Consider the following 72,089-nt stretch of genomic DNA (forward strand, 5'->3'; position numbering starts at 1 on the left):
GTGCTCTTTGATACCAATATTTCATTTGAAAGTCACGTGTCCAGTATCTGTAAAACTGCATTTTTCCATCTTAAAAATATATCTAAATTACGTCATATGCTCTCATTGACAAATGCGGAACAATTAGTTCATGCGTTCATGACCTCAAGGCTAGATTATTGTAATGCTCTACTGGGTGGTTGCCCTGCACGCTTAATAAACAAACTACAGCTAGTTCAAAATGCAGCAGCTCGAGTTCTTACCAGAACCAGGAAGTATGACCATATTAGTTCTGTCAAAACTGCACTGGCTCCCTATTAAAGGGGCATTCCACCCATTTGAACATTGGTTTTTATTTAAAGTGGGTCATATATGTAGTCTAAATTTTATAATTTTATATAAATTTTATATATAAGTATGTAAATTTTGAATTTGGTGCCTTTGTGACCGAGGAAAGACAAAAAATAACTTCAGGACGCATTTGTATGAAAGACAACAACTCCCACAATGCACCACATTGCACAGCTCCGCAAGCCACTCCCACTAATCCAGAAAGCGCATATCTGCCTATAAGAGAAATCACTCTTCCGTCTACAAGGCTAGCTACCACCAGAGCTTGAAATTCATTTCACATTCACCCAAAATGTCTAGTTAGTTAGCGAACTCATTAGTGCATTACTCCTCGTTTGTATTTCTTTCGAAAAGGTGAATTATTGCATGGTACCTGGATGTTCAGTCAGAACATATGCGGTGCGAAACTAGGATAGTTCTCAACACAAACGTCCGTGTCCTCGTCTGATTCAGAGATTTCGTCCAGGAGAAATTGTCATCGTTGAAATTCTTTGCCGCAGACGGACTCTATCTCTGTGTTCGTAGTTGCATCTTACAGTCTATGAGTTGCATAGTGAGATCACCGGCGCCACCAGTCCGCCCTAACTCGAGCCAGTCCGGGCTCCTCGTCCGTGGCAGGCAGGTCTTCTGCCTCGGCTGCTCTTCGCTATAATGCGGCTTGTAAAGGTAGCCACATACACCTGATTCAAGCATCAGACTTCCGAAATCCTCTTCTTCTATATCATATTGAGTACTCTCCTCCGCTATTGTCATAACTGTACATCTGTCTCCACAGCGTCTGTTAGCTTAGCTTCAAACAAGATGGAGGATATTGCTTTCAGTTTCAGAGAGTAAAGTCCCACCCACTGATCTGTAATAGGTCTGTAGCGTGAGCGGTTCCCGCCCCCTGGGAAAGATGAGGAACTAGTGCTTGTAGTCTCAACAGAAATCCCCCCCTCTTACACTTCCTCCTACAATGACGCAAAATGACGATTTTTGCGTCATTGTAGGAGGAAGTGTAAGAGGTAAATAACGGATTTCTCCCGTCTCAGGGGAAAATGAGAGAGTGTTGCACGACCATTCAATAGTATGACTGGGTTTCTAACAATGCAAAGCTTAATGCAAATGGGTGGAGTGTCCCTTTAAACATCGCATCAATTTTAAAATATTGCTGATCTTGACTTGGTCAGTATCAGTCAAACAACATTCTCTCTCTGTTCACAATAATCTTCAGAGCTTGATGACCAAATTTCTTTCAAATTTGTCATTTGCCTTAACCCATCTGTAATGATAAAACTCATTCCAGAGGTTAATGACACAATATACACATTATGAGGACAGAATAGCTTCCCTAAACTAACACATACCAAACATGAATCAACACTCATAAAACATACAATGCTGTCACCATCCAACACACACACATACCTGACTATGAACCGCTCATATTCTCATATTCATATCTTTGATTTTAACTCTAAACATATTTAAACTTCTCATTTTCCTGTAGCTTTTATCTCATTTTACATGGTCTCTTTACCAGTTTCAAAGCCCGTTTGTTCATTATTCATTTTCTCTTAGAAAAGTCAGCTGGGTTGTTTTGATTCATTATCATTATTTTGCTTCAGCTTGCTTTAGCATGCCGATAACAGAAAGACTGACAGAATACCATCCGTTCCTTCACTCAAGCAGTCTCTCTCACTATAAACAAATAATCTTTTCAACAGCCTCCTAAGACTGTAATTTAGACAAAATCTAATAATAAATTCATTTCAATAACCTTTGACCATTAACCTTTATCCAGACTTTTCTTGAATCTACAAAAGCTGTCTTCACCTTTAGCCACCACCACGTCTAATGACCTTCAGGATTTAAAACTTACAAAACATATCTTACATATCTTACAGACATATTATTTCAATATCAACTTCTATAATATTTTCCCTTGCCCATAAGGCAACCAACATCATGTTCCTGATAAAAATTAAGTTTTGTTACTGTCTCCCCAACAAATAATGACAATCACCTCACGGTCTCAGCTGGCTCTTGAAAGTCCATGCGGATCAGCTCTTAAGATATCATTTTATTTTCTTCAGGGTGTTTTCCCCTGGCATATAGTTGTTGACGCTTGTCACAATGAAAAACAAGCCATAAATTAAATGCGGTTTTCTGGTAAGTGGTACAGAGGAACTTACATTTCTGGGGCAGACTGCCGTGACTTCTCACAGCTCATCTCCCCTCTCAATGATATGATGCTGTTGGCCATACACAGTCATCGTTCAACTCTAATACCTTTCTCACAATTAAACACCTCCCTTTTCTATTGGGCAGGTGCCCAGTGGCGGCAAAGCCCTGGCTTAGGTTGTGCCCCTTTTTGGCCATTGGAGAATCTTACCCGTCTTTGGGAAGATGCCTCATGCACACTGGTAGCCGTTCTTTCCCACAACAGAATCTTTTACCGTTTTCGTCAACATAATCAGTTGTTTTCTGGAGCTTAGGGAAGGCACATTCAAGAGTCACCAGAGCCATCAGGTTGCCTAATAATGTTAACACAGGGAGACAGGTTAATAACAACAGTATTTAATCACTTAAATCTGTTAAGCATCTTCAAATCAGCAAAATCGCAATAGAGATTATACTCAGTGAATTTCACAACGTCCATTCAGTGTACTGTTACATCTGTGGCCGGAGTCATCGGCCCTGCATCATGGTGGAGGCTAAAATCAGACAAAGAAGTTACTGGTCCTAAACTAGTAAAAAAAATGTCACTTCTATCGTTTAAGACTTCTTTAAAGTCATTCAGTTTTACTTTAAAAACATTTACAAATTTCCCTTTAAATGTATGAAATCTGAACTGCCTTGTAGCATGATTTCTTTTAACATCCATGTCTATGGTTTTCAACTAAAACAATGTGCCTTGCACAGGCTCAGACAACAGCTTTCAGCTGACATTGAATTATAGAGACTCTGAGGCATTCAGGACTGGTACACTGTACTCTCATAAACTTCTAAAATCAAACTTTATCTACCATCTTTTAACTTTAGCCCAGCTTAAGGCATCTTTGCCAGAATTTACATGTTTTTTCAAACAACCATATTTTACATTTGTCTTTTGCCCACATCAGGGAATTTAGACATTACATTACAAATTTCCTCTCAGATCGTGTCTCTGTCGCACTGGACGTCTCAGCCACAGCACACACCAGATTCAGATAAGCAAACTGTTTCAGCCAATCACAAGCTTATCTTTTGAAAGCAAAACATTAGCTCCTAGTTCTTTCATGCTCAATACTATTCCTCCACGTTCAAAACACTAACAAACTGTTTGTTTAATCAGACACACATTTTACATTTAGCAACTGTTAATCCAGTAATACTGCTTCTACTTATTTGATCACATTTCATCTCAATTTTAGTTGTCAAGTTCTCAATTACTTTATTGTTTTTTTCCCTAGGAGTTTATCAATCTCCAATTAGGATTCACACTAACTTTTGAGGCTGCTAGCACTCTCCGCTTTTGATACATTTTTTGCATTTATCATTGTAAATAATCTGTCAGATTAGTCTCTCTATATCATCTAAACCCTTTTAAAGTATTCCATTAAAAACGTCTCGGTTACGGATGTAACCCTCGTTCCCTGAGTGGGAACGGAGACGTTACGTCGGATGACGGCGATTGGGGTTTCGCTTAGAAGCCTATCACCTTCGAGTATATAAAACGAGCCAATGGCAATGAAATGCCATGGGTCTGCGGAATTTGCATAGCGTATCTCCGCCCACCGCAGGGGGTATATAAGGAAGTACGCTGCAAACATGCAGATATGTCTTCGCTGAGGAGTCGAAACTGGACCCAGGCGTTGTTCAGCGATACAGCGGAAGTGGCAGGAAGACGTAACGTCTCCGTTCCCACTCAGGGAACGAGGGTTACATCCGTAACCGAGACGTTCCCTTTCGTGGTCACTCCGAGTTACGTCGGATGACGACGATTGGGGTTCCAGTCTAATCACGCCACCTCGGCTGTCTTCCAGTGCCCTGCGTAAGTCTGAGCTCCCTGTTGTGAGACTAGCACGAACGAAGGAGTCCTACTTAACACAGGAATACCAAGGTACACTGGGAAGCATATCTCAGAGGAAATATGCAATTATGCCCAACCAATACGGGGGGGACTTGGAATACACATATGACCCAGAGGGATGCATATGGGGTATCACTGGGGTGTCCAGCCGCAGGTGGAATATTTCAACCCCAGGGGAGGCAAGGTGGCTTGCCAAGGGAAAGACACACGCTCACAAAGAGACTTACAGTGGAATACACATGTGGGGGTCGCCCAGAGGGGGGACCATGCACATGGAGGCACCTAGTCAAGCGCAAAAGCTGCGTTATGGCAGAATGGCATAAGTCAGGCGTTGACGTAACCAGTGCTGGAGGAACTCAGAGCTTATCAGACTCACCTGAGAAGATAATAGCACGTATCCCGTCCGTGGAGAGGAATGGCGAGCAAGCGAAGACACCTGAGCAGAATCTAGTACCGGCTGGTTGAAGCGAGTACATGAGAAGAAACTGGCTCTACTCAGAGATTATAGAATCTCGCGAATGTGTTGGGTGTCGCCTAGTTGTGCAACGGATCATCATTGATCCGTGATCCGTTCGGATCAATATCTTCGGTTCGGCACACACGTGATCCACGGATTAATTTATGAAAAAAAAAAAAGTTGTGCGCATGTTCAGTCCACACACAGCGTGGTCATGGCGAGCGGAGGAACGGAGGAGCTTGAACGCCCCGCGTCATTTAAATCCCTGTATGGGAGCATTTTGGCTTCCCTGGAACACGCGTCTATTTCGCTTCAAACGCTCGCTTTATCATTATACGCGCGCGGCGCGTCCTATTCGCTTTGGACGCGCGAAAGGATTCAAACTGTTCAAGCATCGAACTAGACGCGAATTTGACGCTCTATTCGCGTATGGTGTGAACGCAGCAAAATGAACAGGCTGCGATGTATGCTGGAATGTGTGTGTCAGAGAGAGAGAGAGAGAGAGGCACGGGCGCGATCGAACAATCACACACACACACACACACACATGCTGTTTAAAAGCAAAAATTATCTCATCTTTTGGACATTCATCATATTGCATTGGTTTTCATTTCTTGTCCTCAAACAGAGTAATCTGTTTATTTTGAAGTTACACATTCTACATTGATCAAAAAAGAAAATCAAATGTGTTTTTAATGGTAGTATCATTTTATACAGAAATAAATGATTTATAATTCAGATGAGAATAAAGTTAAAGTTAATTAAAATTTTAAGGAAACAAATATATTGATCTGAAATATAGCAAATTAATTTTAAATTCATTCAGGTAGCCTACAATTACCAAACATATCTCAAGGTCTTTTGAATAAAGGGTGACAGTCTTTCATTATCAACTGTTGTTGTGGACTATATACTGGAGAAGTATTTGTTCTCCATTTGAGTGAGATGTTTTTATGTGGCTAATTGAGCAAAGTGCTTCCATATATTTTATTATTAGTAGTATTAGTTCAAGAATAAAATAAAAATATCGGATTGATATCGGTATCGGCAAATAGCCAAAGCTGCGGCATCGGTATCGTATCGGAAGTGAAAAAGTGGTATCGGGACATCCGTGGAAACGCATCAAGAATGGCCACGCATTTGAAGCGACATCATCCCGGTGTTTCGCTGACAGGAATGAAAACGAAGGCTGCTCAACGTTGCGCAATCAGACCGGGCTAAAACCATCACAAACGCTATCAGTGTGTTTATAGTCACGCTTCATGGAATGAACCCGTCGCGCTCCCACTGTTGATTTAATATATTTTAATTTAACAAAACTTGTGTTTATTTGTCTTGTCTTGTCTTTTTTTTTTTTTTTTTGCTGATCCGAAAAATGATCCGATCCGTGACTCTGATCCGAGAAACGATCCGAACCGTGAGTTTTTTGATCCGTTGCACCCCTAGTGTCGCCCAGCCTGCAGCTCTACAAATGTCTGTTAGCGAGGCGCCATGCGCTAGAGCCCAAGAGGAAGCCACACTACGAGTGGAGTGGGCTTTCACACCAAGGGGGCATTGACGACCTTGCTGCTGGTATGCCAAAGCAATGGTATCCACTATCCAGTGAGATAACCTTTGCTTTGAGAGAGCCTTTCCCTTCAGCTTCCCACCATAACAGACAAAGAGCTGGTCTGAGGTCCTGAAACACCCCGTTCTGTCTACGTAAGCACGAAGGGCGCGTACTGGGCAGAGCAGTGCCAAGGCTGGGTCTGCCTCCTCCAAGGGCAGCGCTTGCAGGTTCCCTACCTGGTCTCGAAAGGGTGTGGTAGGAACCTTGGGCACGTATCCAAGCCGGGGTCTCAGGATCACGTGAGAGTTAGCCGGCCCGAATTCCAGGCACGCTTCGTCAACCGAAAATGCCTGCAGGTCCCCTACCCTCTTGATGGAGGCCAATGCAACCAGGAGCGCTGTCTTCATAGACAGGAACTTAAGCTCTGCTGATTGCAAAGGCTCAAATGGAGCACTCTGCAGGGCAGTTAGAACCACTGAGAGGTCCCAAGAGGGTACGAGGGGAGGACGAGGAGGATTCAGTCTTCTCGCTCCCCTCAGGAACCTGACGATCAGGTCGTGCTTCCCCAGAGACTTACCATCAACTGCTTCGTGATGTGCGGCAATGGCGGCAACATACACTTTCAGGGTGGAGGGAGACAGCCTTCGCTCCAACCCTTCTTGCAGGAAGGAAAGCACGACACTGATGGGGCAATTCGTGGGTTCTTGAGTTTTAGAAGAACACCAGTTGACGAAGAGGTTCCACTTCAACGCATAGGCATGTCTTGTGGACGATGCTCTAGCGGAAGTGATGGTAGCCACCACCGCTGGTGGTAGGGTACTCAAACCTGCCAAAGGGTGCCCCGTCCCTGAGAAAGAAGGTCCTTCCTCAGAGGAATTGGCCAGGGAGGTGCTGTCGCGAGGAGTACTAGTTCGGAGAACCAGGTCCGGTTGTGCCAATACGGGGCAACCAAAATGACCTGCTCCTCGTCCTCCCTGATCTTGCGCAAGGTCTGCGCAAGAAGGCTCACTGGGGGAAACGCATACTTGCGTAGGCCCCGCGGCCAGCTGTGCGCCAGTGCATCCGTGCTGAGCGTGCCCTCGGTCAGGGAATAATACAGGTCGCAGTGGGACGAGTCGTGGGAGGCAAACAGATCTACCTGTGCGTCGCCGAACTGATCCCAAATCAGCTGGACCGTCTGGGGATGGAGTCGCCATTCTCCAGCGAGAGGCCGAACTCGAGACAGCTCGTCGGCCGCCTGGTTCAGGTGTCCCGGGATATAAATGGCTCGAAGCGACCTCAGATGCTTCTGACTCCATATGAGGAGGTGGCGAGCGAGTTGCGACATACGGCGGGAGCGTAGACCCCCCTGATGGTTGATGTACGCTACTGTTGCGGTATTGTCTGATCGGACTAGTACGTGCTGACCCCTGAGCAACGCACAGAAGCGGTGCAGGGCGAGACATACAGCCTGCAACTCGAGGCAATTGACATGCCAAAGGCGCTGGGGTCCTGTCCAGGAGCCCGCGGCAGCATGACCATTGCACATGGCGCCCCAGCCCGTGGTGGAGGCATCTGTTGATACAACAACATGCCGGGAAACTCGTTCTAAGGGCACTCCGGCCCGTAGAAAATTGAGGTTCGTCCACGGGGTGAAGGTCTGACGGCAGGCTGGAGTCACTGGGACTCGGAGCGTGCCGTGTTGCCATGCCCACCTCGGGACTCGATCGCGAAGCCAAAGCTGAAGCGGTCTCATATGAAGCAATCCCAGCGGCGTTACTGCGGCTGCGGATGCCATATGCCCCAGGAGCCTCTGAAATAATTTCAGTGGAACCGCACTCTTGCCCTCGAACTGACGAAGACAAGTCAGCAGTGACTGCGCGCGCTCGCTCGTAAGCTGCGCGCACATGGCGACCGAGTCGATCTCCATACCGAGAAAAGAGATCCTCTGCACGGGGCAGAGTTTGCTCTTCTCCCAGTTGACCCGAAGGCCCAGACGAGCTAGGTGCCGGAGCACTAGGTCCCTGTGTTCGCAAACCTGGTCTCGAGAGTGAGCTAGGATTAGCCAGTCGTCGAGATAGTTCAGGATACGAACCCCGTGTTCCCGGAGGGGAACAAGGGCTGCCTCGACGACCTTCGTGAAGAAGCGAGGAGACAGGGCTAGCCCGAAAGGGAGAACCGCGTACTGGTATGCCTGCCCCTCGAAAGCAAACCGTAGAAACGGTCTGTGTCGAGGTAAAATGGAGACATGGAAGTAGGCGTCCTTCAGGTCGATCGCTGCAAACCAATCCTGCAGCCGCACACACTGGAGGATGTGTTTGGCTGTTAGCATCTTGAACGGCAGCCTGTGAAGGGAGCGGTTCAAGATGCGCAGGTCGAGGATTGGCCGTAACCCACCGGACTTCTTGGGTACAATGAAGTAAGGGCTGTAGAAGCCGGACTTCATCTCGGCTGGAGGGCCCCCAAACATCAGCCTTATCGAGGGGAGGAAAGGCGGAGAAAGCCGACGAATGATCACGGGAAGACATGGGAGCCTTCCAGGACCGCGTGACTTCCTCATGCACTTCCGGGAAGAATGGAATTGGGGTTGGGCGGCGACGAGTGTCAGCGGCCGCTCCCAAAAACCAATCATCCAGCCGCGAGTGCACTGGATCGGGTGGCGGGGACCACTCGAGCCCAATGGCCGCGGCTGCCCGGGAAAGCATGGCAGTCAGCTCGGGATCAGACTCGGGCAATGCTGGCGCGCCCGAGGGCGGCAACACAGCCGAATCCTCACTTCCCGAGGACTCACGCCCACCTTGTGATGCAGCGATCGACATCGTATCCTCCTCTGGAGCGCCAAACGAAACACGCGGGGCCTCCGTAGAGGGACCAGCGGTTTCAGTTTGGACACTCGCGGGTACCAATGCTGAAGAGGGGTGTGTGGACCGTGGACGTGTCGGCGGTGTGTCCCACACAGTTACCCTCAGGTCACCCTGGCCACCAGCCGAAGTACAGCCTCCCGGGGAGACCGTAGATCGGGGTGTGGATGAGGGGACTCTCGCTCTAGTGAGCTCATTGAGTCTCGACCGCAGCATGGAGATGGTCATGTTCCCGCAGTGAGAACATGAGTCACCCACAAACGCTGCTTTAGCGTGATCAACGCCCAAACACGCTAAGCAGAGATTGTGCCCATCAGAGAAAAATATGTCGCGACCGCAACCAGAAGTGCACGGGCGAGGCATCTTTAAAAAGACGTGCCACGTGCAATGCTCTTTTTGTGAGAGGAAAAACTCTGCGGATGCTGAAGCGAACAGGGAGAACCACACTTTCTGTCAGATCACTGAACAGATCGGCAGGGTAGTGAGCACTCGCTGAAATCGCCGTCACACCAACACCAGAGAGTTCGCTCGTCTCGAAGGGATGAGAAGACTAACTCAGAATTTTTTGGCTTGCAGGAGTGGAGAAGTTCTCGGCTCCGAAGCGAAAACATATCTGCATGTTTGCAGCGTACTTCCTTATATACCCCCTGCGGTGGGCGGAGATACGCTATGCAAATTCCGCAGACCCATGGCATTTCATTGCCATTGGCTCGTTTTATATACTCGAAGGTGATAGGCTTCTAAGCGAAACCCCAATCGTCGTCATCCGACGTAACTCGGAGTGACCACGAAAGGGAACACAATCATCCTTTTAGTTACCGGTACTTTTAAAATATTTTGCAACTCATTTGTTGGAGTCATTATTATCTGTAATTTTACATCAACCTGTATTCATCAATTCACTAGCTCTTTCCTTCAAAAGGATTCCCTTAAGACTTAAATCTTTCAACCTTCTTTTAATCTTCAATCTTCTTACGACTTCCATCTATTAACTTTCCTTTAACTTTCTTTTCTCCCTTGCACGTTCTTTTCACTTTCTTTAGCACTGCGTTCACATTCTTAGTTCTTTCTCAGACGAAAACTTTAATATCGTCATTTAAATACTGTTCTACTTTCAAAAACCCACATTAATCACATCACTTTCTTTTCTGAGTGTCCATTTACAATTACGGGCTAAATGGCCCTGCTGACCACAATTAAAACACTCTCTTTACCTATAGTTTGATCATTGAGCTTGCAAACAGCTCCAACTTACTGCACACCCTTGAAGCAGTGTGTCCCAATCAGGAATGTAAACAGAGCCACTGATAAGCAGTTCTCTGTATTCTTTTACAGTCCACCAGTGTGGATTCAATCACAATAGCCAAATCATAATCTTCATCATTATTATTGGCAGCACATTAATTTTCATAAGTTGCAACAAAAATCACTCAACATATTCTAAGGGGTTTTCACTAAACATTTTCTTTTTTTAACTTCACATTTCTTTGAAGTCAAAGCTTCAGAGCACAGCTGCTTACAGCGTTTGCCCTCTTCTGTCCTACTGTTTGTTTCAGGACTCTTCATAAAGTATAAACAAACACTATATGCCATCAATTTCATTAAAACTGTGTCGAAACAGTATTCCTCTATCAAATGGTTAGGCTGCAGATTCAACTTAATGTTATCAATATTTTCTCAGTCCCACTTATCTCTGCTGTTTCACAAAAAACAAAATATCATATTACTCATCTCTCAATCCCTAAATCGCACAGGCAGCCATTAAAGCTGCTTGCTCCTTCAACTCTTGTTATGAAAATTCTCTAGACATCACTATTTTACCAGTAAAATAAAATTGTTTCCCATTCTGCTTAATAAAACTTTTGTTCATCTTTATGTCATGTTAATCCCTGTTAATCATACTCAATGCCTTATTTTTATCTAAAAACTCACTTTTCATACCATTTTTAACTTAATTTGACTTAACAGGCGTTCATAAATTGTTTCATGAACTCTATCTTCCCCTACATGCTAGTTCCCTCTGCATCTGTTCTCTTTTATCTGCAATCCAACAATTCTCTGTTTATAATTTCCATCAGGAAAAACATTCTATCTTTCCCTATCTTCTTCAGTTCAACAAACTACTGTCTGTTCACAGTTTTACACACATGCTGAACACGACTACAACAACCTTTTTGTTAAACAATTATCCGTTTCTCAATTTCTTGCATGCATTTCTGGCCGTAATTTTTCATTTGACACAAAATAGGTGTGTAAAAATGATCTAATTTACTGTTAAATGACCCCATTTTTGGCTGAATTTCCCTTCTGGATTTCACTCTTTCGACACGTGTCTTTCAGTATCTGTCAAACGTCTTTAACAGACCCGATTTTCTTCCACCCAAAATCGGCCGGGTCATCAGCAAATATGCTGTGCTTTTGTAATTATGTTTTACTCAAAATCTTCTCATGAGCACCTTCTTGCGCTCGATTGATTCTGATTCACCTAATTAATCCGGCGTGGCTCTGTCCACTCTTGCAAGATTTCTTCGGATTACAGAGACTTTGAGCAAAACTAATTAATCAGCAACTGTGATTACCTGAATCACCAGTGGTACTTTTGTCCACTAACGAGCTAAGTGTGGCAGAAAACCGTTCTGAATTTGTCAGATCAGTTTCTCCCTCAAAAATTGTGATTACCTGAATCACCTCTCGCTCGTACCCAAAGCAAATTCAGCCAATATGGTTCACGTTCACTCACAATTATCAAATTACCCTCAACTTCAATAAAACAATTTGCCGTTTCTTACCCAGAGATGCTTTTCTGTTTTTCCCGCAATTGCCACGGATTCTTTTGACCCTGGTGGGAGTTCTTCCACTGGCCCTGAATGCAGGTATTGGCTCTCTCTCCCGTAACCTGTTGAGTTTCTATCTCAAACCGTCGAGGTATGAGACGGCCGCCTGGTGCTGCCGGGATTGCGCAATTTCCGTCAAACCCGCTCTCAGGACCAGGAGAAGAAGAGTCCGCACAGGATCCCACTTCTGACACCAGCTGTAATAGCAATTTTTTAACCTTACTGAAAAACAGCATCAACAGGTGTAAGAAACATTCAAGAGGCAAAATTGTAATAAAGAGAAAAGGCTTTATTCTCTGAGGATTCTTTTCACAGACCGCAGCCACCCAGCCATGAAAAACAGACAATCCTAAAAACATAATAAAACTGAGACATTTTATACAGGTTTCTAACATCTTGACCACACCTACTTAGTTTTCTGTAACTTTCCAAAAGATACCCCCTATCTTCAACTGGCCTGGACTGGTTTTCTACCCCCCTGAGCAGCTCACACTGTTCTTTGTCCCTGAGAAGCCAAAAGGCCTTCATTTATGACCTAAATTACCTCCTGCTTCCCTCAGTTGCTAGAAACCCTCACAGAAACACATTTATTTATTAACAATTAACAGTTTGGAAACAAATGAATATAAGAAATACTGAATTTTTCCACAACAACTTACAAAGCACTAAATGGTTTAGCTCCGCAGTACTTGAGCGAGCTCTTAACGCATTATAGTCCTTCACGTCTATTGCGATCTCAAAATTCCGGCCAGTTGATAATACCTAGAATATCAAAATCGACTGCTGCCGGTAGATCCTTCTCCTATTTAGCACTAAAACTTTGGAACAGCCTTCCTACCATTGTCCGGGAAGCAGACACACTCTGTCAGTTCAAAGCTAGACTAAAAACACATCTCTTTGACCTAGCGTTCACATAATACATTATAGACTTCTATAATTCAATGTTAGGCTGCATAGATTAGGTCAGCTGGAACCGGGAACACTTCCCATAAATCCTGATGTACTCGTTAAATCATGAGAAGAATGGCATCTACGCTAATTTTAGTGTCTGTGTTTATCCCGAGGTTTTCCCGCAGTCCGCCGGATCCAGGCCGTATCCAGATCTGACGAAGGACCTGCGCCTGGACCGATGACAACGCAGTGCTGAAGTGCCAACTAGTCTCTCCCCATGGAGGATCCCTTTACCACTCTACAGATAAAGCGTTGTCGGGAAACTCAATTCGCGTATCTACCCCGAATTGATAAAATAAAATAAAATTCTGTACCAAAATTATAAGGAAACGCCAGTACTTTGTTTAGGCTTGGTTTGTAGGGAATTACAAACCTGCGTACATATATTCAAACGCACATAACTATAGAACCAATTCTTAATGCGCACGTGAGCGCCATCAGCGTTTCTCACAGGTTCGCGTTTAAAGTCTATGTAGAGAGAATGGTGTCGTCTTAGCGGCCCCTAATTTAATAACAAATGATTGTTCCGATGGAAGCGAATCAATCATAACTAACCTTAGCTGGAAAATAACTTTACTAAAGAACCGCTATAAAGCCGAAACAATCTCTGTTACCATAAATTATACGTTTATCTCTGTAAAGCTGCTTTGAAACAATCTACATTGTTAAAGGCGCTATATAAATGAAGATGACTTGACTTGACTTGACTTGAGATATATAAACTCAAACATAAAAAAAAAAACGAAAATAAAAAATATTAAGAATATAATTTTTAAAATGTATAGAAATATTATGTGAATGCAATCAGTGCTTTAAGTGGCCCAAAAGAGGTGCCGGTACTCTATTATTATTTTTTTTGCTGACTCCCCTCCTCCCCTGAGGTAACAACAACTATATTGAAGGGGTTTTATATACAGCAGTCAACAGACGACCTTATAAAAAATAATAAATCCTTTAATTAGTTTGTGGATTTGCTTGAGCTAGAAAGAGCTACTGAACATAAAAAAAATGTGCAAAAGGGTATTGAAAAAATACCCTTAGAAAGAGCTACTGTAGACAGAGCTACTGAACATTAATAAAATGTGCAAAAGGGTACTGAAAAAATTTTGAACAAAATGTACATAAAATAAATTATAATAATTATAAAATTATAATATAATAATATTATGTGATAAATTGAGTCTCTGTGCTCTTTTATTTTCTTTCGTAGTGAATTTTGTTGTGCAGCCTTGTGTCCCTTTCAAAAGACGAGATTAAGCACCCACTCCACTCCTGCAACACTCTCTGCCCTTGCTGTATGTCCACGCGAGCACAAACTTGACTACACACACTACAACCCAACTTTTGATTTCTGCTCATCAGCCACTTGTAATTTGTGGAGAAATACCGGACTTGTGTTTGGGACCAACATTCTGGCCACTCATTCCTTTCATTAGCTTGTGTCTGACCTGCAGCGATATCATTCTGGCTTGGTGGGGTGTCAGCCAGCGAGTCCTCTGATTCTGACCTTGTTCTTTTACTACTCAGAGTCTGAAGCCAGGAGAGCATATTAAGTGTTCATTGTATTTGTATTTTAACCGAGCAGCTATGGTTGCGCGTTTCACACACCCTCTCCGGACCACGTTGAGTTGTTGACACTGACAGCGGCAAAAGAGACGCATGCACTTTTCACTTGTAAAACTCAAGGGTGTATGGATAATGTAGTCTCTGCTCTCGGTGGGATGAATTAGGAAGCGTGCATTGTGAAGGGCGCTCTGAAAAGCGGCAGCGCAGCCAAAGGATTAAAACAGATGTGCAAATGAGCGTACCGGTACGCTAAAAGCACATTCTGGGCGCACGGAGAGGTGGCGGTACGTTCAAGAGCAATATTTGGAAGTGGCGGTACTGAGTACCGGCGCGTACCGGCCCACTTAAAGCACTGAATGCAATGAACAAAAAGCAAGAGAAGTTATAACAACATTTAACTACAATTAAAGTGAAGCCACAAGTGTGATCATGCATGATCATGCCATACGGTGTAAAAATTATAGTAAAGTTTTGAATGAAAGGTTTCGTTTTGCAAAAGATCTGAGGTGTTCTTCTACATCTGCTACTTCTACTACTGCTACTGTGTGTGAATTGTGTGTAGTGTTTAGACAAAATATGCCTCGTTTTTAAAATCGTGCTTAAAGAAATAGTTCACTTAAAAATAAAACTTCTGTCATCATTTACTCACCCTCAAGTTGTTTCAACCCTGTATGAACTTCTTTCTTCTGCTGAATACAAAAGAAGAAATGTTGAAGAATTTCAGTAACCAAACAGTTGATAGACCCCATTGACTTATTTTTTTTACTCTGTGGTAGGGCTGTACAATTAATTGAATTTCGATTTCGATTTTGGCTCCCAACAATCACCATGATCACCATGTTCTGAATGACACGCGCACTCGCACATCCGCCCCTCCCGAAGCCATAAAATCTCTCAGCCTATACAGTCAGGGAGGCGAGTCGTATGGATATCATCCGCTGAAATTTTAAAACTCGGCGCGAGTAAAAATGGCAGAAGGAGGGCAGCCACAGCAGCGTTTGGTGAGCAAAAAAGGCAAAACCAACTCCGTTGTCTGGGAACAGTTTGGCTTTGAGGAATCCGACGACGAGCAGAAACATGCTACGTGCAAGATTTGCTACATGGTAGTTGCTGCAATGCATGGGAACACCACAAATTTGTTTAACCACTTGAAAATTAAACACTGAGTGACCTATGACAATCTAATAAAGAAACAGCAATCCACAACCCCCTCAAAATCCTCTGTAACTCAGGCATCCATAACAGACACACTGTACAGCGCAACTCCCTATCCGTTGAATTCGGAAAGGCACAAAAAAATAACTGATTCCATTGCCTATTATTTAGCTAAAGACATGCGCCCCACTAGCATAGTTGACAACCCTGGATTTAAGAAAATGGTCAATACGTTGGATAAGCGCTATGCTTTGCCATCTCGACACCATTTCTCGAGAGTTGCTCTGCCAGATTTGTACAACAAATGCCATGCAGAAGTGGTTAACGAGGTGACCAAAGCAGAATACTTAGCAATCACGACGGATCTATGGTCTAGCCGAACCAAGGAGCCATATATTAGCCTCACAATCCACTATATTGATGCCGATTTCCGTTTGAATACCAAATGCCTCCAAACGGCGTTTATTCCCGAAGACCATACGGGCCAAAACATCGCCAATGGACTGAAGGAAGCTTTGGCTGCATGGGGTTTAAATAAAGAAAAGCTAATCTGCATTACTTCGGACAATGCCTCAAACATAAAGCTGGCGGCTGAGCTAAATGGATGAATAAGGCTTCAGTGCTTCGGGCACAGACTCCACTTGGCTATAGGTGAGTGTTATAGGAAGTGACTTACGATATGTGGGGATTTAATTATGTGTAAAACAACTGTTACAACAATACTAGGAATGCTAATAAATAATAATATGTCAGTTAGGCTACATGTGATTGTTTCTCTCACACTAGCCTTATTCTACCATTAGGCTACTACTACTAGCTTAGGCTAGTACTAGGCTTGCCTACTACTATTATATACTATAATAATAATAATAATAATTAAATTATATAAATATATAATTATTATTATTATTATTATTATTATTATTAACAACAACACACACCACAAATGGCAAATAATGCTTTGATGAAGGTTGTGACTAGGCTAGCCTACTAGCCTAAGCCTACTATTATATACTGTCTATTATACTATAATAATAATAATAATAATAACAACAACAACAACACACACACCACAAATGGCAAGTAATGCTTTGATGAAGGTTGTGATAATCATAGTGATGCTAAATATGTATTTGTTGTAATCTTAGAGAATGCAATGAAGGATCCCAGGATTGACCGGGCGATGGGGGTCTGCAAGAAGGTGGTCAGTAGCTTTTCCTACAGTTGGAAAAAGAAGAGGGCTCTGACAGAGGCTGAAACTGCCTGAACACTCGCTAAAGACTGAATGTGCGACTAGATGGGGATCTAGGCAGGCTATGGTCGACAGAGTCCGTAAACAACAGAAGGCCATTGCCCAGGTTTTCTCTGGTGACCGGAAGGCTAGACATCTCACCCTCACATGGCAGGATATTGATGTGCTAGAAAAAACGCACAGAAAAAACGTTCTGATGTTTTCTTAGACAAGCAAAGGTAAACCATCATTCTACCAGATGAACTTATAGACCTTGCTAATATAACTTTAGACAAATATTAGCCTCCGATATATATTTTTTTATGCTCATGCCCACTCTCCCAAAAACAAACAAACACGAAAGCAGTAGTTCGCCTCGTTCATATCGTTCGTTCCCGGTAAAAATACTAGTATGCATGACAACACAATAAAAAATAAAAAAATCTCCATCAGTTGGAAAGAAAATATTACTTTACTTGCCTCGGTAGACATAACTGGTTTTGAAATAGCCGGTTCCTCTGCTCAGCTGGGTTGACAGCTGATCAGCTGGGTTGCTCGTGGCGAGGGGGGAGGGACAACAGTTCGTTTTTACGACAGTGTTTGAAAGCATTTACTACCAGACACTAGGGGGAGCTTCGTAGAGAAAAAACACTCAGAGTTGCCTAGTGTCCCTTTAAAATGTAATCCCGCGCCGCATGATTCCCTATAGGTGTTTCACACAGTATGCGGCGGTGAAATCGCCGCGCAGCTTTTCTCAAGTAGTGGAAGAGTTTTGTGCAGCATTTAGGACTTCCAAAATAATCCGGTGGGCCAGAAAATATTGCTGGCGGGCCAGTTTTGGCCCGCGGGCTGCCAGTTGTCGTTCCCTGATGTAGAGTCTCAGGCGAGACGTTATCCTGAGACTGTTCGTAGACCGCCTAATAGGCTGGACTTGTTGTATACACGCTGTAGATGACATGAACAAAAAGCAGGAGAGGTTATATGAAAATAATGGTCATAATTGTTGACATAGCTCAATAAGCTGTTTTGCTGTCTTGTAGAAGAAAAGGAAGAGACTTTTCTGTATACCAGTGTTCTCTGTGTTCAGAGTAATTCTGTGCAAGTGAAGTGAGTACATCAAGGCTGGAGAACGGTTGTGTATTGAGACAGTAATCAAAAAGTTACTCTGTATTGGCGCGCTCTAGTGGAGTATAATTGGAATTGTGCAGTAAAGACGTGTACAAGTTAAGCTCCGATCTGAGTGACTGTCTTACCGTTGTGTAACTGTACAAACATAACAGAACTGTAAGCAAAATACAGAGCAGACAACAGGGTTGACATTTTATCACATCACTTTATTAACAAATCAATTCCAACACATGATATTTGGGGGAAATACCTTATTTTAAATAAGGAAAAACACTGAATACCTTCTGAAAGTCTTCTACATAAAAGGATGTCTTGACGTGGTGAAGAAAACCTTCAGAAACTTCAGAGCTTGATTTTCATAAAATGTTAATATTATAATGACACGTGCAAGTGTCTGACTTCGACTACCAACTTCGATGACAGTGTTTGATTAAATACGAGGTTTTCGCCCGACAGCAATTTGTAAATTTGTTGTTTTATCATCAACAACAACATCATACTTATTGTGTTCCTACCTGACTTACGCTTTTACATTAAATGCGAGTACTACTTTTAATATAGCCTAATATCTAGATTTATATGCCACTTGAAGCAATGTGTGTTTGTGAAATTGTTATATTTTTATATAGTGGTGTGCCGTTGGATTTTTTACTTATCAAAACTGTGCCGTGGCAAAAAAAGGTTGGGAAATCAATATATATCCATAAGTAGACTCCATATGGCACGGAAATGGTTGTAACTGTGGATGCCCCAAATTAAATTTGAAGGATAAAGGTAAATTTTATTAAATTGTTTGCGCGCCAGACAAGTCAATTCAAAACTTGTCAAGTAAAAAAAAAAAAAAAAAAAAAAAAAAATATATATATATATATATACATTATATATAAAATCAATTTCAGTTTACCGGTAAATAGTTCATAAACCACGATACACAAAATTAATGCAGTCCAATACCCACAATAACACAAAGAATATGGACCTAAATTACACGTTCACAAATCAAAGGTTTTCGGGTAAAAAAAAAAACGATATTTAAGGAAACAAAAAGACTGTTTCACAATGTTCACTTTACAAACAACATTTGTATTTTTTTTTCTCAAATGACAAAACAAACAGTACCATTGATATTGCTGCTTAAGTTTAGTTCATACTTTCATTTGATCTCACCAAAAAGAGTCCTTGATGCACAATACGTCTCAACACAAATGAAATTCCTTTTTTCTTCAAACTCAGTTTATAAAATTTCAACAAAAAAGAAAGAGGGGGAAAAAAACAAACAAAAAAATATCCAACAAGCGATTGGTGAGTGTGTGTGTGTGTGTGTGTGTGTGTGTGTGTGTGTTGACTGCGTAAAGCAGGCGGCGTATTCTTCCGTCACTTTGCGATCACACCCGGTGCTCTAAATGGCAGGGACTGGACTTCAGACTAACGTATGTCCCACTTAGCATGTTTTGACTTTCTTCGCTCCCCCTCTTCTGTTTCTCTCTACCTCTTTTTATAATTTACTCCTCATTGGTTTCCACTCATTTGAAAAACTGAAAGAGACTGCATGTTTTGTTTTTTCTGTATCGCCACATGGCCTTATTCAAATAGCTATAATCTATGTAGAAACGGGCTGTAAATTGAAACAGCTCGCTGGATGACACGGTTTCAGATTCAGATAGACCATAACAAACTTCTTTTCAGCTTTTTTGAGCTGGAAGACATGGCAGAAATCTAACTAAATGCAAAAAAATTTAAAAAAAAAATTAAAAAAGAGAAAATTTTATCCGATGTCTCCTTTAGTGATGGCAATTTCAAAACACTGCTTCATGAAACTTTGAAACCTTTATGAATCTTTTGTTCTGAATCAATGGTTTGGAGTGTGTATCAAACTGCCAGAGTCACAAGATTTCAGTAAATAAGGCTTCATTACGTCATAACTGTTTCAAAACACTTCGAAATTTCAACGGTTCACCGCTGGGGGCAATGATCTCTATGAAGGTAAATCAGTAGCAAAACTCGAGAGCACGTAGATGTGAATTTGAGAACTTGTACAATAAATATTCGTACTTGTACATGAACATTTACACTCACAGCTCAAATGTGAAAACCTGTAAAATAAAAATCTGAAGTTGAATGTTGAAATTTGCACTCGCAGACAATAGTCACAAACCTGTATTCTGAATCTGAAGCTGCAGACGAGTAGACACAAATGTGTAAAATGCCATTCACAGAAATACAACGACAGACACAAACTTGTAATATATATTTTGCGTTTAATCTTACATTTACATTCGCGGTACAACCTCAATTAGGCACTTGCAACTTCTCAAATCTGTCACTGCAATTTCAAATTTCGCGCCTTGACTTTTGCTACTCTTTTCGCGATATATCAGGTGCAAAACTAACTTGTGCACTTGAAACTCAGAGGCGGTGAGAGAGAAAGGGGGGCGGGAGGAGGGGGGTCAAAGGAGCCGTTTTATTGGTTGGCACCTAGCCAATGAAATGGGACTTCGATGATGTCACGAAACCCGCGTGCACTGAAACTATTAGACTGATATTAAAAGAAATAAACAATATTATCAAACTCAGTAAACACCATGCTAATAATGCATACTACAGAAAAGCAGATGAGCACAGAATATGAACACAACGCATTTAATTGAGACAGTGGTATTAAAAGACCAAACTCAGGAAACACCATACAAACAAAGCACACAGAAAAGCAATTGAGCACAGAATATGAACGCAACAATTGTACGTTTTCCTCCCATAGAAAACCAAGAAAACGCTTAATGAGGCTTAATGGATCAACAGTTATATAAAAAAAAAAAAACAATAACAAAAAACATAATTCGTTGCATTATTAATAAAACACAGGCAGCAAGTTTATTTGCACTGAACACACATTTGCTTTCTTTCGTCATATTCTGTGCTCATCTGCTTTTCTGTAGTATGCATTATTAGCATGGTGTTTACTGAGTTTGATAATATTGTTTATTTCTTTTAATATCAGTCTAATAGCGTTTCAGTGCACGTGGGTTTCGTGACATCATCGAAGTCCCATTTCATTGGCTAGGTGCCAACCAATAAAACGGCTCCTTTGACCCCCCCCTCCTCCCGCCCCCCTCTCTCTCACCGCCTCTGAGTTTCAAGTGCACAAGTTAGTTTTGCACCTGATATATCGTGAAAAGAGTAGCAAAAGTCAAGGCGCGAAATTTGAAATTGCAGTGACAGATTTGAGAAGTTGCAAGTGCCTAATTGAGGTTGTACCGCGAATGTGAATGTAAGATTAAACGCAAAATATATATTACAAGTTTGTGTCTGTCGTTGTATTTCTGTGAATGGCATTTTACACATTTGTGTCTACTTGTCTGCAGCTTCAGATTCAGAATACAGGTTTGTGACTATTGTCTGCGAGTGCAAATTTCAACATTCAACTTCAGATTTTTATTTTACAGGTTTTCACATTTGAGCTGTGAGTGTAAATGTTCATGTACAAGTATGAATATTTATTGTACAAGTTCTCAAATTCACATCTACGTGCTCTCGAGTTTTGCTACTGATTTACCTTCATAGATCTCTGTCAACCCATGATCATGAGGAGTCACTGAGAACCAATGAACAAGTGTCTGTGGGTTTTACCTGATCTCTGATCAGTTTTATACATTTGTAGACGTTTTAATTTGACATTAGTATAATTAAAATGAATAATGGTAGTTAATTCAACTGTTTCAGAGTTCCACAAAGCCTTGATCTGCCAACCACTACCTTTAACCATAAAAGCTTGAATAAACTGGGCTTATATAGGCAGAGTTAACAAGGTTAATGATACACAGCTGACAGCAATCAGAGATGATGAGTAGTGAGTTCTGGGAAATGTAGTCCATGTTAGAATGACAATGAACAAGAGGGATGTGCCTTCTGGTGGATATCAAGGGCACTTCAGCTGGTGGTTGAGACAACAATACTCCACTAGATGGCATTGGAATGTCACCGGCAAAACTTCTTATGGGAACAAGGTTGAAAACCAAACTGCCAACTTCTAACAAAATTGTTAAGTCAAAAAGGAAGAGGAACAAAAAATAATAATAATAATAATAATAATAAAATAACTCAAACGGAGACAGTCAAAGCAAAAATTTTACTGTGACAAAAACACCAGACGGTTGGCGGAAATATCGCCAGAAGACAAAGAGAGAGTACAGCCAGGACTAATCTGAAACCCTGCAGCAGTTCTGAAGAAACATGATTCATCAAGATCACACATTCTTTGCACACCAGATGGAAATATCTACAGAAGAAACAGAAAGCATCTGTTAAAGACAAAAGAACAAAAATTCTCATTAACTAGTGATCAAGATGACTTAAACACTGAGTCAAACACAAGTGCAACACTGGAGAGAGAAATGAACCCAGACTCACCTGTTGTGGTAAAGCAAACATGTCAAGAAGAGTCAGAGCAAGCCAATCATCATCACCACAAGATCAGGAAGAGAGGTTCAAATTCCCTCAAGATTTAGAGACTGTACAATGCACTAGAATAGTTACTAATTCTAGTGTAATGTGTATTTCGTGATGATGTAAGCTGTACGTTGTACAGAAGTATGTAATAAGGAAGTATACACGTGTTGAGTGAGTGCTAGATAAAACATGTCAGTCCAGTAACCTCCTGTGTGTCATCTGACTTATTCATGATAAAAACACAACAATGCAGATATCAGGCACAGGTACACCCCCCAGAGGATGGCCCTCAGGTGGGTACAGTTATTGCAGGACCCTTGAGTCATGCACAGAACCAGGAAATCCTACAGACATCCAATGACTTTCCTTGGTGGTCACACACAGCCTGGCTCTGTACTGAAAAGAAGAGTTTCTTGTTGAAGTAACAGACGGAGTTGACTGATGGGGGCTTTATACGAATATGGCAGCTGTCAGAAGGGGCTTTCGCTCCGGGTAGTTTTAGGAACTCAGTTATGGGAACTCTCCACCAGTTTGATTCCCCGAGAACTAATGGTTCCCTTAGGAACATTTTCCTGGTTGCATTGGCACCGCCAGTGTGAACTCTGAAGTGACGTAAGACAAGCTTGATGTTGTGACTTTTATTTTGACAGCACTGAGAACGCCAGAGCCTGAGCTCACAGTGCTCACATTCTCTGTGTTCATTAGTTTACGATCTGTCTAAGAGTCCTGTCTAATACGTTATTACATTATTTTAACGTCCATTATTATAACTCTTATACATAGAAAGTAGACGGTATATGAAAAGGTATTAGCGTATGCCGTGTGGTTGATGTTCTCGCTAGCTGAGCAGAAATACATAATCATGTTTCTCTTGGTCTCCTCAAAGGTGCGTTGGGTTTTCTCCTCAGCGTAACGGTTAAGAGGACCATCTATCACTGTTTTACATGTTCGTAGAGTTAGTTTCTGGAGTAAATATATAGGCTATAATCTGTGTGTTTACACAGCTATTTTAAAATGGCGGGTGCTGGTGTTTCACTTGCGTTGTCACTGTAGTTCCTATAGCGCTGGTTTAGACCGACTCTGAAGTAGGAGTAAATTAGTTCCCCTAAAAGGAGTTCCTAGAACTGAAATCGCTCTTAGTTCCTGCGGTACAAACAAGCCGAAAACCGGGAACTTCCGCCAATAGTTCTAGGAACTATGAAAATGTTCCTCCGGTGTGAAAGCCCCTAATGGCTCCGACTGCCACACTGAAAACAGGAGAGCCTCTCAGCCTGACAAATCCTGCACCCCTAGCTCTTCACCTTGAGGAAGCCGAACAACTTTTCTTAGAGGCCGAGGACAGATTCCTATAAGCCTGTGGACCGAGAGATGTCAAAGGGTGAAGCGACCATCCTGTAGGATGCAGCATGAGCCGGCCAGTAGATGAACAATAGCACTTCTTTTGACCATCCCTGTTGAACCTCACAGGGGACTGCAGTGATCAGGTGCAGTATGGATGTCCTGCTGAGATGCAGATCAGGAGGTCAGACTCCCCATCAAAATACTGCCTCAGGATGAGGACAGTGCCGTTAACCTGATAGTCTGATGTTGGGTTTCTACTCTACAAAACCACCAATAAACAATACAGTGTCATGCAAGTGCCCTCTCTTTCCTTGCTGATGTACAATGTTTAATTAAAATTATGAAATATTTTACACTGTCTTTGTTATACATATTACATGTAGTTACTAGAATATATATATATATATATATATATATATATATATATATATATATAAATTATGCATAATTACATGCAACTAATCCTACAACAATACGGAAAAGTGTAGTCTGGAATTGGCTATTTAGTCCATAACAATAAAAGTCAGTGAGAGTGAAGTCAGTGATATATGCAATGTCCAAGAAGTGTCCAGTGTCCTCAAGCTGGTGGTCAGGTCTTCTGTAATGCTGGGTGAAACTCTGAGATGAAGGAGAGCAGGATCCAGAAGCAGTGAAAGTTTTATTAAAAATACAAATAAAGATAATTCAAACCAGGAACATAATCCAAACAGGGGAACCAGGAACCAGGAAACCAGAAACACAAAAACAAAACATCTTTGTCATGCTGTTGATTACCACAGAAAATGTGTACTCGTATTAAAATACCTGTTTATCTGGAACAAATGCTGTTGTAATTTGTCATCTGTAAGCTCTAAAGAAACTTATGACAGAAAACTACATGACTATTGGCCAGTCAAACACACTACACACCAGCTCTAACACTGATAATCCCTCGTGAAAAATAAGTTTACTTTAGCATACTTTTGAAAATAATACAATAACAACCTAGTGTAAACTGAATGTAATGTTTTTGGACACTTAACTGAAATTAAATGAAAATCTTTTATTGTTTAATTTTATATTAAATGCAATTAGCTGAACTTTAGAGTGTGTTTTGACCCAATTAAGCAGGACTTAAAGGGATAGTTCACTTTGAAATTAAATTTTGGTATGTTTTAGCTTACCTCAAGGGCATCCAAGATGTAGGTGTCTTTGTTTCCGCAGTAGTTTCAATTTTGATATTTTTAGGTCAAACCGTCAGTCTGACTGACAGTCATATAATGCAGGTCTATGGTCACTGTCTCAAAGAGCATGCACAGAGTCCAAATTAAACAATTCCCCATCGTAAGTACACATTGATGGCCTAAGACACGAAACGAGTGGTTTGTGTGAGAAAACGAACAGTATTTATATCGTTTTTACCTCTTGTACACAACCACATCCAAGTGATCTGAGGGTGCGCGCGCTTCCGGCGCTTTCTTCTTCTTCTTGTTGTTTTTTTTACGGTGGATCGCAAACAAATATGTGCATTACCGCCACTTATCTCAGAAATGGACCATTGACACTTTCCTATACTTCTTTAACCTATCAACCGACATAAATTCCCCTTATTTACCCGCATAGAGGCTTCATAGAATTTCATCCGGCGCTGCGTCAGCTCCTCCGTCCACTCTCAGCCCCCATGACAGGAAAAAAAAAAAACACGTCCAAGCGTCCAAGTGATCTGAGGGTGCGCGCTTCTTGGTGTGTGACGTGTGCGCGCTGCGCAAGTGCCGGAAAGCGCCAGAATTAAATGAGTTTTTTTTTTCCTGTCATGGGGGGGGGGGGGGGGATGGTCATTTTTCTGCAGCGCCGGATGAAATTCCATGAAGCCTCTATGTGGGTAAATAAGGGGAATTTATGTCGGTTGATAGGTTACGATAGGTGATAGGTGAGATAGGTGGCGGTAATGCACATATTTGTTTGCATAATAAAAAAAAAAAAACAAGAAGAAGAAGAAAGCGCCGGAAGCGCGCACGCCCTCAGATCACTTGGATGTGGTTGTGTACAAGAGGTAAAAACGATATAAATACTGTTCATTTCTCACACAAACCGCTCGTTTCGTGTCTTAGGCCATCAATGTGTACTTACGATGGGGAATTGTTTAATTTGGACTCTGTGCATGCTCTTTGAGACAGTGACCACAGACCTGCATTATACGACTGACAGACAAGAACGGTTTGACCTAAAAATATCAAAATTGAAACTACTGAGGAAACAAAGACTCTTAAAGAAACAAAGAAATTATTTTGTCTTTAAAATATGGTTAAAGTGTGCTGCCAAATGTTACAGCTGACAGAAAGTAGAAATGTTTAATTAAAATTATGAAATATTTTACAGTGTCTTTGTTATACATATTACATGTAGTTACTAGAATATATATATATATATATATATATATATATATATATATATATATATATATATATATATATATATATATATATATATATATATATATATATAAGCAGTAAAAGTTTTATTCAAAATAAAAATAAAGATAATTCAAATCAGGAACATAATCCAAACAGGGGAACCAGGAAACCAGAAACACACCAACAATGCTGTTGTAATTTGTCATTTGTTGCTTTTACTACATAAATACCAGTTGTGTGTGGTGGTGTTTAAAATGAGGAGGCAAAGTCTGCACAGTTTTTATATACTGTATATCAAATGTAACTTTATGTCTGTTACACTTAAATTTCCTGGTTAAGTAATCATTACATATGAAAGAGAGATCAAATACAATTCTATGTAGTTTTTTTTTTATTAATATTCTATTTATTAAAACCAAGTATAAATTTCATCAAGTTTTATTTACTCATTTTACATTTATTCCAAAATAATAACTAAAGGCAGTAAAAATGTAAACAATATATTATTTGTGAACTAATGTTCAGCTTTTCTTTTTAATAGTCAACATATTTTCAGCAGTCGTCAAGCTTGAAGATTCAACACACTGGTCACAGACACGAAGATGAAACTTTAATTTCCCTAAGCTGAATGCTCACTAAAAAGTAAATACCCCCACAGTCATCATGTTTTCAGGCAGTGGCGGCGCTGGGAATCATAGAATTTGTAATCAGTTCTCACCCCGGATAAGGCAACGCACCGTTGTTTGTATGCACTGGGAGCTGATGCAACGGCAGACAGCAGCGCTGGCTCGAGGATTTGAGCTTGATATCTGTTTGAATATTGTGCGAGTGGGTACTCACTAAAAGAACTCTGAAGTGACAGCCTGTAATCTCTGAATTATGCTGATTGAGAAGCGCCGAACTTTGATATGCTTGCTAGTTACTGTTACCAGCATGGGAATGGCTTTCATTGACGCTTAGTGAATTGTGCATTATTCTTAATATAAATAGAAACAATAACTTCAGTGATTTGACTATTTAATTGAATATAGATTGTTTAATTATTAAAATAGCAATTAATTTATAATCATGGTTAAATGCATAGATTATTTCATAGCATTTGTGGTTAAAATCTAGTTAATTATACAAATGTGTGAAAGCAATTAAAAGGTATCTATTTTGTACTTTAAATGTAATTACGTGTGTAATTTATTTTTATTGGGTTGTGTAATATCTACCAGCTTTCTAACTGAATGTGTAATTTTGACCAACTTAGATCTATGTGCAATATATTGTAGGCTTCATTTAAATATTCATGCTTTTAAATGGTTCATTAACTTAAGGTTCAGATGTATTTGATGTAATTCTGTGCAAAAGAAAATTAAGTCATGTTAAGCCTGCCAATTTATGCACTTTATTGGGTGGTGATTAACACTATGTATGTTTACCTCTCTAAAGGTTTTTCACCTTCATGATTGCTGACAAATAAATGGATGAAAATAATTCATAAGGCCTAATCATTGAGTGGAATCCAGTTTATATTTTCAAAAACTGAGAACCTATCTCTTTCAAGTGTGGGGAAACGCACAATTAAACAAACACTTGACAGTATTTTATTTTATTTTATTTTATTTTATTTTATATTCTAAACTGTTTTAATTATTCTTATTTATTTTGATTATTTTAATCTCTTTAAATTTAATTTTACTTTAAATTTAACCATTGTGTATGAAGTGTGCTATATAAATAAACTTGCCTTGCCTTTATTTGACAACTCATTCATGGAACAATGAGTGAAGGAGGAGTGCAAGTTTTGTTTTCGCTAAACAGGATCTTTCTAGTGAACAGAAACCTAGAGAATCTGCTCGCGCTGAGCGGGTTATTATCAGACTCTTTCTGATCGCTGTTCACTCTGCATCAGGACCACTGAAGGTAGGAGATTACCGCATGTAGAAGTTTAAACGTTTTTTAAATGTTATAATAATATAGGCTAATACATCATGTAAAAGGGTATAATATAACTATATTTAATAATGTAAATATAATGTATTTTATATATAAAAAGTAAAATAAAAAAAGGATCATAAAACTGCCATTGTTTTATTTATCAAAAGTATGAATAATCAATATTACATATAGCAATATTACAGTTTTATATATAGTCCACAATTGTTCATTGATGCAGGGAGGAGACCCTGTCAGATGATTAAGTAAAATATTATTTCTTAACAGCAGACAATCAAATAATAAATGAAGAGGAAAATTAATTAATCTATAATTAGGATAAAATGTTTATTAAAGAAAAATAAAATGAACAGTCAAAATTAATTATAATATTTCTAAGTAAAATATAATTAACACACTCCGAGTATAATATTCTTAGCCTAAAGATAATTATTGTTGGTTGACAGATCTCTCTTTAAAAAGACAGGTTGCGAAGGAGCAAGGTTTGAGTCCAAGGTAGACTGACCTGTACAGAAACTGATCTCGCTATTATAGTTGCTTATCAGATCAGATTCCTCTTTTCATAGTATATAACATCGAAGCAGACACACAAGACACAAACATATATCTAGTTTTCATGTTTTCACACTCTAAGATGTTAGCCGTACACTGCAAGATGTTTAGCTAAGACACTGTAACATTCGTTTATCACTTTATTTTAAGACATTCGAGCATTTAGGAAACTTTGACTTTTGACCTCATCTAGACAATCAGTCAATCAGCTACATTTGAGGCATAAAGATTAATAAAAGAAAAGTATTAAACACATTTCAAATGAAAATAATGGTAAACATATCAAAATGATAGTAATGAGAAACACATCAACATGATAATAATGATTTCTTAAAATATGATGATTACATGATAAAACATAAGCAAGATATTATTTCTTTTTCTGATTCATCATTCATATTTTGTCTTCTGGAAAACACGTCTTTACAAACAATATTTAAAATGCATTTAATACCAGTTGTCTAGGTTCAAGCGCTTTAATACTTTAATGTTTTCAACATTGATAATAATGTGAAATGTTTCTTGAGCATGGAAAACCTGGAAAAGTCATGGAATTTTAAAATAGCAATTTCCAGGCCTGGAAATGTTTTGGAAAAAGAATGTAGGCAAATGTAGGCAACAGTAGCCTAGCAACCCCCCAATCCCCCGCCACCAACCCTCCAATCCTGGTTGGGAAAACTGGAAAAACCAGTTAAGCTTAAAATACACTGAATGCCTTGTGAATGAAAAGTGAGAAAAGATTAATGTTCACACACATAAAAAAAAAAAAAAAAAACTAGTCCCTTCTTCTGTTAAACTCACGAGGATGCCGAGGCACTGAATGTCTTTGTTTAAATTAGTTCAAAGTTTCTGTTAGATTTAATGTTATTACCTTGACGACAAAAGATTGAATACTCCGGCTTCAGTATTTGCAACAAATAGCCTACATAAATATATTAGGCAACAAATAGGCTAAATATAGGCTGTTTAAAGTTAGGTTAGGAATCAGGGTGGACACACTGGAATATAATAGCTAAAAACTGCAGTGTAATGCCACAAAAGACCACAAAAAAATGGCAAAAAAATGGCAAAAAAAAAAAAAAATTTTGAAAAAAATATTAAAATAAATCTGCAACGTAGATTACATACTCATGTATAACCACTTTCAAAAAATAAAAGCTTTGACATGACCATTTATTTTTGTGTTCATTGAATTAAACTAAAACCGTTTTATTTCTATTTATTTTATGTTTTGCTGGGAAAATAAATAATTGACAGATTCTTTTTAAAAGGCTGAAATATTTCACTTAGGCTAAAGTGATTGTGTGATTTAAGAAAGTTTATTGTTTTTGAATTGTTACTTGTCTCTGAGCTCTTATTTGATGAATGAACTTGCGTGTCCTTTAGAGACACTAATTTCTCTGGGTGGAATTCCCAGAGTGGCGTAGTTTGGCGAAATGATCATTTAAACTCGCCTGCGGGTTTGCCACAGAAGGATAAAGCAGTGGTCGCACCGCCGCCTCATGCGCGCACACAAATTCTTCAGTTGCTAACTTGATATTGCAGCCTGATCATTTTTAAAAGAAAATAGTCAACCAAACGCATTACACCGCTCAAATTTAATAGTCTGTAATATAGTCTTCGTTTAGCGTGACCAATAATGCCAGTGAAGTAGGCTACAAAGCTTAGCCTACTTAATAAATAGGCCTAATAGTTGAGTATGATTGCAAATAATGAAACATTTGGATTCGTGATGAATGAGAAATGAAGGATTTTTTAAGGAAAAAAGAAAAAAAGAAAATACTAACTGAAAAAACTAGCCTGCATTAAAAGGAAATAATGTTATTAATCTGTATTTTATTCTAATCAAACAGGTTTCGGAACATAAATAATAGGCTGAAATAATAATAGCTGAGTGAACCGATGGAATATAATAAAAAAAATATAATATTACAGATTGTACTTTTAAGTGGCCAATGAATGAACAATATAATTAAAATATCAGAATTATTTGGTGGAAGCTTCTGCTACTTATACTCTATAAAACAAATTAGTGAGGGATTTAGGATAAAAAGTAGGCCTAACATGTCTGAACAGGTCATGCCTGTGGCAAAGACTGCAATTTAATTTTATGTTAGACTTACATAAGGCACATTTTCGTCATTGTGTCCTTGCAAAATATCTTTTATAGGCTCAAAGAAATGCGTTAAATTCACAGTGTTAATAATTCCACAATGTGGGAATTAAGGTTGCTAAAATGGGACGAGATATTTGCACTAATAAGTTCACTAAAAAAGATATTGTAACAGTTTTATTGTAACACTGTTTTACATTAGATTTTTTCTAATGCCCAAGACAAGCATGTAAACAATATACTTAAAATTGTGGTTCTCACACGTTTATGAGCTCTGTCGCTTGCTGTCAATATGCGCCTGAAAGAGGTTAACACATCAGTTGCATATATTGGCTTCAGTACACATTATAACTGAGAAAGAAACATGACTGCCCCCTACTGGTAATGTACGTCATGTGCCAGAGAACTTCACTGTGTGATGTGTATTCTTAATGGCCACATCTGTATGTGAGTGAAAAAGTTGGATCTCAAAATCATACAGTCGCTGTTGGAAAGGAGCAAATAATCAGAAAATGCTGGAAATCAAAGAATGTGCAGAAGGATTTTTCTGAAGAACAGCGGACAGTTTCACTGCTAGACTCATGAACAACCATCACAAAACATGAAAACAGTCGTAGATCAACCAACAACACAGTATAAGATTCAAGTGTGCAGAATGTAAACTTCTGAACTGGTTCAGTTGTGTAAATTCAGTAATTTTATTCTCTTGTGGACTATATGGAAAAATCTGTGATGCTGTTTAGCCTATTCAGGGCAGTACAAAATAAAGAACAAAATGCAATTTTTATGATCCTCTAATTTTAATGATTTATCAGATTCTGCGAGGTGTGTGTAATCTTATGAGCAGAACTGTGTTTTATCTGGAGGCCACAGGAGACCCAAGAAAGCAAGGCAGACAAGCTACTTAAATGTGTATGAAAAAAGAGAGATTACATTTACAGTGTTATAACAGTTTCCACTGAATAACTGTTCGAAAAGTTGGCTTCTTTTAATAATTTGGAGAATTTTAAAGTTAATTGTTGTTTTTTAAACAGTTAAAATTTGTATCCACACAGGAGAATGTAAAAGAAGAACAATGAGTTCAGCATCGAGGGAAAAGAAGAAAAAGAAGTATGTGGTTTTATTCACTACATGTTTTTGTAACGATTATGTCCAGTTTTGTTCCTGTTTGCCTGTGTTCCCCTTGCTAGTTTGCATGTTTTTTGACTGAGTTCACACGTGTTCCTGGTTATGTTAATTAGCCCTGTCTGCAGTTAAAGGCCCACTGAAGTGCCTTGAATGTGTTGACCTAATGTCCACTGAAACATATCGATCAGCTCCTCCCCTTTTTAAATAGCCAATAGTGTTTAGTTTAAATCACAGTTCAGCCAGAGCCGTTGAGTTCGGTAAAGCCTCAGTTTCCTCCTAATCTCTAACCGTTTCTCCTGCTAATCTCCTTCATATCGCTTTAAAATACAGCATTCTGTGCAGAACTCAAACGGGTCTGATAAGTTTTCTGGTGTGTGCCGACTCTGTGTATCGTGTCTCTGGCCCGGAGCAGACTGTGTGTGTGACACTAATGTGAAACCAGACTTCATTTGCCCCAATGGAAAGCATATTTACACAGTGTGAATCGTTCCCTATCTCCTAAATTATAGTGCACTATGTGCTGCAGCTTCAGCGTCTATTTATAGTGTAGGGGGCGGAGCTTCAGATTCTAGAGAGCATTTGATTGGACAGAAAATCTGATGAGAAGCTGAAGTGCAGTGATGTCATCAAAATCATTGATCCATATTGGAGGAAGTGAGAGGCTATAAGTTCCCTTTTAAGGGAACTCGCGCTGCATCAATCGACGCTTAGGGAGCGCTTTGCGTGACGACGTCTTTGCGAACTACGTCAAGCCACAGATTTATCTCTCAGGGCCACCAAGGAGACGGCTAAATCCATCGGCCGCTCTATGGCAGCCCTGGTGGCCACTGAGAGGCATCTGAGGCTCAATCTGAGCAATATTAAAGAGAAGGACAAGAATTGTCTTATAGATGCGCCCCGTCACCTTCTGGCCTCAGTCGTCGCGAGGTTCCTGGAGGCAGCCAATCAGGCGGCTGCTTTCCAGAAGCTCCTCCCCCCTCGCTCTCATGTCTCTGGAGCTTTGTTCCTCCTCGCTATCACTTCTCTTAAAAGGATAGGAGATTTGTAAGCACTGTCGGTTGGAATCACTGCTCAGACCAGGAAAAGAATAATCTGCTATGCCCAGTCAGGGCGCTAGATGCCTCTGTCCACAGAGCTGCCCTGTGGCGTAAATCTGAACAGCTGTTCGTGTGTTTTGGGCCCTCTAACAAAGGGTCCCCAGCATCTAAGCAGAGAATGAGCAAGTGTGTGGTTGAGGCTATCTCACTTGCTTATGAGTCGGTCAGACAGCCTTCCCCTGTGGCTGTCCGTTCCCATTCTACGAGGAGTGTGGCGGCCTCCAAGGCCCTAATGACAGGAGTTGCTCTCAAAGATGTATGTGAAGCGGCAGGGTGGTCCTCACCGCACACATTTGTAAGGTTCTACTCTTTGGACTTAGACTCTACACCGGGGTCTCAGGTGCTCTCGTCCGATTTCACACTGGACAGACACTTGTCGCTATGGTGTTATTGGTATAGACGTTCCCTTAGCGTCAATCGACGCAGCATGAGTTTCCATATCTCCTACGTGGCTGTCAGCGACTACTTCAGGCATTTACGAAGCTAGCGCGGCTCTGTTTTGGGCAGGCTTTATACTTCCTGGTTCATGACATCACCCGGCTCTGACGCTCCGTCACACCATTGGACTGATTTTACATGTGCTTCAAGACGTCATCACGCAAAGCTTTCCCTCAGCGTCTCGAGGTTACAGTTGTAACCGAGCCGTTTTGAATGCTTAGCCTTTATCTTCTAAATGCAAATTGCACAAACACACTAGTAATTGATGATATAAAGGCCTTTCAGCCATTATTTACAACTTAGCAAACCATATATTAATTTTGTGTAATGTACTGTATATTGTAAATATATAAACACTGTATATATACTGTATATATATATATACAGACATCCCAACCTGCACAAAGTCATTTCCGGGAGTCAAGAAATGGGGGGGGGGGGGGGGGGTGTAGTGTGTTCGGGAATTCAAAAATCTCCAATGGGGGGGTGTTCAGGAGTTCAGAAATCTCAGAAAGGGGGGGGGGGGATGGTTCGTGTTGGATTAATTGGTTCGATAGCATAGATAAAAGCCCCCCCCGCACTGACAATTGATTGGTTGGGTCCTTAAATGTGCTTCGTGGGGCACACTAGCACACACACGCAAGGTCTCTCGCTCCCTCTCTCTGCCGTGCACGCGCTCTTGCGCGCTCGCTCTAGGTTCCGGGAGATTTTAACTGATTTGCGGGCATCAGGGAGCCGCTATCGACATGCGGGAGACTCCCGGAACTTCCGGGAGACTTGGGATGTCTGTATATATATATAGTAGGCTATATATATTACAGTGATTCACCATCTATTAAGTTAACTGAACAATATGACGCTAGTAACTATGTTTAATTAGTGCTGTTTTTACAGTTATAAATTTCTAAAATAAACATAATTTCACCCCCTGTTCTAAAGTGAAAGTTATATGCTCATTAATTATGGCACTTATTAAGTGATAATTGGATTTATTGACCCGAATAAGCAAATAATCATGGCTAAACTGCCACTAATACAGTACTAATAAAGGCGTTCTAAAGATAGGTTCTTATTCACACTTTTATTTTGTTTACAAGTTATTCTGCAACATGATCTCACGAGAATATGTATTTTTACATAGCGTGGTTCACGTACATTTACCTGTTTTCATACACTGAAACGTATATAAACAGCACTAAAAAACATTTCGCTCTATTCATGACTTCTGCTGCAAACTCGCTGTAACGGGGCGAACAAGACGTGAGACGTGCGGATCCAAATGCAAGGCTTTATTCCAAAACGTGGTCATCATACAGGCAGGGTCAATAAACAGCAAATAGGTATGGCAGAGGCATGACACAGAGTAATCCTTAGGGCAAGCGTGGGTAGACGATCGGCGAACAATATCCAACAGGGGCAAGGCAAGGAGAGGTAATCCAGGTAAACAGCAATAATCCAAACGAGGTGCAAACAGAGTCCAAAGGGCTAGGCTAAGGCTAAATGTTAATCCAGGAAACACGGGCAAGAATCAGAACACAGGAAACCGCAAAGGACAAGGCAAGACTAAGATCACTGGATGGCTCTGTAGAGTAGCTAACACTAGGGGAGTGCTAAACACAATACAATACTCTGCAACATAACAGGGAGAGAAAGTCCAAGGCTTATAAAGAGTGTGAGATAGTGTGTGATAGTTCTCAGATGTGAGCGTAATTAGTGGAATCAGCTGTGTTTGTCATCAATGCAATGAATGATGGGGATTGTAGTGAAGTGCAAGAGTCCATGCTGTGAGTGGGCGACCTCTGGTGGTGACCAACCGGAAGTGCATGGACCAGATTCGTGACATAACATTATTCTAAAATGTGACAATACTAAAAGTACTAAAAGACAAAAAATATCGGCATTGTTATATTGTGGTTGTGTTATATTTCCTGAAGATACCTAAGTGTCTCAGTGTGGCTGTAATGTACACATGATGAAGAAGATAATAATCAAAATCTTTAATACATCCAAACAAGGAATTTATTAAAGATTTTGATTATTATCTCCATCGTCATGCGTGCATTACAGCCACACTGAGACAGTTTTATGCTTAATCCCATTACTAATATGGTGGAGTGGAGTGTTAATGTATTAACTAACATGAACTCACCATGATCAATACGCTTGTTAATCTTTTTTAACGTTAGTTAATAAAAATACAGCTTTCCGTTGTTAGTTCATGTTAGTTCACAGTGCATTGACTAATGTTAACAAGATTTTAATAAAGTATTAGTAAATGTTGAAATTAACATGAACAAAGATGAATAAATGCTGCATACGTGCAGTTCATTATTAGTTCATGTTAACTAATGTAGTTAACTCATGTTAACTAACGAACCTTAAGTAAAGTGTTACCAAATGTCTTTTAATAATAAAGCAAACTCGAGGTGTAACAGTGCATGTGTACAACAAACGCAAACACGAACACACACACAAACATCAACCGACAACTAAAGAGTGAAACAGAGCAACTTAAATACACATTGATGATGTAAGGGATAATGTAGAGCGAGGCGGTTGTTATAGCGAATACAACCCCGACAGGCTGATCGGGACCCTGACGCGAAGCAGAGCTTGTATTCGCTATAACAACCGCCTTGCTCTACATTATCCCGCTTATTACAATAATTTGACACAAAATATTGATTTAAAAAGGAGTTTATTGATTTAAAAACGACCGTATTGCTTCCACTAAAGAAAATAATCTTTAGCTTTCCGTCTCTATGGTTAGAATCCTGCGTCCATAGCAACGCTCTGTTTTTCATGGCAACGGTGTGTTATACTTAGCAGTGGTCTGTTATCAAGAAATAACACACCGCATTAGAATTCAACCAAGCCATGTAATAAGAGATGATAATGAACAGGTGAGATGATTAGATGATTGTTCATGACAACTGATAACTGGCGGGAAACTGAGACAAAGAAACACATGTGAATGATGAAAACAAACTAAAAGTCCAGAAAACAGAAACTAAGAACTAACAAAACTGAATAGATGTGACAATTATATGAACCTTGATTTTGCTGTGTATGTGTTTTGTGCAGTTTGTGATAAACTTTACATTGTTCAATGCAGAAATAAATTTGGTGCGACGTCTCCACCATTCATTGATTACCTGAAAGAGATTTTGAGAAGGTACCCAGATGGAGGACAAATATTGAAGGTAGGCTAAAAAAGGTTTAAATATTGCCTGAATACTTTCACATCATTGTTAAATGGTATGTATCTTAAATATCGTATCGTATCTGTGTTTAATATTAATCCTGTAACGTACCAGGAGCTGATCCAGAATGCAGATGATGCAGGAGCTTCACGTGTGGTGTTTATTCATGACGAGAGGCATTATGAGACTCAGAGCCTGTGGACTGAAGAGCTCGGAAAGTATCAAGGTATTTGTGTTGCAAACAGATTTAAATCACACTAGACTTAAACTTTATAAAATTACTGTAGAGCCCGCAACAAAGGATATTACAGTCTAGGGTTTTGCATTTGTCCTCATTCATATGTCACAACCATGAAGAGTTTTGCAACTACACCTTCTGCCTTTCTTTAATGGGAAGCGAGTTTTGAGCTCTGAAATTTACAGTATGTTTTTGTCACAATGAGAGTCGAAGATCCAATTGCAAGCAAGCAGTTTATTTGACAAACGGGTTGAACTGATGGAAACACTCAAAAACACCACGATTAGCAGGCGGGCAACCTGGAAGCAGTTATACAGAAGAGGATGAGTGATATGAATAGTCCTTGAGCAGATGTCAAACGGTAACCGGAAGAAGAGGACTCCAACGATCTCCAGAAGTCTGGAAACACAGACGAGATCGATCCTATTCCATTATTCCTAGTTGCGGAAATAATTCCATCAGGAAACTTAGACACCGGAACTGGGTAAGAAAGCATACACAAGAGTAACAAACCGACCCCATGTAATAATCACTCCCGCTAGATATAGGCAGCTAACAAACAGAATTAACTAGCTGCAGCTGCGAGCTGATTAAGTGATCAGCTGGTTTCTAAGCAACAAACAAGCAAACCACACACAGATCCCACACCCACAAGCATATCAACAGATACACAAAACCAGACACTGTTACATTACCCCACCTCTAATGAGTGGCTACCAGACGCTCCTAAAAAAAAAAAAAAAAACAAGAGTCCAGGAGGGAGGTGGACGGTGGAAGGTCAAGGGGAGGGATGGAGGGTCAGGTCCATGGAGGGGAATAGGAAACGGGATGGATGGCTTAACAGGTGGCCCGGGTAGAACAGGTCGTGCAGGCGGCCAGGGTGGAGCAGGTTGTCTATCAGGCGGCCAGGGCGGATCAGACGGTCCATCGGGCGGCCAGGGCGGAGCAGACAGTCCATCGGGCGGCCAGGGCGGAGCAGACAGCCGGAGCAGACAGTCCATCGGGCGGCCAGGGCGGAGCAGACAGTCCATCGGGCGGCCAGGGCGGAGCAGACAGTCCATCGGGCGGCCAGGGCAGAGACAACCCCTCGGGCGGCCACAGTGGCGACCACCCTTCAGGTGGCCATGGTGGAAACGACCAGGGCGGAGACAATCCTTCAGGCGGCCATGGTGGAGACGACCAGGGCGGTGCAGACTGCGCAGGCGACCAGGACGGGGCAGGCCCTTCAGGCAGCCATGGCAGAGACGACCAGGGCGGAGATGATCCTTCGGACGACCTTGGTGGAGACAACCAGGGCAGCGCAGACTGTGCAGGTGACCAGGACGGGGCAGGCCATGGCACAGGACCATGGCACAGGAACAAACACCGGCTCAGAAACAGGAACAGACACCAGCTCAGGAACAAGCACAGACACCGGCTCAGGAACAGGAACAGACACCGGCTCAGGAACAGGAACAGGCACCGACTCAGCGGCAGCCATCTTGTCCGGAAACACAGGATATAGGCAGCTAACAAACAGAATTAACTAGCTGCAGCTGCGGGCTGATTAAGTGATCAGCTGGTTTCTAAGCAACAAACAAGCAAACCACACACAGATCCCACACCCACAAGCATATCAACAGATACACAAAACCAGACACTGTGACAGTTTTTATATTAAATCCAGCTTTTTGGCAGCGGCTATTTGCACTGAGTGAAAATAGCATATTTTCTTAGCGATAGATGCTATTTACACCGTGCAAGTAGCAATAGATTCTAATTACACTACAATAAGTGTAAATAGTAGTCAGATGCTTTTTATACTTCAAATAGTGGCAAATAGCATGTGCACCTCAGTGTTGTTGTACATTACACGATATGCAATAATAACATAGAGTGCAAATTATTATATTTATTAAAATTATTAGTGGATGCACTATTGCTACTGTTAATAATGCAGTGATTTAGTCTGGCCCAAACAGACGTCAGTGGGCGGAGTTAGTGTAAACAGACTGCCAACAAGATGGGCTATTTGCTTATCTTTCAGTTTAGTGAATAACAGTATAAGTGTTTAAGCATAAGTATAAGCTTTATTATATGTGACTACATCAGTAGGAGTGGATTGAAGCTCAACTGAAGCTCTGTAAATGTGAGGATTATGAGAACAATTTGCATGGGAAAATGCATCTGATTGTTGATTGGACATTGATGATAATTGGCAGCTTAGCCGATTTAGGAGGAGCAACCAAAATAATAAATTAGACCCACTCTAATCTTTGCCATTAATAACTGACATCTGTGCATCTCTCTTGAAAAGCTCTGGTCACCAGTATTGTGTCTCAAAACTCTTTGTATCTCAAAACCAGGTCAAAATCACAGTTTCGTCCTAAAATAAAATAAAATGGGCTGAAAATAAGGGCATACAGTAAATACAATATGAGAGACATAACTCATTCTTCTCTGTCATGACCAGTATTTGACCAGATACTGAAGGTCTTTACTGCGCTATAGGCAAAGTGTGTTATTTTCAAAGTTGTTTGGTCATTTTTGTCTGATCATCTGTTTGTATCTTTGATCGCAGGACCGGCTCTCTATGCCTTCAATGATGCAGCCTTCACAGAGGAAGACTGGGAGGGAATCCAGAGAGTTGGCAGAAGCATCAAGCAGGATGACCCAACAAAAGTCGGGAGATTTGGGATCGGCTTCAACTCTGTTTATCATATTACAGGTGAAATTCACTACATTAACAGATTGGCTCTTATAACGTTTTTGCCTACTGAATCCTACAATATCGCTTGTTGATTTATGTGGCAATAACATTACAATATGCCAGTTAATTTCTTTTTAAATTATATATCACATTATGTATACAAAGCTACTAATGATCACAATAACATTTGTAATTTCTGTGTTAGTTGTATTATCCGATTTCTAATGGTTAGCATGCTAACAAATTAACTTGCTAATTAGCACAGCTTACACAAGTTACTAGAAAAGCAAACCTTCATAGAATGATGTACAGAAAGATGCTATGTTACAGAATACAGTAACCCTTTTTTATTGGCTAGTCTATTTTTAATAGTAAAATGTGTTTGCTTATTTCCCATTTTTTTACATTTAGATTGTCTTTTCCATCATCTAACACTCGCTTAAAGTTAATCTTTAAATAAAACTAAAAGAACATACATTTCATAGCACTGTTGAATATAATATTTAACAAATATCAAAACAGTACATTATAATGTTCTGATTCCTAAATTAATTTGAAGCATTACAAACTATTTGTTTTATATTAGTTTTATCTTTAATCTATTTAGGCAAAATAGTGGAGAATTGTAATAAATGTGACTCTTTCCCTGCCAGCATTTTTAAATAAAATAAAAAACTTTATACACAAAGATCGCAGAGGACCCCAGATCATTGTTGTTCAACATTCACTGCACATTAAAACATCACACTCTTACTTGATCTGGACAAACTGAATATCATTAGAAATATTTACAGTGGTGGTGAGAATTAATGGCACCCCTGATAAATATGATAAAAAATGGCTGTAAAGAATAAATCTGCATTGTTTATCCTTTTGATCTTTCATTCAAAAAATTAGCAAAAATCTCACCTTTCATTGAAGTAAAAGAACTGAAAGTGGGGGGTAAATCACATTATGAAATAAATGTTTTTCTCCAAAACACGCTGGCCATAATTATTGGCTCCCTGTTATTAAATACTTTTTGCAACCTCCTTTTGCCAAGATAACAGCTCTGAGTCTTCTCCTATAATGCCTGATGAGTTTGGAGAACACCTGACGAGAGATCAGAGACCATTCCTCCATACAGAATCTCTCCAGATCCTTCAGATTCACAAGTTCATGTTGGTGCTTCTCCTCTTCAGTTCACCCCACTCCTCTCCTATAGGGTTCAGTTTAGGGGACTGGGACGGTCATGGCAGAAGCTTCATTTTGTGCTCAGTGACACATTTTTGTGTTGATTTTGATGTTTGTTTTGGACCGTTGTCCTGATGGAAGAAGATCCAACCACGGCCCATTATAAGATTTCTAGCAGAGGCAGTCAGGTTTTGATTTTTTATCTGTTGGTATTTGCTACAATCCATAATGCCATGTATCTGAACAAGATGTCCTGGACCTCCAGCAAAAAAATATGCCCACAACATATAAGATCCAGCAGTATATTTAACCGTAGGCATGGGGCACTTTTTATCTCTGTTTGCACCAAACACATCTGGTGGCTTTGCAGCCAAAAAGCCCTTTTTTAGTTTCATCTGACCACAGAATCCGGTCACTTCTGAATATCCAGTCGTGTCTGACCACTGAATATGCTGGAGTTTATTTTTGGAGGAGCGAGGAGGACTTTTCTTGAAACCCTCCCAAACAACATGTGGTTGTGTAGGGTTTGTTTGATATTTTTTTTTAGGCTTTCTGACCCCCAAGACTCCAGTAATCTCTGCAATTCTCCATCTGTGATCCTTGGAGAGTCTTTGGCCGCTCAAACTTTCCTCCTCACCGTGCATTAAGACAGTATAGACACACGTCCTCTTCCTGGCAGATTCGTAACATCTTTAGTTGATTATAACTTCTTAATTATTGCCCTGATGGTCAAAATGGGGATTTTCAATTCTTTAGCTATTTTCTTACAGCCACTTTCTATTTTGTGATGCTCAACAATCTTTTGATGCACATCAGAACTATATTCTTTGGTTTTACTCATTGTGACGGATGATTCAGGGAATTTGGCCTTTGTGTTTCCTCATATTTAAACTCCTGTGAAACAAGAAGTCATAGCTAGACAATTTCATGTTCCTAGTCACCCTGTGCTAAATAAAGGTACATATTAATGGGATATTACTTCAGAGATATTTTACTATAATAATTTAATAATCAATCTGTATTTTTTTTTATATTTTGAATAGAATAACATTCATATTCAGTCACATCTGCTCCTGTTTATTTGTGTAGACATAGCTTCACTGAATAGTGTTCATCAGGGCTTTTAGTCCAAAAGTGCTAAAATCTGGAAATATTGATATATTTATACATTTACACAATCATAATTTCTATTCATTTTCTACTGATTTATGCGATCTGATGAGCGTTAGCGGCTTCAAGCAATGTCTGCCTGTGTTTTCTCTTCCCCGATCGCTGTTATGATCATTTGCTGCACATATGACACTCATATTACGCGTTCATAACCCGTCCTGTCTCTCCCGATGACAAACTTCCATTACATTTCCACAGTCAGTTCTGTACACAGCAAACACAGAAAAATGCTTCTACACATGAAACACGAAGCTAATAAACACACAATTAAGATAGTAAATGATTTGTATGTGATTTTCATGCGATTTGGCTTATTTTCAAAACAATAAACGATTACATGAAATTCTAAGCAGGTGCAGCGATTCTAATAAAAGGTTATAAATAACACATTTCAACAACATAACATGACCAAAACACACATTAGATCGCAATAGGAAGTTATTGCAAACACTTGTTAAAAGCGAGTTTTGAGTAAAAGCATAGAATTAATCGTATAAATTGTCTTATGTAGCTTGATGCTAATTGTAGCTCTAATGCCGGCTGCACATGTGCAGTTATATTTCATGATGTATTTTGTCAAAAGAATTTACATAAGTTCATAAGAAAGTGTTTTGTTTTCTAGAAAGACTATTTATAATAGGTGTATAAATGTATATTGGAATCAAAGTGATGTGGATGGGCAAGCCGGGTAATGCCAGAATAAAGGAACACAAAAGAATAATGATAGAAGAATAATGAAGATTAGGTCTCATACCCTGCAGACGTGAGAACAGTTTGTCAAGTGAGAACAATAGGAGCATGAATGGGGCAGTTCACCACACCAGACATAGACCATAGACTACAAGGAATCTTACAGAGGGCACTTTTTTATTTGCCTTCTCTAAAAAAAAACATGACATGGTATTAGAAAATGTTTCATAAAATTCATAGTTTTAGAGATAACATCCTCAGATTTTAAATGAAGAATGACCACACTTGTCAAATCAAGTCAAGTCACCTTTATTTATATAGCGCTTTTTACAATACAGATTGTTTCAAAGCAGCTTTACAGAGATAACAGGAAAATAAAGCAACAATATTTATTTATTTATTTATTTATTTTGACGCTGAAAAATACATTGAAGTTTTTAACATGACTGTGGAATGAAGCAGGGCGCGATTGCTAATGAGAGACAGATATCAGCGGCACACGCGAGTCCCACGGATATAAAGTAATAAGGACATTTAAATCTACCGAACTAAGCTACCCGCAAGTGCTGAATTACTACTCACACAGGTCAGCTTATTAGACGAATGAAACTTGAAACACTGTTTCACTTAGTCTAACGTTACACTATCATACTAAACAGCATTTGAGTGTGAATGGTCCATAATGTTTGAACGAAACAACTAGAGCATGAGCTTGCTGCTAGACGTTATGCACTACGCAGTTTTCCACATCTGTCGCCATGGTTACTATGGCAGTACGAGCGGAAACCAGGGATAACACGGATATTACGTCATTGACAGTGAACCAGGGACGGGCAATTTTTAAAATTGTGAATTTCTCTGAATTTACAAATTCTTGGAAACATTTAGGATAATGGAAGTACACAATTGAAAGAAATATATAAAACTGTGCAAGTGGTTTTTGGATATTTTGATATAAAATGTATGAATTGTATATTTAATATATTGTACCTTTAAGTAAGTTCAGTTCAGTTAAGTTTTTTTTTTTTTTTTTTTGTAAAAAAGTTATTAATTTAGTCTAAAGCCCCTTTCACACATAGATTCCGGAAAATACACGGATAATGTGTCCCGGGATTTATCCCGGGATCGTATGATTTTGGTTCATTCACACTGCCAGTGATTTTCCGGAATCTGTGTGTGAAAGGGGCTTTAGAAACACAATGAAGCTGAAGCCACAAGTTTACTTGAGTTTACTTAATTTAAATTAAATTAAAGGTTCACACACACATCCCTTAAAGATCCCATAATCTTTAAGTGCATCATCACTATGCCACACCCATGACGGCATTGGTCCTGGCTTTTGTTCACACAGGGCACGTTCCGGGACTGATCCCGGCAATGTTACTATAGGTCCCAATCCCAGCATAGATCCCGGCATCAATCCCGGGATGTGTTTGCGTTCACACAGAAGGCCACTTTTAGTAAGGAGGCCACACACAGAAGGCCACTTTTAGTAAGGATCCTACACACAGTTTTATAAATGACACCCCTAATCAGCTGCAACATCAGTTTTTACAAATAAATTCCCCTCAGGGTACTTGTGGTGTCAGATTCTGACATGTTAATTGGCACAACACTGGCGACGCTAACAATATTTATAATTATTATTATTTTTTATTTACAGACTTGCCATGTGTATTCAGCTCTGAACACCTGGCCATTTTTGACCCACAAAAGAAGATGTTTGGAGATGATGAAGAAGGCTATCGATGGTCTTTGAATGACGAAGAGGACAGAGAGAGCCTTTTGAACTTGAGAGATCAGTTCCAGCCCTTTCAAAATGTAGTCAGTCATGTCAACAGTTGTTCCTGGGAGAAGGTCATCAGCGAAGAGCAATACTTCAAAGGAACGCTTTTCCGTTTCCCTCTGCGCAATGAGGCTTCTGAGATCTCAGATAACTTGTATGACTCCACAAAAGTTACACAGCTTTTTGACAGTTTCATTGCTGATGCAGACATCAGTCTTCTTTTCCTGAGAAATGTGTCATCCATTACTTTGCTGCATATTGACACCAATGGTTTCTGCAGCAATAGGCTAAAAGTTTCAGCGTCAAATCAATTTTACACTGACCTTTCTCATGTTAAGCAGGAATCGTTTGACAGAAAAACTTGTTTGAAAATGGTGTCACACATTTCCCAAAAAATGGAAGAAACAAAGTCCCAATGGCTTGTGACAACTTGCCTTCTGAAACACGGATATAAACCAGAGATTGACTTTCTAACCAGTAAGCTGAGCTTCTACCCTCAAGTTGATGCAGCTTTTCGAATAGATAAAGACAGAACACTTTGCAATGGGCGACTAAGTTGCTTTCTGCCACTTCCAAATAATGACTCAAACAAAACTGGGCTTCCCATTCACATCAATGCTTGCTTTGGCCTGACAGATAATCGGAGGTTCATTAAGTGGCAAGAGGAGGATCAGAAGAATGACGAGTCTGCAAAGTGGAATGAGCTACTTATAAAAGATATTCTTCCTCATGTATATCTTATGATGATCCTGGATGCCATTCAGTTATCCAGAAACTCGACCCTGCCTGCTGCCACTGTGTACAATCTTTGGCCTGACCTATCCATGACTGTACATAAAGACAGATGGCATGAATTTGCAACAGACACTCTGAAGGGTCTAATTGAATACAAGATCTTTCACCTTGCCAGAGATGAGAAAATCTGGGTGTCTCCCTCAGATGCGGTTTTTCCAGTTAACAATATATGTAGTGACACAATGTCTGCAGTGTCAAGATTATTGATTGCTGAAGGAGAGAACCTGGTCACAGTCCCAGAACATATTTTGAAAGATGTTCAAGAAATCTTCCCTGAAAATGATACCTTGACATGGGTGACTCCATCTTATGTTAGAGATGTCCTTCACAGAAGTAAGGCTGAAAACCTCACCAACGGTGACAGATACTCTCTTCTTGAATTAGCTCTTAGTGATGAGAAGTACACAGAGCTACAAGGTCTTAAGCTTCTGCCTCTCAGTGATGGAACCTTCACTTCATTTAGCAATGAAGTGCAAAACACTGCTTTGATCGACAATGAGAAGTTTCCAAGGTAAGGTCTGATACAGTTGTCTCTTTCCTACTTGAATTCTTTGGTGTGTTTATATTGTGTTTTCAAAGTACTAATAATCTTTTTTTTTTTTTGTTTAGAACATTGCTGCCATTTTGTAAAGAAAGATTTATACCCAACGATCTGAGCCATGTTTGCACTAAGCAACTAAGGAAACTAGCAACAAAGAGTAAGAAACCGGTTTCATATATTTTATGGGGAGTGCTTATAAAATATTGAATTAATATCATACATGTTTGTGAAATTTGGTCTCGATCATTTCACTTTTTTTCAGACATATTCAACATAATCAATTTGGATGCTAAAGACATTGTTGCGCTCACCAAGAAGCACTTACCCATGGACTGGAAGGTGACCCAAAGTCATGTGACATGGAAAACAGCAGAAAATCATCATCCACCAAAGAGCTGGCTGGCTGAATTCTGGAAATTTCTTGGCAATGAATTGATTGAGTTAAACAACTTTATTGATGTGCCTTTAATACCACTGGAGCCACTACAGAGTTCAGGCAATTCTGTACTGTTAGCAAGGTTGCAGAGTAACACAACTTTGATTTTTCAGAGTAGCACAGCGTCTAGCTTGTCAGATCATGTTCAGAAAGTGTTAAGAATGGTGGGGTGCACAGTCATAAAAAGAGATGAATGTCTTAGACATCATGACATTGAGAGGTATATTCTTCCTGCTTCACCAAGAAGTGTTCTACAAGTCTTTGTGAACTCACACAGAGATCAGGTCATCAAAGGAATTGCCTCTGCTTCATCACAGGAAAAAGAGGAGCTTAAAGTGTACCTCTCTTCTTTGGATTCTTTCTCAAATTCTGAAAAGATCCTGCTTTCCATGTTGCCAATCTTCAGAATGATGTCTGGGAAATATGTTGCAGTTCAATCAAAGCAAGCAGTTGTTTCAACCACCAAACCAGCCATTCCAAATGATCTGCCAATGCCTGAGACCATTGTAAAGTGTGCAAATGAAGCTGATCGCAGACTTTTGACTCTTCTGAATATTGAACTCTTAGATGCCGCTAAGTTGGCTGTTTGTTTGGTTGACTCTATTGAGACAGCCTCTTTCAAAAAAGGTGAGGAACAGACAGTAATGACCTGGATATTGACTAATGGTAGCATTTTACTCTCACAAAGTGAGCAGCTTCTTGCGAAAACCAAACATCTCAATTTTATTGAGACAACTCAGGGAGAAATCAAACAAGCCTCAAACGTTTTTGATCCAAGAAACAGGACATTTCAGGACCTTTTTGAGGCAGATTTCTTTCCCCCACCTATTTACACAAAGACAGAGGAAATGCTTCAGAGTTTGCAGCGCCTTGGCCTAAGGACAGAGCAAAAACAAATATCAACAGAAAACATACTCCAAGTCATAAATCATACTGAAAAGCTTTTTGTCCACTCACCAGATAAGGCATTCAAAAAAGCACATACTCTTGTTCGAGTCCTGAATGAGAATGATTTCCTTTCAAAATTCACCAAGGCGCAGATAGAAGAGCTGAAGCAAAGGCAGTGGGTGCCCTGTGAAAATCCAAAGTTCTTGAATGAAAGCATTTGTAGAAATCTCAAGGGAGGTCTGTATAAGCCATCTGAAGTAAGGGATTCAAAGTATTCTTCAATTGTTGGATATGTAATGCCACTTACCTCTGAGCTAACAGGACAAGTCTGCAAAAATCTTGGACTTCATGAGCCCCCTCCTGCTGAAAAAGTCTTGGAGAACCTCTCTGCACTGAGACCAATGGTCAACCCAAATTCAGATTTTCAGTTTAAAACTGAGCTGCACAGTATTTACAAATTCATGCAAGACAATGTGAGAAATTTCACAGATTTAATGGACACAAAAAGCATCCCCTGGATATGGAATACAAGTGAGTTTGTCTGCCCAGGAGATATAGTTTTAGCCTATCCACCTGAATTGGATCTAAGCCCCTACATCAAGAAAGTGCCTGAAGAGTTTTTGCAATATGAAAACCTACTAACAAAATTTGGGGTGAAGAAAACACTGTCAGATGAAGAGATTGAAGACATACTCCATGACATAAAACAAAGAATTGACTGCAGGTATCCTCCTCATGGAGACTTGACAGAACGTAAAGTGTCAATTGCCATTCTTGACTGGATGCGAAAGAATGAGAAGCTTTTAAAGGACAGTACCCCTGTGCCTGTCATGGCACAAAATCAAAACTTTACTCTGCAGTCTTTGTCCAAAACAGTCTTCTGTGACATCAGTGCTGAAGGACTTGATGACCTGAAACAAGACAATGAGGAGTTCTATGTCATTCATGAAGAAGTTTTACCCATCACTGCAAAATGGTTGAGAGTCCCATCCTTAAGTACTCGCATCTTAAAACCACAGCTCATACAAGCAGGGCAAGAGTCCTTTGGTATAGAACAGTGTGGGCAATCTGAACCAATTACTCAAAGAATTAAAAACATTCTGAAAGAGTATGATGAAGAAAGTGACATTTTCAAAGAACTCCTACAAAATGCTGAGGATGCTGGGGCAACCACATGTAAATTCCTCCTTGACTTCAGAAAACACAAAGACCCCCCTGAAACACTCTTTGATCATGGAATGGCTCTCTGCAATGGACCATGCCTTTGGATCTTCAACAATGAGCTTTTTTCACAAGAAGACTGGAGAAACATTGTCAAAGTGGGGTCAGCATCAAAGGAAAAAAAAGTCGAGATGATTGGAAAGTTTGGGCTTGGATTTAATGCTGTTTACCATGTGAGTGATATTCCCTCTATTTTGAGTGGTAAAACCCTTCTCATTCTTGATCCAAATGTCACCCATTTGGAAAAGCACATTCTCAGCAAAGGAAACCCAGGAATTAAACTTGACCCATTCCAGGAACGACTGTACAAAAGGTTTCCTGGACAGTTTAAATCTTTTGAAGGAATTTTTGATTGTGATTTGTCAGTGCAAAACAGCAAGAAAGCTTACAATGGCACCTTGATTAAATTACCATTTCGCACTCAGGAGGAGGCCAACAAGTCAGAGATCAGTTCAAAGGTATATGATGAGGAGCGAATTAGGAGTTTTAAAAATCATTTGACTGACAATTCACAAACACACCTACTATTTCTGAAGAGCATTACATCTATGTCCCTTCAAATTGTCCCTGAAAACGCATCTACTCCTCCATGGAATGATCAGATTCAGACTCCTCTCAAAATATCCAGAGAAGTCATGAATTCATTTGCTGTCTCGAATGACACATGTCTCCAAGAGATCGAGAACACCTTCAGAAATAGTGATATCAAATGCCACAACATTATTGATGTCAACAAAGCACACATTGTTAAAATAGTTCAGGAGAACTCAGATAAATCCCTCACCCAGTACTGGCTGTTGTACTCCTGTTTTGGGATGCATGATTCTTTGCAAATGTTCCAGAGAAGAACTGAACAAGAACATGTATTTTCATTTCCAATTGGAGGTATAGCTGTACCTTTGCATAAAGAGGCAAAAACTAATTCATGGTCTCCTGATGAAAGCCTGAAGCATGAAGGCCAGGCTTTTTGCTTTCTTCCTCTCTCAATTGAGACGGGTCTTCCAGTCCATGTCAATGGAACTTTTGCAGTCACATCTAATAGGAAAAGTCTATGGGAAAAAGGAGTGAAGTCTGAGTGGAACAAAGCTCTACTGAAAGATGCTGTAACCTCTGCTTACATCACTACACTGCTTGAGCTGAAAAAAATGGCCCAAAATGGACATATCCAGAACTATTTCTTCCATACATTCTGGCCTAAGACAGAGACAGTAAGCAAAGCATTTTTACCCATGGTTGAGTCTTTCTACTCAGCAGTTGTGCAGAATGCCAATGACAAATCTCTTGAGCTTTTCAGCAATGGACATAATTGGTGTTCTATGGACAATGTGAGATTTCTGAATCCAGAAATTGAGGAGAACCGAGTAATTGGAGACATTGCCATGAAAGTGTTCTTGAGCTTGGGAGCTTCATATTCCAGTGTTGTTTCTCTCCCATCATGGGTAAGACAGAGTTTCATCGATTGTGGCTTTGAGTCAGAGATCAAACAGAGAACAATCAACTGGCCTGAGTTTTACAACATTGTTTTTGAGAACTTGAGTTCTGTGGACACACACAGCAGAAATACTCTTGTGCTGAATGCCATTGACTTGAATGATCCAGCTGTTGATGACCTACTGAAAATCTACCCTTGTATTCCAACACAGAGTTGTAAGAAGCTTCAATTAATCAAACGACTTGTGAATCCTTCTGGCAAAATGGCTTGTTTGTATGAACTTAAGGAAGGACGCTTTCTTGAAGGAACAGAAAATGACTTTCTCTCTCCAAAAAGGATTCAACGACTTTCAGATTTGGGAATGCTGAATGACCGCCTCCCTTTAGAGGACATCATAGAAAGAGCTGGGAAGATATCCAGTGTTTGGAAACAGAATAAATCTGAATGTCGTAAACGTCTTCAGTGCCTTGTGGAGTCAATGAAAGACTCCTCAGAAGATGTGAATTCTCTGCACTGGCACACACTGTCTCAAATACCATTCCTTCCTGCCTTAGTTCCTTTAGTTCAGCAAAACAAGAAGGCCACCGTTCTTAAAAAACCTTCTGAAGTTTACAGTGACAGTTGTCTCAATTTAGTAAGCATGACTGGATTCACAGTTGATCATTCAAACCTTCAAATACACAATTATGATCCAGTTCTCCAAAAATTGAAAGTACTGACAAATCCACCAGTTGAGACGGTGCTTCAGCAGCTGTTAAAAGCACACCAACACTGCAATGCATTTGAAAAGACATCTCTCTTCAACATTGCCCAGTCTTGCTATGAATATCTCAATAATTACTTGTTTGAACAGAAAGATCCCAATCCCATTATTGAGCATGTAAAATCATTTCCATTCATTTTCATTGAGGATCAATTTGTAAATGTGAGGTCAGTGGCCAGAAGTACAGAATTTGAGGAGAAACCATATCTCTATGTGCTTCCAGTCATCTTCTCCAAATTTGAGAGGCTCTGGGAATGCCTTGGTGTCAACAAACAGTTCACAAAAGAGCAATTTGTTGCTGCACTTGATGAAATTAAGGCTTTAAATGGATCTCAACCTCTTTCCATGTCAGACCTCCATAAGTGTGTTGCAATACTCATGAAAGGGCTATACAAAATCAAAGTTGAACAGCTTACTAACTGTCTCATACCTGATAAGAGAGGTGTGTTGACATCTTCTAAAGAGCTGAGATTTAATGACAGCCCATGGATGCCTGTCTCAGCTGGTGTCAAGCTCGCCCATGATCTGATACCTCGTTCTGTGGCCCGTCATTTTGGTGTAATGACAACAAGACACCATACTTTGAAGAATCATCTAGTCAGTGGATTTTCCCTTCATGCCAAAGAATTTGGACAAACTGAGAAACTAACTGTCCGAATAAAAAATATAATTGATGCATATCCATCTAAAAAGGATATTCTGAAAGAGCTCATACAAAATGCTGATGATGCAGAAGCAACAGAAATACACTTTGTGTGGGACAAAAGAAAACATAAGACAGAAAAGATATTTGGAAAGAAATGGGAACTGGTTCAAGGCCCGGCTCTTTGTGTGTACAACAACAGAACATTTTCTGATGATGATCTGCAAGGTATTCAGCAGCTGGGGGAAGGAGGAAAACATGGGACTTTAGGGAGAACTGGAAAATATGGACTTGGCTTCAATTCTGTGTATCATCTGACAGATTGTCCATCTATCCTGACCGGTGACAAATGGCTCTGCATTTCTGATCCAAATCTAAAATATGTGGAAGGCATAACAAAACAGTCCCCAGGCTGCATGTTTTCAGTTGATGATGAATTTAAAAAGTCTTTTGAGGATGTTTATCATACCTTTCTTCCAGAAATGTTTCCACTCAATTCTGGAACCATGTTCAGGCTCCCTCTCAGGTCAGAAAAAATGGCAGAAAAATCTGAAATATCTAGACACACAGTCACAGACCGTGACATGAATGAACTTTACTCTGCCTTGACTGAAGATCCTGAAGGACTAATTGTCTTCTTGAAACACATCACAAAAATACAGTTCTTGGAGATCAGTGACAATGGAAAGGAGAAAAAAAGTTATTTCCTTATTGAAAAGAAACACACAGAAAAGAGCATGGTAAGCAAGGAAAACTTTCACAGACATGTTCGAGACTCCTTGATGTCAAGAACAGCAGAACCCTGCAAAACAATTTATGGCATGGAAATCTCATCTGGAAATAAACTAAGTCAGTGGGTCATTGCAGAGTGCTTTAGCTTTTCAAGACAAAAGTATGAGCAACAAACCAAGCAAGATCATTTTAAGGTTCCTCAAGCTGCTCTGGCTGCATGTTGGAAAAGCTCATTTAACCACACATTCACTGGCAGGGCATTTTGTTCTTTGCCATTGCCTGGAGAAACTGGTTTACCAGTTCATGTGAATGCAAATTTTGAAGTAGATTCTTCAAGAAGGGACTTGTGGAAAGAGGATGGCGATAGTCTGAAGACTGAGTGGAACCAGTCACTGAAAGTAAACATCATTTCACCACTCTATGCTGATCTGTTATTACGTCTGTGTTCAGTCATGAAGAAGGATACACCTAAAGCTCTTGTATCCCTCAAGTCACAACTAGAGACTTCTTGCCTTAATTACTTTCCATGCACTTCACAGAAAGTAGACAAAGTCTGGCATGAGATGATCCATGAGGTCTATAGATCAATCAGCCAACGTGATCTTCCTGTCATACCCACTGTACATGCTGTTTCTGTTGAGTCATCACATCGCTCACTACAAAAATACACAGTTACCTGGTGCAGTCCATCTAAACCACATTCAGAAAATTGTCCGTATTTTACAAGTGATGACAATGGTGGAATTTTTGAAATTTTAGATGACACCGGAATGAAATTAGTGCCAAACTCAAGTAAAATGAATGAAATAAAGGATAATTTCAAATCAGCTGGTGTGAATGTGACAGAAGTCAGCGCTTCAACAGTGATGAATTTCTTGAAACAAAGATCATTGAATGATCCTTACCAGACAACTGGTGGATTGCCTTTGCCCATCAACCAGACATGGATCAAAGACAAAACAAGATGTTCAAAACTTCTGAGCTTCTGCTTGACAAATGCTGATGAGAAAAATGTCCATGACCTCAATGGACTGCCTCTTCTCCTCACAGAAGATCAGATGTTAAGAGTCTTTGACTCTAAATCCCCAAAGCTAATATCGAAATTTAGCAGTCTTTTCCAAGGACATCAGGAAATGTTTGCAGACAGTTATGTCAATAGAAGTCATGTCCAAATTCTGCGTGAGGGAAAGTTTATTAAGGACTTATCATTTGACATAGCAGCAGCGTATTTGAAACCAGAACTTGATCAACTGCTCAGTCAGTCATTTCCTGATCAAAGGTGCCAGCTTTACAAAGCAGAGACAGGGACGATCAAATGGCTGAAAACATTATGGAGCTTCTTTGAGGATCAAGAGCAAAGCTACCAAAATGAAAATCTGAATGTCTTTAGTGAGATAAAAAAGCACTTCAACAGCAGTCCTATCTTACCAGTAATCTGCCCCAGCCAAAATAACACACATTTCTTACAAACAATGGGGAACGTATCAAAAGTGATTCAGTATCAAGATGAAAAAATAGCATCCATTCTCCTAAAACTGGGGTTCATGAAATTAGACCTCAGCTTTTTCATTGATCTCAAACTTGAGTTCCGTCTCAAGTATATGAATCCAGAACTCCTACAAACAGGAGACAGCAGTGCTGTTTTGGGGCAGGTTTGTGATGTACCTCATTCACAGTTTGAGGAGCTGTCAAAAGATGAATGTGTAGATCTGCAACGCTTCTTACAACAAGGGATCAGAGATTCCAATAACAAGAGTCAACATGTGGGTATGCTCAAGTCCTTGCCCCTGTTTGAGTCAATAACTGGAAAACGGGAAAGGATTGATTTACACAGAATGCTATTTATCCTGAATTCTGTGCATTACAATGATTTTCCGAGCTTGTATCAGGTTGAAGGATGTGACAGTATTTTCCTCAAGTACACCTGGGTGAACCAAGAATTGGCAGAACATCTAAACATTAAGATTCTAAATGACTTGGAGTTCTGTGTACAGTTTATTCTTCCTTCTGTGCGCATGATGACAGAGGCCAAGCTTCTTGATTTAATGCGGTTTTTAGTGGAACTTGGACCAGTGGACCCCAGGGCTGTCTCTGCATTGAGAGATGTCCGATTTATTAGAGACATCCATGGCTCTCTTCAGGTGGCTTCATACTTCTATGATGACAGTGTATCTCTTTACAGTGTAATGCTTCCAAAAGAGAGATTTGTGCCAGAAAAGTTTTGGGACAATTTCCATGGTAAACAAACTAAAGCACATCATCTCTTAAAGGGCCTTGGATTGAAACATGAAGTGTCTGATGAGGAAATCATTCAGTTTGCAAAACAAATTGAATCTGAAACTAGAGGCAACACTCCTCTAGATGTTCTTAAGAAAAGATCAAAACATTTGCTCAAGACTGTTTTGTTCATGGGTAATGACAAAAACTCAAATTTACTAAAAAGAGTTGCTAACATTAAATTCATCTTCCCAGTGCAAATTCAGCACACACTTTGTGATTATCACAAGGCCTTTGCTCAAGAGAGGGAGGTTGTTGCAATCAGTGGATCATTGATTGACAGAGACAATGATCACCATTATCTGATATGGACATCTATGCCAATCCTACCTTCAGAACTCTGCTCTTCACATCTCATAAGGAAAATGACAGATGTCGGAGCCTTGGAGACTCCACTCCCTGGACAAATAGCTGCTAATTTGAAAAACATCTGTATGTCTCAGTGCCACAGTGACAGATTGTTGGAAACAAGAGAAAAAGTATTTGGCAAATCATACGCATACCTGCAGTCAATAAATTTTGATGCCTCTCTGTTCTCAGACCTCCGCATTATCTTGGTGGAAAACGGGACAAAACTTGTGAAGTCAAAGCAGACAGCACTTGTGCTACATGATGATCTCGACTTTAGGCCTTATTTATACCGCATTCCATCAAACTATACGAAATTTGAAGATTTCTTTAAGAAGATCGGTGTAAAGGAGAGGCCCACCATCAATCAATATATCACTGTTCTTCAAGAAATCTATTCTGATAGTTCTGACAAAGACAGCCTTCAGGCAAACCAGCAGAAAGCTGTGAAGCGTGTTGTTCAACAGCTGTTTTGCCTGCTGAAAGAGGAACAGAACAAAACCTCTTTCCAAAATGACCCACTTTATCTTCCATCAACAGATGGAAGACTCTATGAATCCATCACTTTGTTTTTCAACGACACAGTCTTCCAGCCCGCAAGACTTGAGGGTCCTTTGGAAAACAAGCTGAAACTGCTGGAAAAATTAAACTACTGTCATCTTGGAAATGATCACTATGAACATCAAACATTGTTGCAGTTCCTTCCTCAGCAAGTTCGCCCCAAATTTCTCTCGGATGTAGTTTCTGAAAATCTGGCGGGAGGAAGTGTCCAACGTTGTGATGAAGGGGAATGTGAATTTAGGGGCTGGTTTGACAAACACTTGTCTTCTGCTGCATTTCTTCATGGTCTAGTCTGTCTCATCAGAGAAGACAGCAAAGGTGGGGTTTCACAGTCTGAAGCTGTAAGAAAGTGTGAAGAAATCTTTTCTAAGATTCAGATTATCTGTTGCAAAACTCTTCAAACTGAACTTCTGTTAAACCATGAGCCACTTGAAGGTAGTAAGGCTGAAACAGATGTTTATGTGGAAAAACAGCAAGATAGATGCAGTTTCTACTTGAAACACAATGATGACATGGTCCCCAAAGTAGTAAATGAAGTTAATATGTGTCTTACTAAAGAAATCAATGCTCTTCTAAAGAACTGTCTGACCACCTCAATCTTTCCAGTCCTTGGGCAACTTCTGCTGTGTGATAACATGGAGGATGTTGAGAAAACATTGGCAAAACATGGCATTCATAACAGTGGCAACGAGGAAGGACACAATGCCTTACCGAAACCTGGATGTCTCATATCTGAAGAATGGCATGACTGCCTTGATATGAACTTCCTCAACAACTTTGAAAGTGGAGAGTATGTTGGCTTCAGCAAGGACGAATCCGGTGAATATTTCTATGCCATTATTATCAACCGACTGGATGATCCACTGGGACAAACAAGACAATTTCCTGCCAGATATATAATACAAGTTGGTAGTGATGACTTCATTGAAGTAAGCTCTCTTGACCTTTACCAATTTAAACAGGAAAAGAAGGCAACTGTGTCAACAGGGTCCACTTGCACAGATATAGAACGTCTTTTGACATCCAGGCCTCCACCCAAAAGAGTCTTTCCGGAGACATTTGAAGAGATCAGAAAAGAAATTGACCAAAGTTTAAATGAAATCTGGAATATGTCAAGTGAGGACAAACAAAAAGCCCTTAAACGTCTCTACCTCCGTTGGCATCCAGACAAAAACCCAGGCAATGAAGAACTTGCCAATGAGGCTTTCAAATACATGCAAAACAAAATTGAGGAACTACAACAAGGGAAAACTGCACATGCCACATCCTCAACCTGGAGAGACTTTCGAGATTTCTATAACACGTGGAACACAGAGGCACAAAGACACAGGAGGGGACGCGAGAGGTTCTATCAGAACTACTCTAGAAGACACTATAACTTTTGGTCATACCACAGAGAAACACCAAGGCCAAACACAGGAGAGGCAAAGCGCTGGTATGAACAGGCTCAATGTGACATCAGAGCAGCTCACAATGACACTGGAGGAGATTGCTCAGAGTGGTGTCTGTTTAAGGTGCATCAGGCTGTGGAAAAAGCCCTGATAGCAGCAATGTACAGGAGAAGTGGAGAGCATCCCAACAACTGCTCAATAACTAGCCTTGCTCAGCAGGTGTCCCATTACAGCTCACAGTTGACTTCTTTGCCAAATACTGTGAAGCAACTGACTGAACTTGGTGTTGATGGCAAAAAAACTCAGTATCCGAACTATCACCCATTTCCTCACATTCCAAACAAGCAGTTCAGCTTCGATAAAGCTAGAAGTGCACTGGATATTGCAACAAAGCTTTTAGAAAAAATAGAAGAATACATTTCTTGAAGTAGCTTGAAATGAACAACTATGTTCCACTGAGACGATCATGAGGATCTTTTCAAGTAACAATACTTATCTTTTTTTATCTGTTTAGTACTGCTACCATGCATACTGGAAATTCTTATATCTTTGTAATCATGTTTTGATAATTTTAAGTCTGGTTCTCTTCTTGCTTACTGTTATATTTAGCATTTATATTATTGTATACTGGGCATTATTGTAGCAAACAGTAGAGCAATGCCAATGTAATGGGTTTGATTCCCAGGGAAAGCATTACATTAATGTATATCTTGAATGCAATATAAGTTACTTTAGATAAACATGTCTGCAAAATGTGCAATATAATGGAATTATTAATAGAATTAAAATATCAATGTAAATCATTTAAAAGCATGTTTTTTATAAAGAAATATAAACAGAAGTCCAAAGCTGTGTCAACCAAATATTCACTAAATGACAGAACTGCAAATAAAATTAATGAATTTGAAATACAAATTACAAACAATCCAAAGGGATATGAATAATATTGAAGGTAATGCTGTGAAATGAAATGCATTACACATTTTATGTCTGGATCCCGCTTTTGGCATCAGGTGGTCCTTTGCCCATTGATGAGAAAATAATCGATATTACAAAAAATAAAACAAGACAAATATTACAAAATGTAAAATCAAAAAGTGTAAAAGTCACTTGTATTTATAAAGTAACTGTGTCCAACGGCGACACTCGCAGGTGAAGTTTGCAGCGGGAGGCCACATCTCTCTTGCCTTCTCTGAGCTCCATTGACTTAAAGTCCCCCTGTAGTCAATAATTGTATCCCTTAAAACTCATCTTTTATCACCCAAATTACATATTTAAAAAGTTTTCCTTGAAAACTTAAAGTCTCCATGCCTTAAAATACCTTGAATGTACCTCGACACCCTTGCCTCATTTAGTAGCAAATGAACCCGCCTCCACTCACTCATAGCTCAGAGTTCTCGGGGGAACACCCTGGTGGCGAGTTCCTATAACTGCGTTCCTAAAACTACCCGGAGCGAAAGCCCCTTCTGACAGCTGCCATATTCGTATAAAGCCCCATCAGTCACCTCTGCTTGTTACTTCAACAAGAAACTCTTCTTTTCGGTACAGTGCCAGACTGTGTGTGACCACCAAGGAAAGTTATTGGATGTCTGTAGGCTTTCCTGGTTCTGTGCATGACTCAAGGGTCCTGCAATAACTGTACCCACCTATGGGGGGTGTACCTGTGCCTGATATCTGTATTGTTGTGTTTTTATCATAAATAAGTCAGATATACACTCTGTAACAATGACACCTTCAAATTTAGTGTAACCATTCCCCCCTTTTCGTAATGTAATTTTTTTTTTTTTGTAAATTCAACTATTATCTCAACTTCTATAATGCCTTCACCAACATAAGCATTATTACTCAACAATGTCAATAAACATTTACTCTGATGCATTTTACTCAGTAACTATTCTAGTGCATTGTATAGTCTCTAAATCTTGAGGGAAGTTGAACCTCTCTTCCTGATCTTGTGGTGATGATGATTGGCTTGCTCTGACTCTTCTTGACATGTTTGCTTTACCACAACAGGTGAGTCTGGGTTCATTTCTCTCTCCAGTGTTGCACTTGTGTTTGACTCAGTGTTTAAGTCATCTTGATCACTAGTTAATGGAAATTCTTGTTCTTTTGTCTTTAACAGATGCTTTCTGTTCCTTCTGTTGAGATTTCCATCTGGTGTGCAAAGAATGTGTGATCTTGACGAATCCTGTTTCTTCAGAACTGGTGCAGGGTTTCAGATTAGTCCTGGCTGTACTCTCTCTTTGTCTTCTGGCGATATTTCCGACAACTGTGTTTTTGTCATAGTAAATTTAATGCTTTGACTGTCTCTGTTTGAGTTTGTTTTTTTTCTTTTCTTTTTTCTTAATTTTTCCTCTTTCTTTTCGACATAACAATTTTGTTAGAAGTTGGCAGTTTGGTTTTCAACCTTGTTCCCATAAGAAGTTTTGCCGGTGACATTCCAGTGCCATCTAGTGGAGTATTGTTGTCTCAACCACCAGCTGAAGTGCCCTTGATATCCACCAGAAGGCACATCCCTCTTGTTCATTGTCATTCTAACATGGACTACATTTCCCAGAATTCACTACTCATCATCTCTGATTGCTGTCAGCTGTGTATCATTTACCTTGTGAACTCTGCCTATATAAGCCCAGTTTATTCAAGCATTCATTGTTTGCCATGGTATATTGGGTAAATTTGCAGGGGCATAAGCAGGGTCATCCAACCAAACCAGTGTTGAACGCATGTTGGGTACATGGAAGGAAGAAATTTAACAGTTTTGGATGAGTGGGAAACAGACAAGCTGAGAAACTGGGACTAGTTTAATTAACTAACAGCTGTACAGTGGCATTGCCTGCTATTCCTCCTTGGATCTTTCCATTACCAGTTGTGGATCTTGAAATCGCAAAGATATTAAAACAATGCAAGGAATATGGTGGGATGAACGATCTGGTAAAACAATATCTAGGTCTCAAGTATAATAATAGTATTCAAATATTTACAGATGGCTCAAAAACCCAAATACAGGAAAGACGGGAGCAGCAGTATATATACCACATTTTCAGAAATCAATACTAAAAAGAACTTCAGATCATTTAGCAGTTTACACTGTGGAACTTTTAGCTATTTTACTAGCACTCATGTGGATAGAGGAGGTTGGGCCTAATCAATATATCATCTGTTCAGACTCAATGGCATCATTAATAAGTATTGTAAATTGCAAATCTGTTTGTAGGCCTGACTTGATTTATGCAATCTTTCATAGTCTATATAGATTACAAAATCTTAATATTATAGTGTGTTTTATGTGGGTCCCATCTCACGCTGAAATAGAGGGTAATGAAGCAGCTGATCGTTTGGCTAAAAAGACTCTTAAGTCAGACATGCAATGGACAGTTCCATTGAGTAAAATGGAAATGAAAAGTGTCATTAAAATAGAAATCAATAGGTTATGGCAAGGACAATGGGAAAAGGAGACCAAAGGTCGTTTTTTTATATAAAGTACAGAAACAAGTGACAACAAGGAGGCAGGGTGTTTGGAAGCGAAGGGGAGAAACGGTGATCACAAGGTTAAGAACTGGACATACAGGTCTCAATCATAACCTCAGTCGTTTAGGGAAACACGCAACAGGACTATTAGTGGAGCGGCTAAGTGATATAATTGTTCAGTTTATGATACAAGCGTGAAAATTGGCATGAGCAGTTTCCATGGGTCACTTGACAAGAAAATTCACAAAATTCAAAAAATCACTTGAAATATAACATGATGACCCAGCTAATCATAGATTAAAATGGTTTGTCTGTTTAAAGGAGCTGGTGTTTACCAAGAGCACACTGAAAATGATGAAGGGAGGCCTGGAGAAGAGAGTCTTGCATCGGTCCCCACCCCCATGCAATTAAATGTTGATGACCATGCCTGTACATCTATAAACTCTGTCTCTGTTGGTACACAATGGGAAGACCACATCTTCGAGGAGCATTGTTATATCAAGAGACACAGTGTAACTTATGTAAACCAGTCAACACAGTGTGATACAGTCAAGCCTCTTACTCTGATGAACGACTCTGACTCAAATCTGTACACCGGGCTCCCACTCCACACATTTCATACCCTTATAGCTGTTCTGCGTCCCCATGCGAATGAGGCCTACCAGACTGAAGTTGAACAGCAGATCTTGCTCACACTAATGAAGCTGAAATTAAACCTTTTGATAGAAGACCTAGCCATTCGATTTTGTATATCAGTGAGTCAAGTGAGCAGGATCATTTCTTTTTGGATTGACACCATGGCTGTAGTCTTGAAGGACCTGATGCCATGACTCCCCAAAGAAACAATAAGGGCCACAACACCAGAGGCGTTTAAGCAACATTATCATAATGTTACCTGTATCCTAGACTGCAGTGAAAGTGAAATCCAAAAACCAAGGAACCTTGACTCGAGGTCTGAATCGTACAGCCACTACTATGCATGCAACACTATCAAATACTTAGTGGCTATTGCACCTTGTGGTCTAGTAATGTTCATATCAGCAGAATATGGGGGCCGCTGTAGCGACAAATTTATCACATGTGACTCTGGCATTCTTGAAAACCTCAAACCGGGTGATGAAGTGATGGCGGATAGGGTTTTTTTGATAAGAGATTTATTGTATGAAAGACAAGTAAACTTGATAATTCCTCACTTCGCCAACCAAACACAGCTGACAGAAGAAAAAGTCACGTGCAGTCGCAGGATTGCAAATGTAAGGATACATGTTGAACGTGCAATTAGGAGACTGAAAGTATACAAGGTTTTGTCACAAACCTTGCCTATCACCCTTATGCCAAAGATTGATAAAATTCTGTGTATATGTGCAGCTTTAGTGAATTTGCATGGTGACCTGATCCGTGAAGCAGAAAATTAATGCTCACACTGCATGTAGTCAAATGTGTACATATGTATTTAATCACAATACTTCACATTTTTAATCTAAACAAATCTTCTAATCTCAATGGTTTCCATTTTTGTTTACAATGTGTATATATATATATCAGAATTTTTTTCCTCCTACATGTCAGGATCTATACACTTTTTGTTTTACTGTTTGTTAGTCTTTTTACCAGTGGTTTATCATTTTCTGACATTTTGTAGGTATTTGCCATTCAGTTTGAGTCGTCCGGCATTGAATTCATCCACTACTCTAGGAAGCATCACAGAGAAGTAGAAGCCTCTGAGACGCGTAACCTGCTCTGCTAAATACTCTGCATCATATGGTACATTTATCAGAATGTGTTCCTTTGATGACCAGACAAGTAGTTTTGCCATTCTCAGCCCAGTACAAAACATGCCTAATTGTATCTGTTTGTAGTAGCCCCTGACTCCGTTCCTCTGTAATTCAGGCTTCCCATCAACTACTTTGATGTCACTATAATTCATAGTAAAATGGTCAGCTAGAGAGGTGAAAGTGAAAGTGAAAGTGAAAGTGACACGTGACGGCCAAGTATGGTAACCCATACTTGGAATTTGACCTCTGCATTTAACCCATCCAAGTTAATGCACACACATTAGGAGCAGAGTAGTGAGTAGTTAACACACACACACTGCAAACGTGGATACACACACCCAGAGCAGCGGGCAGCCTTTGTGTGGCGCCCGGGGAGCGATTAGGGGTTAGGTGCCTTGCTCAAGGGCACCTCAGTCATTTCCCACCGGTTCTGGAATCGAACCAGCAACCTTTGGGTTACCAGTCCAACTCCCTAACCACTAGGCCATGACTGCCCCCTAGGTGGTGTTGTTCTTAAGGATAGGGCACTTTATTTCCAGAAGTTCCACACCATTTATTATGCCATCAGGGCTTGCAGACAGCCATGGCTCTGTCAGGCTGACTCTGGTACCTGAAAGGGACACCTGTAGACCTTGTTCGACAAGAAGGTTTCGAGCTATTACCTCTTTCTCACTCCCATACTTTGTAGCTGCATTACCCCGAAAGGTAGGGAAGAGATGCTCTCTCATGAATTTATCAGGATTTGTTGTTGCTCGTACTGGTACACCTTTAGCTGAACTAGCAGTGATCCGTATCTGTCTTGCACTATGCCAAACCTCTGACAAGCTCTGATTTTGTGTTTGAATCTCCAATACAGCTGCCTGGTCACTGTTCATCTCTATGTAGTTGCTGTAAAATGCTTTACATTTACTGCAAGTCAAAGTCTCCCCATGTGGCTGGTGGAGTTCTATGCTATCAATGTCATCTGCTTGCTCTGGTACATTTGCATTGTAGCACTTTTCTAAAAGACTATTTTTTAGTTCAAACAGAGTGTAGCAGGTTGATTGGTTGTAGTGGTGTCATCACACCCTTTGGACCAATCAGGACGTAGCTGCGTGCTATATGGGCAGAGGGTGAGCACTCGTGACACTACGGTGTTGTCAGAGGCGCACTTCCGCTGTGGGTCCTCTCGCGTTTGTGGGGCAGTCGTGGTTATTGGACAGGTAATATAGCGTGCTTAACTTTCTCACTGCTTAGAGACCTTGTTAGTGTTGCGATGGGCATTACAATGTGCAATGTCTTTTGCAGTGTTTCTCCTGTCATAAACCCGACCTTTCCTGCAACGGAACCGGGTTGTGTTGTGCTGCTGGTAGGTTGAATCTGTTTCCTTTTTAAACATTTGCATGACCTGAGTTTAATGGGCCGTTGTATTGTAGGCTTCGTGTAGCTGCACTAATGATACGATTGGGGTATATATATCGCCTATAGACGTGCAGCTCCCTGATAGGTATGTATGTATGCGAGCCGGCATTGCGTGTATGTTTAATCGTGCTTTGTTATTAAATGTGATTTTGTTATTTACGTCAGGACGGTGAAGCACGTGTTGGCGCTGGTATCTGCACGAGTCTCGTCCTTCCCGCCCCGCTGCTGTTTTGTCTCTACGGAGTGTTTTGTCTCAATTAATTTGTGTTCAACAACGGACTGTTAACGGAGAAAGCTATATGAGCCCCCTCGGGGTTCTGAACGCCTCGACGCGCTATACAGCGCGGGACTCGACGCGCAATTGGGCGTTCGACCTGTTTGTATTTTAGTGACTGTTACACAGAAGATAACTTTGCCTTTCTGGGGCCCGCCTGTGTTTATTAATGTGTACGTGTATGTGTGTGTGTGTGTGTGTTTGGGAGGGTTTTGTTGTTTGATTATGATTAAGTGATTATGATTAGTTTATATTTCTTTTTGATTTAAGGGTTTATACTGATTTTCTTTGTGTTTGTTTCCATTGACTTATGGTTTCTTGTTTGATTCTTTAAATTTACTTTATTACTGATTGAGTGACGTTTGATTAGTTTATATTTTCTTTTGATTTAAGTGTTTATAAAGAAGATTTTCTTTGTGGTTGTTTCCATTGACTTATGGTTTCTTGTTTAATTCTTTAAATTTACTTTGTTATTGATTTGAGTGACGTTTGCTTAGTTTATATCTTCTTTTGATTCAAGTGTTTATAAAGAAGATTTTCTTTGTGGTTGTTTTCATTGATTGATGTCTTTTTTGATTCTTTATTAACTGAATGTTTTTCTTTTAGTGCTGAGTGCCGGAAGTGGTGGTGTCGGTGTCCTCGGTGGTGGTGTCTCCTCCTGTGTGCTGTGTTTTTCCCCTTTTGGTGTATTTTGAGTTTGGTTATTTTTTTGTGTGTGTTTATGTGTGATCAGGGAATCCTTAACCCCTGAGATCCTAAACCTTTGACCCGGTTTCCTCCACTGGTAAGGCCTCAGCACTCCCCTTTTTCTTTATTCTCTTTATTTAGTGTGAATGGTATTTTATTCTTGCTGTTCATTTTAATGGTATAAATAAAATTATTGTTGCTTTACTGGAATTACGTCTCTGGCTTCGTGCATGAATCGAACCTGTGTGCTTTTTGTAAATTTGGTGGTTTAATTATCCAACTAATTTAACTCTACTTCCCGGGGTGAAACTCCCTGGGTGGCGTAGTCAGTTCCCTTAGTGCCACTCGCCACAAGAGCTTTTGTATCTGAAGAACTGACTCTATCTCTGAAGTCATGATGTGTGTCATAGCATGGTGTAGATGCTAGCCTTTCTCCGTCCCTTGCTGATGACGCACCATATACTTCCTCAGCTCTGTGATGTTTAAATGTTATCTGGCTGATTCGTTTCTGTTCATGATTTCTTCTGGTCCCTGCATTCCATCTACGCTGCTCATCAGTGCAAGATATCCCTGTCATACCACTGACCACTGCATTCTGCACCTCTCAAAAATCACAAAATATTTGTAACTTTTTCACTTATTGCACAGTACTATCACAGTACTATCACATTAGCACTAAAAGCTAAATAATTGTATTGTAATTTCATTTATTATTGTTTAAATATTGTTGTGTAAAAATGAATTATTCACGTTGAATCACGCTGCACATACATACTATTTAAATGTATTTACTGTACTAGCAATGTTGCTCTATTTATTTGATTTGATTCAACTTTATTGTCATTACACAAGTACAGGTACAAGGCAATGAAATGCAGTTAGGATCCAACCAGAAGTGCAATAGCAGCAAGTGCAAAAGGTTGCATAAGTGCAAGACATAGATATGTACTGAATATATATATTCATATATGTACAATGAACATAATATACAGACGGCTATTACTATAAACAACATTTTACAAATAGATATATACTATATTTATAAATACCCACCTTCCACAACACAGCAGCAGCATGGCTACAAGACCTGCCAGGGCCAGCTACGCAAGAGCATCCAGCTGTTTTCACGACTCCGTTATTTTGTATCATAACCCACGCAATGTGATTGGATTTATTTATGGTCTGACTCGGCTCTAACTCCGCTTTTAAGAATGTGAACTGCTGATGAGTATGGCAAAGAATTCGACCAATTTTGTTACTGTGTAAATAGTTGTATGCTTCCGTGCTTTTATAATTTCTAAGCTCCTCGCCGTCGACACCCTCAGACAAAACAAGATAATTGAATATGTCAACATATGTGACTGCTGGCCATTGTTTCATATCATCAATCCAGGAGGCGGCGCTTGTCAGCTTCTTAGGATGAGGGACAGACAAAGTTTAGTTTTTTACGGTCTTCGTTAAGTAGTCTAGTCCGTGCTGCCACCGCGAACTAATGTTGACATTGCTTGTTGCCATTATGTAAAAAAAAAAAATGATGTAAAACAGTTTACAACTTTCGTTTGAGATCTGTCCAATAACGGCTACTTAAACGCGTCAAGCTGCAAACCGGAAGTTCCGAGCATCCTGCCTACTCGCACGCGCAAAGCCTAACGGGTATTTTCGCATTCCGTGAAAAAGGTGAATAGTGCTGCAGAGATATCAACCTGAATTAGCATGCTAAATTACTAGCCACTGCCCGACAGGTGTCATAATACCAGTTTCGGCCATGGGAGGCGGTATGCGGGCAACATAACCACCAGCCAAACTGCAATACACGAATAACTCGCACGGCTTGTGGGCGTACTTGAACCTGATGTCAATCGTGTGCAAAGTACAGCCCACTACTACATTTCAGTTCAGGGAAGAGAGCGGAAGAATGGCTGAAGCCCTTGGCAAGAGACCCTTACCACCACCACCACCACCCGCTGCAGGGAAAAAAACACGCTCGAAATCGCAAATAAAATCTGATAAAAAAAGGAACAGAACCAGAGTAAACATTGGCACTGCTTTCCATCGCTGGAGACAACTAAATGGCTTTCCTGAGGTAAATCTGACATAATTGTTCTCCAGCTATGTTATTGACCTTCACGCAACCAGGGGGCAAAAGACCCGCGCTCTTAGTTCGTACCGGAGTACATCTGACCTCAACACGCAAAAATGTATATAGCAAATTCGGGCTCTATAGAGGCTATTACATTACTAACTTAGTCTAACATGATAATTCATACATGCATCACAGTATGTCCGGATTTTGATTCGTAAACAGTTGGACGTTTTACATAATGTAATATTAATATGAAACGCAAACAAACAGATCCAACTCTGAAATTGCAGTTTATTATTGAGTCAACAACAAGAAATTACAAACAATGCAATATTACGTTAATTACAATGTTCTTTTACAGAACTCGGCATAACAGATAGCTGTTTTTTGCCCAGTTCATTTTCAACAGTGTTAGTGTTTGTTTTTCTTGCTGTGGCGTTGTATATTATTAATTCTATTTTTGACGTTGTGATCCGAATCATTAGACACCAGTGATGCGCGGGTCAATGTATAAACAACCCGCACCCGACCGACATTTTCAACTAACCCGCCCGCAACTCGGACCGCAAAAAAAGAAAAAGAAAATATTGTAGGTTACCCGACCCGCTTGCTGACCCGCATTTTTTAAAAGTAGGCTAGTAAATGCTCATCGTTGCGTCGTTGAAAAAAAAAAAAGCTCATAATTTGTACTAAAATAGTCTAAATGTTTAGTTTTAACAACAATTTTAAAAAGCTGGCTATGTCTATTTTGATGTTTCTGCGCAAGTTCAGCAGACAGTGAGGTTCGGGTTTGTTCCGATCAGAGCTCGTGAGCGGAGAGCGCATTTCTGAATATTCCGCTCCTCTCACGGTCGCTCCCCCAACACAGAATGGCCTGTTGGTTCGAAAATATGTGGAATAAGGGCTACCTCCGACTAATTTTTTTTTCTAGTCGACTAGTAGTTGTTCATTTAAGCCATTCGTGGACAAATCGCCCCTTTATATTAATTTAATTAAATAGGCTAGCCTACAGGATAATAAGCCGCACGCATAAAGCTTTCCACAAAGAACCGGTTAAAGTAATGATTATGAATGTGTCTAAATTAGCAAGGAGACATTTAATTGTTTAGTAATAAACTGGTGTTTTCTGTGTCGCTGCAAAGATGAAGTTGACGATGCGGACTCGCCATGAACGCCAGAGAGAAATGCACATTTCATTTGGATTAATCAGAGAGTAGCCTATTTATTTGGATTTGAATATTTTCGTTTAAAAGTAGACATTTCAAGCTTTCTGTAATATATAGCCTATATTTCTCAAATCTGTGAGGCACAAGCTGAGTTTCGGCGCCCTCCGGTTCACGTGCAATGCAAGTGATCGTGCCGGCGCCTTATTACATTGTCTGCTATATATTTGATTCTTATTCATTAAATACCGGCAATTGATTGATAAAACATTGATCAAAATTAAGATACAATTTATACAAAACGAAAATCTTTTAAAAAGAGTTTTCTATAAAACAAAACTTAATGAAGTGGTCAAAATCATGTTTTACCAAAAACAGCGCCGTTGCTAGGAGGGCGCCAGCGCCTCTGCCTTTCAGCGCCTCTGCCTCGCGAGTGGATGATAGCCCTGAAGACGCCTAGCAATGATATACCTTTAGTGGTAGTATACCTTTAGTTAAGCTATACCTTAAGAGTCTTCGTAGCGCGCTAAGAGACAATGTTATCGGAAAATGCAGCCCATGATGCGTATGATGCGTAATGGAGATTCCAAAGCTCTCTTCTTTGGTCAGAACCATGGAGAGCGATCGCGGATAGGTCCGTCCTATGCACCGAAACTTTTAATAATGTAACAAAATATTTAAAGAGCATCAAGCTATTAAAATCTATATTATGTATACGCACAGTTAATATAACAGTAAGCTATATTAGTCAATATTTTTTAAGCAGTTAAGCAGTGATTGGATAACGTTTTTTATTTTTTTATTTAACGTTTTTAATTTTAGGCTTAGTTATTTTGTTGACTATTCTTTGGCCAAATCTAGTTAAAGTGCTGTGTATCATAGCTGCTTTTATTGAAAAAACGAGAACCTCTATACTATAGAGTAACTTAAGTAATGAAAATCAATTGTTTTCTTAGCACCCCCACGTATCGGTCCAGCTCCCCATTAGCACCAGTAGAGAAAAAATCCTGGCGCCGTGCCTGCCGTGTCCTCTTTGCTTCGCGATTTTTCTGTGCGTGAGAAAATTGATGTGTGGCGTGAGAGCGTGTGAAAAGTGTCAATTGCGTGAGTCTTACGCCGAATGCATGAGAGTTGGCAGCTCTGGTTACGTTGGCGCTAGTTTGGTCAACATCAGCGAATGCTGTCTGTCAAATTAATGTAATTCAAACTAACAATAAAAATGTAATATGAACAAAACGAATATGAACATATTCACTGGTAAAGGTGAAGGGGAGTAGCTTGAAGATGTCATATTTCAAAATCACTTGACATTAACCAACGTTCCTCTGGAGTCAAAACGTCCTCTATTAGGAGTTGGCTCGGCTTCGGCTATGGCTCTAGGGTCGTTGTGAAGGTAGGGGCGGAGCATAGAGACTATGCCGTTTCTCGGTTGTTACTCTAGAGTAGACCAACTCAATTTCTGGAGGTATACTGCCCCCATCTGGTATGGAATGTGGAGTATGAATTGATTTTTTGGCGGACATTACACAAGGCACCTTTAACTAGGAAAATTAAATGTAATGGACACAAATTTACATTTAATATACAGTATATAAAAAAATGTGAGGACGCATTTTAAAACAACACCGCATGCCACTGGTATTTGAACAAGGCCATGTGGCAATACAAAAAACCCACACCGTCTCTTTCGCCTTTCCAAATGGGCGGAAACCAATGAGAAAGTAACGCAAAAATGATATAAAAGAAACACACCCTTGCTGCTATTTGTTGCTGGAAAGTGACGGAAGAATTCTTGCAATCACTTGCAAGGTGCAACATAACTCCAGCCTGTTTAGCCTGCCATATGATCATCTTTTAACCCTACGCCAAGTCTCTAAACTCTTTTCCAGGCCCTGAATGTTCATTGGTATCCGCTACACAGCCTGCTTCACAGAGTCAACACATACACATGCGCACACACCAATCGCTTGTTGGATTTTTTTTTTTTCCTTCTTTTTTTCTCTGTTGTTAAAATTTTATAAATTGAGTTTGTAAAAAAATGATTTGAGAACTTCATTTGTTAAAGGACTCTTAAGCAGCATTCTCCATGGTACTTTTTTTTTTTTTAAACCTGAAAATATTCGATTTGTCATTTAAGTCCATATTCTTTGTGTTATTGTAGGTATTTGTCTGCATTCATTTTGTGTTGGTTTATGAGCTATTTACTGGTTAACTGGAATTGACTATTTATATATTTAATAAATAAAATAGAAACTTTTTTTTTTTTTTTTTTTTTACTTTTCTGGTGCCTGAACAATTTAATTAATTTTACCTTTACTCTTCAAATTCAATTTGGGGCAGTTTAAGAGATGATTTTCCTGCTAAAACAAAAGCGGAGATAAAATTCAACCTGCAATAAAACGTACCCTGGACAGAAAATGCAAAGAAAGAGCACAGGACATTGTCTTGGCAAAACTTATCTCCTTGTCTATATGCATCCCCCCTCTTCCTACTCCCTTCCTTTCCCCCTGATTCAAATCACTAAAAGTTCACTGAGAATGTCTATATCACACATGATGTATTTTGTTAATCTATTATTTTTCCTTTTCATGTTTGGTATCATTTTAAATGTCTCGGTGCGATTGGTAAAATGGTCTTAATTTCATTGCAGTCATTGGTATAATGAGAAAGATTGAAAACAGGAGAATCCTGTTCTCCTCTTTGGGTGGTGCCTCTTCAAGACATCTAATAATTATCCCCTCTCCCTCGAAACTAGGGCCCTGTTTACACGAGAACGCTCCCGGGTGAAAACGTAAAAATATTTTATCAGATGTGCCTTTCATTTAGACGGCGACGGCGTTTTTAGGGCTTAAAAACGCAAAAAAGTGAAACCACCCTCCAGAGTGGAAATCTTAAAAACGCTCCACCGTCGCGTTTCCGTCTAAACGGTAAAAACGCAAAAGTCTGCTAGACAGTGAAGGCACCGATCAGTGCTTCACATTGCCACCTAGCCGCCTGGAGTGCATACTACATTGAATTTCACACACTTTTGCGTCACCGTATGCACGCAGATTTCCCCCCCATAACGCTCGTCTAAACGCAGAATAAAAAGTGATCACTTTTGCGTTTTCTCTTCAGATCGTTTCCGTGTAAACGTAGCCTAGGTGTTACCCCCTGGGGTACATGAAGTCATTGGTATTATGAGAAAGATTGAAAACATAGGAGAATCCTATTCTCCTCTTTGGGTGGTGTGTCTAAAAGATATCTGATAATTCTCCCCTCTCCCCCGAAACCAGGTATTACCCCCTGGGGTACATGAATTGACCCAAATACACTCTAAAAAAAATATTTGTACAACCCTTTTGTTCTGGTCTGGGTATTTAAGGGTAAGTGGCAGAGCAGTCTTTGGGAACCTGTAACCAGAAAACCCCCATGCAGTGCTGTGCCAGTGTCTTCCCGTCAGAACACATTCACACACCACTGTGTCTGTCAGGTCCATTTTCTTACTCTTAGAGTACTCTTTGAGCAATTGATGTTACGTATTGGATTTTAATTGTTTTCTTGTGCAATTGGCATGATACATTTTTACCTGACAAATAAAATGTTTTATTTGATTTATTCTGCATTATTCTGAAATCATTATTTCTAGTAGATTAATGTGGAGTCTAGTGTTACCTCAAATCTCTGTCCAGGATAGATCAAAACTGAAGGCACTTATGCATGGAGCACATCGTTAAGGAGACCTTCTGATTTCTGACTATCACTGATTTAGCACGTTGCTGCCCGCGACTATTAAAAAAATGACCGCTTAAGGGTAAAATAATTCGCACTGCATCCTCTGACTATTTCAGAACTGGCTACGTTTGTGATCGTGAGCGCACATTTGCGACGTGACGTCTCAAAGTGATACCGGGTCCCTTAATGAACGAATAATTGAAAGTATGGGATACTCAGTATAATCAAAGATCTAAGTTAAATCATAATCAATATTTATGATTATTTTCTAATAAGAAATACAATCTAAATTTGATAAGCATTTGAAATTGGAGTCAGATTATGCATAAAGCTAAAGTAATATTGAAACTAAATTTGAATAAATTAAGTGAACTTCACTGGAGCACTGAAAATACCTATACCTTCGTCCAGACCGTTGGATTCCATCGTTGGGCCAACATCATGGTGTAACGTTGATTCAACAATATTACCATTGATTATTTTTGTTAATTTCAATATTGATTCAGGGCTGCGTTTCCCAAAAGCATCGTAAGCCTAAGTTGATCGTAAAAACAATCGTACGACTGATCTAAATATTATCGTCTGTTTCCCAAAAGCATCGTAGCTTAAGTAGCACTTGAAAATCTTCGTAGATCTACGAGTGCTCTGGAGTAATCGTACATCCCCAAGTGCATCGTAATAAGACAGATTTATGAGGACACCTGCAGGACAACCGGCAGATTACACCTTTAACTTTATTCAAATGCAATGTGATTATAATATAAGGTTTTGATTGCACTTTAATGTACACATTTCATTACTTTAATGTATAAATTAAATAATTAAAAAGGTCAGAAAACAAAACAAAAAAATATATAAATAATTTAATCTAATAATTTTAACCAAAATTGAATGAACAAAAAATAAATAAAAGAAATCCTTTAAATCTGTTAAAAATTACATCTTTGTTTCGCTATCTCCTCTAAAAGGACATTAATTTCATCTTTTTGAAAGGTATCTT

The 72,089-nt window shown here is 39.9% G+C and overlaps 1 protein-coding gene and 1 long non-coding RNA gene across 2 annotated transcripts; both read left to right on the forward strand.

Annotated features, from left to right (window-relative positions):
• The first annotated feature begins 31,943 nt into the window (after nt 1-31,943).
• On the forward strand, nt 31,944-58,406 carry LOC307164469 (sacsin-like). The gene is made up of 7 exons (XM_079881344.1): nt 31,944-31,994; nt 36,663-36,750; nt 36,865-36,976; nt 39,549-39,695; nt 44,374-45,802; nt 45,901-45,989; nt 46,095-58,406. Exons 1-7 carry the CDS (start codon nt 31,960-31,962, stop codon nt 56,948-56,950), a joined length of 12,756 nt encoding a protein of 4,251 aa, XP_079737470.1. The 5' UTR covers nt 31,944-31,959; the 3' UTR covers nt 56,951-58,406.
• A 4,499-nt stretch (nt 58,407-62,905) lies between these two features.
• LOC307164908 lies at nt 62,906-63,839 on the forward strand. The gene is made up of 4 exons (XR_013822358.1): nt 62,906-62,969; nt 63,055-63,115; nt 63,183-63,253; nt 63,334-63,839. It is a non-coding gene; the product is annotated as an uncharacterized lncRNA (long non-coding RNA).
• Nucleotides 63,840-72,089: the final 8,250 nt, after the last annotated feature.

The sequence above is a fragment of the Squalius cephalus genome (genome assembly GCF_949319135.1).
Source record: "Squalius cephalus genome assembly, chromosome: 9".
Taxonomy (NCBI): Eukaryota; Metazoa; Chordata; class Actinopteri; order Cypriniformes; family Leuciscidae; genus Squalius; species Squalius cephalus.

Coding starts and splice junctions, on each gene's coding strand:
- LOC307164469 (XM_079881344.1), top strand. CDS start 31,960: ATGAGTTCAGCATCGAGGGAAAAGAAGAAAAAGAA. Junction 31,995..36,662: donor AGGGAAAAGAAGAAAAAGAA/GTATGTGGTTTT, acceptor TGTTCAATGCAG/AAATAAATTTGGTGCGACGT. Junction 36,977..39,548: donor AGAGCTCGGAAAGTATCAAG/GTATTTGTGTTG, acceptor CTTTGATCGCAG/GACCGGCTCTCTATGCCTTC.